The 72089-nt window shown below is 42.4% G+C and overlaps 2 protein-coding genes across 2 annotated transcripts in view; both read right to left on the bottom strand.

Moving 5' to 3' along the window:
* The window catches only part of LOC129862100 (suppressor of tumorigenicity 7 protein homolog), a 57667-nt gene extending 56840 nt beyond the window's left edge, over positions 1-827 (bottom strand). Inside the window, exon 1 of the mRNA XM_055933450.1 lies at positions 733-827. The gene's annotated coding sequence lies outside the window, so the exon portion shown is untranslated. The remainder of the gene's footprint in view (positions 1-732) is intronic.
* A 32387-nt stretch (positions 828-33214) lies between these two features.
* Positions 33215-55729, bottom strand: LOC129862096 (F-actin-capping protein subunit alpha-2). The gene is made up of 10 exons (XM_055933444.1): positions 55594-55729; positions 44537-44600; positions 41229-41280; positions 41004-41067; positions 35582-35788; positions 35389-35468; positions 34830-34908; positions 34669-34740; positions 34470-34532; positions 33215-34242 (listed from the first exon to the last, which is right to left on the bottom strand). The coding sequence occupies exons 1-10, from the start codon at positions 55702-55704 to the stop codon at positions 34102-34104; spliced, it is 933 nt and encodes a 310-aa protein (XP_055789419.1). The 5' UTR covers positions 55705-55729; the 3' UTR covers positions 33215-34101.
* Positions 55730-72089: the final 16360 nt, after the last annotated feature.

The raw sequence follows: 72089 nt of genomic DNA, 5'->3' as shown, positions 1-72089 counted from the left end.
CTACATTCACCCCTCTCAAAACGCACCCAAACATTGGTGCCATCACAGAGCCTCACTAGCAGTAGCATCTTTATGCCTTAGCTCAGCATGTGTAAATGCTACATGCTACACCCACCCCCCTCAATGTCTCCTGACTGAGCAGGAGAGAGATTGAGACAGAACTGCCTGCAATGGCAGGAGGTTGCTGAAAGCAAACTGTAGAAAATCATGGTATATCCATCTATAACAAAAAACAATGTCACGTGGAATGCACGCACACACAACATGCACAGAGAGAGAGCGAGAAGGAGACAGTAATGGTGTATATTTCAGTCTAGCTAGCAAAGCCATTCCATTTAGAAAGGTGAAAAGAGAATATACACGGCATAACAGGATAAGTCTGGGATAAACATGGTGACGTGCGGGAATACCGAGGAATGGTGAGGAAAAGGAGGAATAAAGGGGAGGGAAGGCAAAGGAAGGGATTGACAGAGGAGAGATGGATATTTGTATAACGACCAGCTATCATTGGCCCTTTATGCAAAATGGTAGATCCCAGCTTTCTTGCCGAGCAATCTGCCACCAGGAAACATGGAGAACAACAGAAAGGTCAGAGAGAGGGGAAAAAGAGAGGGATGGAGAGAGGAGAGCGAGAGCCCAGAAGGACGGGAGCAGACACTGTTACACCAGACAACAACACATCACATAGAGAGAAAGACAAATGAGGCTGGAGGATGGCGGTACGGTACTTACATGAGGACTCTGTGCCAAACATGGCTGGGTCGGGAACTGCGATGGAGATAGAGGAGAGAGGGGAAAAGGGGGCCAGAGAGAGGGGGGGGGGGGGGGAGGGGTTGAGCAGGCAGCTACACAGAGGGGGTCATCAAAGCACACAGTGCAGCCAGCCAGCTGGCTCTCGCTCTCAGACGCCCAGATGCTCCGCTCACTCAGTTGGCGCTCCCTTTGCCGCTAAACGGGCTTCCTCCACATACACACACTGCTCACAACACACACACGGTTCAGCTGCCGAACGGGGGCCTCACGAGAGGGAAGAGAAACTCTCCTTCTCCACTGAAAAGGTGTATTTTAAAATCCAGACTCAGAAGTAGCAGCCTGTCTGCTGTAGCTACGTTAGCTCTTGCTTTCCTCTCCTCCTCTGTTTATTTATCTCTCTGGACTGCCCCTGGGGAAAAAGCTGAAAGCAGATACTGCAATCCTGGAGCCATGGTAGGCAGCCCGATGGGTAAGACAATAGCTATGCAAACAGAGAGTGACGTCAGGAGCCCTGCGAAACACTAACAGACTGGAGAGAGGGAGAAGGGGAGAAGGGGAGGGAGATATGGACGGAGGGAGAGAGGAGGAAAGGGGGGCGCTGGAGTTTGCAAGCGGGACTGGGAACAGGCCAATCATTTACACTTTTAGCAGACGCTCTTATCCAGAGTGACTTACAATTAGCTCATTCATCTTAACTAGGTAAGACAACCACATCACAGTAGTAGCAAGCAATGTTCTTTCAATAAAGTAGTTAGCAGCAAAGTCAGTGCTAGACAACTATTCTTTATTTTGGGGGTGGATATGTTTCTGATTGGACACATTCAAAATGGCGGTTGTCTATTATGGCCCCCCAAACCCCCCCGGAGAGCTGTAGGAAGTAAAAAAAAGGCAGTGGCTCAGGTGGTTGATGTCCTGGTTGAACTTTTTGGCCTTCCTGTGACATCGGGCGCTGTTAGGTGTCCTGGAGGGCAGGCAGTGTGCCCCCGGTCCCGGTGATGCATTGGGCAGACCGACAGGATGCTCTCAATTGTGCATCTGTAAAAGTTTGTGAGGGTTTTAGTGGCCAAGCAGAATTTCATCAGCCTCCTGAGGTTGAGGAGGCGCTGTTGCGTCGCCTTCACCACACTGTCTGTGTGGGTGGACCATTTCATATTGTCAGTGATATGTACGCAGAGGAACGCAGAGGCTTTCCACCTTCTTCACTGCTGTCCCGTCAATGTGGATAGGGGCATGCTCCCTCTGCTGTTTCCTGAAGTCCACAATCAGCTCCTTCGTTTTGTTGACGTTGAGGGAGAGGTCGTTTTCCTCGAATCACTCCACCACCACTCATGAATTATGTTAAGTTTTTGTTTTGACGGGTTGTAAGGAAATAAAAAGCTGTAAAAATGACCCAACATGTTTCTGATAAGATTTCAGTTCGCCTTGGATGGATATTTTGTGTGGTTGAAATACTATCATCTTTTATGATGCTGATAAAGATAGATACAGTCTGTAGAAGTGCTAACTGAGCGTTCAGATTCTCTCAAGATGCTGAAAGAAAAAAATCATATTTCTCCACTCCTACTTCCATGTCAAAATATTGCCCACATTTGGTGTATCATTTTAAGCTACTGCAAGAAATGATTCATTCTGCAGTAGTTCATAAATATTAAGGCTATGTGAACGGTTATAAACCTGCAGCGAGTGTCCAGATTTCAGTTTCCAGTATCTGATCAGTAGGTTACACTTCCCTTGAACTTCCCTATTTGAAGTCCCCTTCTTGTGACTAGAATTTGTATAGCGCCTCACAATCATCACACAACATAGCCAGCATAGCTATCATCCTCTTTTACCACTTCACAAAATCATTTCCAAGCATTACTTTTCTGTCCCTCCCTTCTCTTTCAACTTTCCATTTCACCGTTTTTCTCTTATTGAATTAAACTCTGACATTGTCTTTTTTGCCTCCATGGATTGACCTGAACTTTATCTGCCCATTCCCAAAAGCATTTCAAATCAAATAAAATGTTATTGGTCACATACACATGGTTAGCAGATGTTAATGTGAGTGTAGCGAAATGCTTGTGCTTCTAGTTCCGACCGTGCAGTAATATCTAACAAGTAATCTAACAATTTCACAATAACTACCTTATACACACACAAGTGTAAAGGAATGATTGAGAATATGTACATATAAATATATGGATGAGCGATGGCCGAACGGCATAGGCAAGATGCAGTAGATGGTATAGAGTACAGTATTTACATATGAGATGAGTAATGTAGGGTATGTAAACATTATATAAAGTGGCATTGTTTAACTTCTCTAGGGTAGGGGGCAGCATTCGGAATTTTGGATGAAAAGCATGCCCAAATTAAACTGCCTGCTTCTCGGGCCCAGAAGATATGATATGCATATAACTGGCAGATTTGGATAGAAAACACTCAAAAGTTTCCAAAACTGTTAAAATAGTGTCTGTGAGTATAACAGAACTGATTTGGCAGGCGAAAACCTGAGAAAAATCAATTCGGGAAGTATTTATTTAGTTGGTTTTGTAGTTTTCTATTCAATGCCATTACAGTTTCCATTGACTTAGGACTCAAATTGCAGTTCCTACGCCTTCCACTATATGTCAACAGTCTTTATAAATTGTTTCAGGCTTGTATTCTGAAAAATGAGGAAGTAAGAGCAGTCTGAATGAGTGGACCCTAAAGTGTCACAGAGCTTTTTCATGCGCACGACAGAGAGATTGCCTATCTTGTTAACCTTTTATATTGACAACGTTATTGTCCGGTTGAAATATTATCGATTATTTAGGCTAAAAACAACCTGAGGATTGAATATAAACATCGTTTGACATGTTTCTATGAACTTTACGGATACAATTTGGATTTTTTTGTCTGCCTGTTTTGACTGCGTTTGAGCCCGTGGATTACTGAAGAAAACGCGCAAACAAAACTGGGGTTTTTGGATATAAAGAGACTTTATCGAACAAAAGGAACATTTATTGAGAAAATGAATGTCTGCTGAGTGCAACCATATGAAGATCATCAAAGGGATTAATTTCATCTCTATTTCTGACTTGTGTAACTCTTCTACTTGGCTGGTTAGTGTTTGTAATGATTTGTCTGCTGGGCTATGTTCTCAAATAATCGTAAGGTATGCTTTCGCCGTAAAGCATTTTTTTAAATCTGACACCGTGGTTGGATTCACAAGAAGTTAATCTTTAAACCTATGTAAAATATGTTTTGTTTTCTGAATTTTTATAATGAGTATTTCTGTATTTGAATTTTCGCCCAGCAGTTTCACTGGCTGTTGAAGAGGTGGGACGCTAACGTCTCACGTAGCCAAGAGAGGTTAAGTGACTTGTACTACATCCAATTATTAATTATTAAAGTGGCTAGAGATTGAGTCTGTATGTTGGCAGCAGCCACTCAATGTTAGTGATGGCTGTTTAACAGTCTGATGGCCTTGAGATAGAAGCTGTTTTTCAGTCTCTCGGTCCCTGCTTTGATGCACCTGTACTGACCTCGCCTTCTGGATGATAGCTGGGTGAACAGGCAGTGGCTCGGGTGGTTGTTGTCCTTGATGATCTTTTTGGCCTTCCTGTGACATCGGGTGCTGTAGGTGTCCTGGAGGGCAGGTAGTTTGCCCTCTGTGATGCGTTGTGCAGACCTCACTACCCTCTGGAGAGCCTTAGGGTTGTGGGCGGAGCAGTTGCCGTACCAGGTGGTGATACAGCCCGACAGGATGCTCTCGATTGTGCATTTGTAAAAGTTTGTGAGTGTTTTTGGTGACAAGCCAAATTTCTTCAGCCTCCTGAGGTTGAAGAGGCGCTGTTACGCCTTCTTCACCACGCTTTCTGTGTGGGTGGACCATTTCAGTTTGTCCGTGATGTGTACGCTGAGGAACTTAAAAACTTTCCACCCTCTCCACTACTGTCCCGTCGATGTGGATAGGGGGGTGCTCCCTCTACTGTTTCCTGAAGTCCACGATCATCTCCTTTGTTTTGTTGACGTTGAGTGTGAGGTTATTTTCCTGACACCACACTCCGAGGGCCCTCACCTCCTCCCTGTAGGCCGTCTCGTCGTTGTTGGTAATCAAGCCTACCACTGTAGTGTTGTCTGCAAACTTGATGATTGAGTTGGAGGCGTGCATGGCCACGCAGTCGTGGGTGAACAGGGAGTACAGGAGAGGGCTGAGAACACACCCTTGTGGTGCCCCAGTGTTGAGGATCAACGGGGTGGAGATGTTTCCTACCCTCACCACCTGGGGGGCGGCCCGTCAGAAAGTCCAGGACCCAGTTGCACAGTGCGGGGTCGAGACCCAGGAGGGTAGAGGGTGCGAGTTTGGAGGGTACTATGGTGTTGAATGCTGAGCTGTAATCGATGAACAGCATTCTCACATAGGTATTCCTCTTGTCCAGATGGGTTAGGGCAGTGTGCAGTGTGATTGCAATTGCGTCGTTTGTGGACCTATTGGGGCGGTAAGCAAATTGGAGTGGGTCTAGGGTGGAAGTGATATGATCCTTGACTATTCTTTCAAAGCACTTCATGATGACGGAAGTGAGTGCTACTCACTTCCGTCATCATGATAGTCATTTAGCTCAGTTACCTTAGCTTTCTTGGGAACAGGAACAATGGTGGCCCTCTTGAAGAATGTGGGAACAGCAGACTGGGATAAGGATTGATTGAATATGTGGGTAAACACACCAGCCAGCTGGTCTGCGCATGCTCTGAGGACGTGGCTAGGGATGCCGTCTGGGCCGGCAGCCTTGCGAGGGTTAACACGGTTAAATGTTTTACTTACATTGGCTGCGATGAAGGAGAGCCTGCAGGTTTTGGTAGCGGGCCGTGTCAGTGGCACTGTATTGTCCTCAAAGCGAGCAAAGAAGTTGTTTAGTTGGTCTGGGAGCAAGACATCGTTGTCCGTGACGAGGCTGGTTTTCTTTTTGTAGTCTGTGATTGACTGTAGACCCTGCCACATACCTCTTGTGTCTGAGCCGTTGAATTGCTACTCTACTTTGTCTTTATACTGACGCTTAGCTTGTTTGATTGCATTGCGGAGGGAACAGCTATACTGTTTGTATTCAGTCATGTTTCTGGTCACCTTGCCCTGATTTAAAGCAGTGGTTCGCGCTTTCAGTTATGAGCGAATGCTGACATCAATCCACGGTTTCTGGTTGGGGAAGGTTTAAATATTCACCGTGGGTACCACATCACCGATGCACTTGCTAATAAACTCGCTCACCGAATCAGCGTATCAATGGAATTGTCCGATGCTTTCCGGGAACATATCCCAGTCCACGTGATTGAAGAAACCTTGAAGCGTGGAATCAGATTGGCCAGACCAGCGTTGAACAGACCTGAGCACGGGTGTTTCCTGTTTTAGTTTCTGTCTATAGGCTGGGAGCAACAAAATGAAGTCATGGTCAGATTTGCCAAAGGGAGGGCGAGCTTTGTATGCGTTGCGGAAATTAGAGTAGCAATGATCTAGAGTTTTACCAGCCCTGTCCGCGCATTCAATATGTTGATAAAATTTAGGGAGACTTGTTTTCAGATTAGTCTTGTTAAAATCCCCAGCTACAATAAATGCAGCCTCAGGATATGTGGTTTCCAGTTTCTTTCAGGGCCGTCGAGGTGTCTGCTTGGGGGGGCTATACACGGCTGTGATTATAATCGAAGAGAATTCTCTTGTTAGATAATGGGGTCGGCATTTGATCGTAAGGAATTCTAGGTCAGGTGAACAAAAGGACTTGAGTTCCTTTATGTTGTTATGTTCACACCACAAATCGTTAATCATAAGGCATACACCCCCGCCCTTCTTACCAGAGAGACGTTTGTTTCTGTCGGCGCAATGTGTGAAGAAACCGGGTGGCTGTACCGACTGACAACGTATCCCGAGTGAGCCATGTTTGCGTGAAACAAAGAATGTTAGAATTTCTGATGTCTCTCTGGAAGGGAACCCTTGCTCAAATTTCATCCTCCTTGTTGTCAAGAGACTGGACATTGGTGAGTAGTATTGTAAGGGGTGCGTACTGGCAGCAGAGAAGCCAGGGACAGGAGAGCAAAAACTCTGTTACAACGAAGCAGTTTAATAAATAAAACCCACCGGAATCAGAACAAACAATCAATGGGTACAAAACCCGTCGCACACCAGATAAGTCCAACACATCCTCGACCAGAACCCAGCACCTCTCCTCCGGACCGTACCCCTCCCACTCCATGAGATACTGAAGGCCCCTTGCCCGACGCCTCGAATCCAGTATGGAGCGAACGGAGTATGCCGGGGCCCCCTCGATGTCCAGAGGGGGCGGAGGAACCTCCCGCACCTCAGACTCCTGAAGCGGGCCAGCCACCACTGGCCTGAGGAGAGACACATGGAACGAGGGGTTAATACGGTAATCGGGGGGAAGCTGTAACCTATAACAAACCTTGTTCACTCTCCTCAGGACTTTAAACGGCCCCACAAACCGCTGACCCAGCTTCCGGCAGGGCAGGCGGAGGGGCAGGTTTCGGGTCGAGAGCCAGACCCGGTCCCCCGGTGCGAGCACCAGGGCCTCACTGCGGTGATGGTCTGCGTTCTTTTTTTGGCACAGCACGGCCCGCTGAAGGTGAACACGGGCAGCTTTCCATGTCGCCCACTCCCCCGGCCAGTCCTGGCAATAAGACCGCAGACCACATGCCCACATCCTGGTTTACTCTCTCCACCTGCCCATTATTCTCGGGGTGAAACCCCAAAGTAAGGCTGATCGAGACCCCCAGACGTTCCATGAACGCCTTCCAGACCCTAGACGTGAACTGGGGACCTCGATCAGACACTATATCCTCAGGCACCCCGTAGTGCCGGAAGATGTGAGTAAACAAGGCCTCCGCAGCCTGTAGGGCAGTAGGGAGACCGGGCAGAGGGAGTAGACGACAGGACTTAGAGAACCGATCCACAACGACCAGGATCGCGGTGTTACCCTGTGAGGGGGGAGATCGGTAAGAAAATCCACCGACAGGTGCGACCAAGGCTGTTGTGGAACGAGTAAGGGGTGTAGCTTCCCTCTAGGCAGGTGCCTAGGAGCCTTACACTGGGCGCACACCAAGCAGGAGGAAACATAAACCCTCACGTCCTTAGCCAAGGTAGGCCATCAGTACCTCCCGTTCAAACAGCGCACTGTCCGACCGATCCCAGAGGAGGGTGACGTGTGTGCCCAATAGATTAACCGGTCACGGACAGCAGACGGGACGTACAGACGCCCAGCGGGACACTGGACGGGAGTGGGCTCTGCGTCCAGCTCCCACACTACCGGCGCCACCAGGCAGGAGGCTGGGAGTATGGGAGTGGGATCCATGGGCCGCTCCTTTGTCATACAGCCGGGACAATGCGTCTGCCTTCACATTCTGGGAGCCTGGTCTGTAGGAAAGGGTGAACACAAAACGGGTGAAAAACATGGCCCACCTTGCCTGGCGAGGGTTCAGTCTCCTTGCTGCCCGGATGTACTCCAGATTGCAGTGGTCAGTCCAGATGAGAAACGGGTGTTTAACCCCCTCAAGCCAATGTCTCCACGCCTTCACAGCCAACAGCTCCCGGTCCCCCACATCATAGTGTCGCTCCGCCGGGCTGAGCTTCTTCGAGAAGGAGGCACAGGGGCGGAGCTTCGGTGGCGTACCCGATCACTGAGAGAGAGCACGGCTCCTATCCCAGCCTCGGACGCATCCACCTCCACTATGAACGCCAAAGAGGGATCCGGATGGGCCAGCATGGCAGCCGAGGTAAACAGAGCCCTCAGGTGACCAAAAGTCCTGTCCGCCTCAGCCGACCACTGCAAACTCATCGGGCCCCCCTTCAGCAGTGACGTAATGGGAGCCGCTACCTGACCAAAACCCCGGATAAACCTCCGGTAGGATTTGGCAAACCCAAGAAACCGCTGTACCTTCTTAACCGTGGTGGGAGTCGGCCAATTACGCAGGGCTACAATGCGGTCACTCTCCATCGATGATGGCTAGAAGACCGGTGACGCAGACCGCCGAACGCCGCCCGAACAAGGAGAGGAACCAACTTCGGCGGAAGTCGTGACAAGTATACTCGGGAGCGGTGGGCGATGTGCCCGTCTACGGAGCCTGACCAGAAGTCCGCTCCATCTGCTCCTTCTGCAGCACCGTTGTTTTAGGTCGCCTACAGGGATCTGATCCATTGTCCTGGGTGGTGATCCGAACAGAGGATCTGCTTCGGGAAAGTCATATTCCTGGTCGTAATGTTGGTTAGTTGACGTTGCTCTTATATCCAATAGTTCCTCCCGGCTGTATGTAATAAGACTTAAGATTTCCTGGGGTAATAATGTAAGAAATAATACGTAAAAAAAACTAAATACTGCATAGTTTCCTAAGAACGCGAAGCGAGGTGTCCATCTCTGTCGGCGCCAAACTGAGAATGGTGATTGGCGGGTAGGCTATTTGGCACGTGTACCGTTAGGCCCTAAAGCTTAGGCTTACTCACTACTGCCAGATAGCCTAAAATAATGAAAGAAAAAAACTCAATGTAGCCTATAGATATAAATTGGACAAGAATTATACATTTATTGATACATTTTTCTGTAGCTTGTGAGGTGTGGAAACATTTTGTTGCTTTTATGGATTTTGTCTTGTTGCTTTTTGTGCCATGTTGCTCTGTCTGCATGCTACGTCTTGCTTGTGCTCACTGCTCAATGATTTTCTGTATTGTTATTGTAATTGTTTTTAATAACCTGCCCAGGGACTGAGGTTGAAAATTAGCCGGCTGGCTAAAACCGTCACTTTTACTGAAACGTTGATTAATGCACTGTCCTGTAAAAATAAACTCAAACTCAAAATTATGTATTTAAGGAATTGTTCTCTTTATTCAACCCGCCCGCCACCCACCCGACCTTCAAACACACAATATTTAATGACCCTAAACCTGCGCGCACTGCGGATATAACCGTGGGACTGCGGGTTATGAGTCAACCCACGCATCACTAGTGCACGGGTGCTTCACGCTGCCACAACGTGGTAGCTACTGGACCAAAACAGCGTTGAAGTTTAGCGTTGCACTTCAACACTCCCGGTTGTTGCGGAAATTGACACACTACAACGGTTTACTTTGTACATCAATGTCATCCTGCTTAGTCTACGTTTAAACCTAACATACTGTATGACCTGTCCCATCACCTTATGCATTACAGCCCCACAGTGGCAAGAAGTGACATCCCCAAAAACACAAACTATTCAACACATACATGGCTCCTAGCCTCCCATGCATAGGCTACTTTCTGGCCATAACACTAAATAATATAAAAACAAAATAGGAATGGTTTTATAAAACTTTAACTAAAAATGGAGCTGAAAACTAACTGAAACTAAAAAAAAATCTTGAAACATATAAATAAAAACAAATATAAAAACAAAAGCATAATAACATTGGTGTGAATATGAGACAATGAGTATGTGTGTATTTAGGGGGCTATACTGGGTGTTTATGTAATAGTCAAGGGTGTTCATGATGCGTGTGTGTATTAGTAGTGGGTCTACATGTAACATGCCTACTTGCTGTCATGTCAGACAGACAGCCCTATCTGGCATTTGAATTTTTTTTTATTCCACCTTTATTTAACCAGGTAGGCTAGTTGAGAACAAGTTCTCATTTGCAACTGCGACCTGGCCAAGATAAAGCATAGCAGTGTGAACAGACAACAACACAGAGTTACACATGGAGTAAACAATAAACAAGTCAATAACATGGTAGAAAAAAGAGAATCTATATACAATATAGGACTGAGTGAGCTAGCAGCATTAGGATTAGGCCTAGCTCTGTGAGAGAGAGAGAGAGATAAAGGGAGAACGAGAGAGGGGGGAGAAAGAATAGTTTTGGCCTTGTCTCCTTTGTCCCTCACACATGGTGGCTCCCTCTCTTCCCTCGCCAAAACCCAACGTCTTTGTCCTTCAGGCGGAGGCAGCACCGCCCCCCCTCTACCCAGCCACCCCCCCTCTCCTTCCTCTTCCATCCCTCCCCATCTACTAAAGACATCTTCTGGGGTCTGAAACACTGCGCCGGGGGAGAGGAGGCGAGAGGAGGAATAGGGCAGAACAGGACTGACTGCACAGGATCAACTCTGATAGAAACAATAGCTGTAATCCCGGGCATCTACATCTGCTATAATGTCAGCTTTTCCCTCATAGCTCATCTGACTAGAACAACCAACAATCTTATCTAGGATCAGTTAATCTAGGAGTGGGTTCCTAAATCAGTGCTAGGGTAAACAATATTGAACCATAACTTTCATCATCTAAAATACTCGACTGATCCAAAGCCTGTGCTAGGAGACAATAAATGCAGTCAATTTTCAGCAAGGTGAATCTAGAGGAAGAACAGGCCTTGGATTTGAAAAAAAGCCTTCTGTTTGGACCAGTCCAGTAAGACCTGACTCAAGACGAAACCATTAGCTTAGACACAAAAGCATTCAGCGGAAGTGAAAGTGCTGAGGGGCCTTGTCCTTTTCTATGGCTCAACTGAAGAGTTATGAGAGAAGTTGTTGTTTTCAGAAGAGTAGACCCCTTACAAGTCTTCAACCTCATCGGTTTAGAACAGGCCAAACACCACAACCTTCAGGACGCCGGCCCGTTGTCATGCTGACCACAACGGTCAGGTGAGGTGGATAAGGGACTAGTTATAATGGCAGCAAGGCATCAACTGTACTTCGCAGTACTCAGATGGGCTATTTCCGAATTTTGCTCTCCCTCTTTCGCAGAATCGTTCTAGCAGAGGAACCAATCATATATCATAATCACATTCATGGAGGGACTTAACTCAAAACAATGCCCCCCATCTCATCTACACCCCCCCTACCCTACCCCCGCCCAAATGGGAACAAGTACCACCCAAGTAAGCAAGGCCTCTCCTCTGGGTTGCTAGGCAACTGAAAATAAGTGAGAGAGGAGTGTGGCCATCCTTGAGCGAGAGAGAAAGAACAAGAGAGAAAGAAGGAGCGAGATAAAGAAATAAAGAGCGCGAGCGAGAAAGAAAGAGAAACATCCATAATTCTATGGGCTGAACCTTCCAGAAGCAGCTACATAGGAGAAGCAAGAGAGGATGAAAAATGTGCAAAGAAAGTGGTCAATTGAACTGCCATATTGCAAGAACAAAAGTTCCCACCACGTGCCGTGGATGTTCAATTGTGCAAAAATTTATGCAAAAATTTATTTTTTTAAATGTAAGCTTCATTAGTCAGTGTCTTACTTTACTTGAGCATTCACTTTCATTTTACACGACGCGAACAAAGCATTTAGAACAGTTGGACAATAACTAATAGGCCTAGGTAGCCTATAGAAAGGAACAATGTGTTGTGTAGGTTAGATACCTGTAGACGAGTGTCTATTCATAAGCACTTTTAATGAGTGCACATGTTAGCGTGCCTGTGTGTGTGTGTGTGTGAGTGTGTGTGTGTATGTGTGTGTGTGAGAGACATAATTGGATGTTTCCCATCCAGTATGCAGACTAGACAACAATGTATGACAGCATTTATTTTTTCTTGCTTTCGTTTTCCTTTCAGGCTCGAGCAGAAGAACAAGGCACCCACAAAGGAAGGTCAGCAATGCTTTGATTACCTACATGGGGTCACCATTCAAATGCAGCGGCAGCGTACAGCTAACTGGGTCAGTGCTACTGAGGATCTGATGCTGCTGACACCTAGTGGCCACAGGGAAAATGGCAGCTTCTTTTCTTCAGAAGGGAAGGCTTCTCGGTGTTAGTGGTTTAAAGTCTTATCGGACTCGTCGCAGGTATTTAGTAGACCTTTTCCACTCTGAGGCCCTGGGGTTCTCTCGTTTGGGAAAATGTTGGTCCTCCCTCCTGGGTGACCCTGAAACCAATAAAGTGGTCGAGAAGTGTGAAGGCAAACGGAAGACAGTCATCCCATCCTAGATAGTCTCCTTTTGGCAAGGAAGCACAAGTGTATCCTACCACAGAGTTTTGATATGTGCCACATCCCCTTTGAATCAGCTGTTTTATTGTCGGAGGAGAAAATGCACACATTTAAAAACAATATGCTACTTATCTTTTTATCTATAAAATGTGTTGCACAACTTCATTTTGAGCACTTTATACGTTTATTTTGGGATCCACCACTGTACACGTCATTTGCTAATGAAGCCCGAGTGAGAAGGACCAGGACAGATCATGTCGACTGACAGAAGGGGTAAATGGAGTCCCTAGAGAACGCAAGTACAAGATGTGTGTCAGGAAGAAGCGGCAGTATTATCATAAGGAGACGTGTACTTGGAAAACGGAGAAGGAATGGAGGGGAAAATGGAGGGAGAAGAGAGTGAGCTTGAGTTGGATAAAAATGGTGGAAAAAATGGAGATGGTTTGTCAAATAAGAATGGCAGAAAGTGTAAGCAGTGTGAGCTGAAGACAGGAAGAGAAATGGAAGTGAAAGATGCTGAAGGATCGGAGGTGGTAGGTGCAGTAAAGTTATCGGAGACTGAGGTATGCAACGAGGATCAGGATAAAGAAGAGGCTGTGACAGTAGGAGTGAAGATTATGGGAAAAGTGGACTCTTGCCTTTTGGCTGGTCCATTTGTGGTTTCACGGTGGGTGGAAAAAAAAGAGTTGTGTCATGTGGAATCGGTGAGGGTAACTAGAAGTGCTGCAAAATCTGGACCCCCTACAAATCAGCAGTGCTAGACAATCTGGACCCTCTCTTCCTAAAATTATCCGCCGAAATTGTTGCAACCCCTGTTACTAGCTTGTTCAACCTCTCTTCCATATCGTCTGAGATCCCCAAAGATTGGAAAGCTGCCGCGGTCATCCCCCTCTTCAAAGGGGGAGAAACTCTAGACCCAAACTGCTACAGACCTATATCTATCCTACCCTGCCTTTCTAAGGTCTTCGAAAGCCAAGTTAACAAACAGATCACCGACCATTTCGAATCGCACCGTACCTTCTCCGCTATGCAATCTGGTTTCCGAGCTGGTCACAGGTGCACTTCAGTCACGCTCAAGGTCCTAAACAATATCATAACCGCCATTGATAAAAGACAATACTGTGCAGCTGTATTCATCGACCTGGCCAAGACTTCGACTCTGTCAATCACCACATTCTTATCGGCAGACTCAACAGCCTTGGTTTCTCAAATGACTGCCTCGCCTGGTTCACCAACTAGTTATCTGACAGAGTTCAGTGTGTCAAATCGGAGGGCCTGTTGTCCGGACCTCTGGAAGTCTCTATGGGGGACTTCCACAGGGTTCAATCCTCGGGCCGACTCTTTTCTCTGTTTACATCAATGATGTCGTGCTTGCTGCTGGTGATTCTCTGATCCATCTCTACGCAGACGACACTATTCTGTATACTTCTGGCCATTCTTTGGACACTGTGTTAACTAACCTCCAGACGAGCTTCAATGCCATTACAACTCTCCTTCCGTGGCCTCCAACTGATCTTAAATGCAAGCCAAACTAAATGCATGCTCTTCAACCGATCGCTGCCCACACCTACCCACCCGTCCAGCATCACTACTCTGGCCGGTTCTGACTTAGAATATGTGGACAACTACAAATACCTAGGTGTCTGGTTAGACTGTAAACTCTCCTTCCAGACTCACATTAAGCATCTCCAATCCAAAATTAAATCTAGAATTGGCTTCCTATTTCGCAACAAAGCATCCTTCACTCATGCTGCCAAACATACCCATGTAAAACGGACTATCCTACCGATCCTTGACTTCGGCGATGTCATTTACAAAATAGCCTCCAACACTCAACTCAGCAGATTGGATGTAGTTTATCACAGTGCCATCTGTTTTGTCACCAAAGCCCTATATACTACCCACCACTGCAACCTGTATGCTCTTGTTGGCTGGCCCTCGCTTCATATCCGTCGCCAAACCCACTGGCTCCAGGTCATCTATAAGTCTTTGCTAGGTAAAGCCCCGCCTTATCTCAGCTCACTGGTCACCACAGCAGCACCCACCCGCAGCACGCGCTCCAGCAGGTATATTTCACTGGTCACCCCCAAAGCCAATTCCTCCTTCGGCCGCCTTTCCTTCCAGTTCTCTGCTGCCAATGACTGGAACGAACTGCAAAAATCACTGAAGCTGGAGACCCATATCTCCCTCATTAGCTTCAAGCACCAGCGGTCAGAGCAACTCACAGATCACTGTACACAGCCCATCTGTAAATAGCCTATCCAACTACCTCACCACCATATTGTTATTAATTTGATTTATTTTGCTCCTTTGCACCCCAGTACTTGCACAGTCATCTTCTGCACATCTATTACCCCAGTGTTTAATTTGCCATTCTGTAATAATTTAGCCACTATGGCCTATTTATTGCCACACCCCCCTTATCCTACCTCATTTGCACACACTGTATATAGACTTTCTCTATTGTATTATTGACTATGTTTGTTTATTCCATGCGTAACTCTGTGTTGTTGTTAGTGTCGCACTGCTTTGCTTTATCTTGGCCAGGTCGCAGTTGTAAATGAGAAGTTGTTCTCAACTAGCCTACCTGGTTAAATAAAGGTTAAATAAAATGCAGTGGTGTATTGATAATTGTTTGTGTTTCTGTTGGGCAGAGGAAGAATGCGCTCGAAGTAAACGAATGGGGGCAAGAAAAGTGAATTGTTTCATTCTCAAGAAAAGGGCACCAATGAAATGAGTGATAACTGGGGTAGCAGTAGATATAAAATGTTGAACAGCTGAGGGCAAAGATTCCCGGTGTATGTGATGCTCGTCGTTTCATGCGACGCAGACAGGATGGTGAGTGAGGAAACAGAAGAGTCATTGTCTGTTCTTTTGAGTTTTGAAGTTGAGTCTTTGCCTGACAAAGTGAAGTTAGGATATATAAGTTATCCTGTACAAGCGTATGTGCCGAATACATTAAGATGTTACAGGTGTCAAGCTTATGGGCATGTGGCAGCAGTGTGTAGGCGGTAGGGTCCAAGGTGTGAGAAATGTGCAGAAGGGCATGAGACAAAGGAATGTGTAGTATTGGGGAAAGTAGTGGAATGTGTTCATTTTAGGGGTGCCCTTGGAGCTGGGGATAAGAAATGTCCCATGCGAGAGAGGCAGGTGGGGTTTCCAGGGGTAGAGCAGAAGTTGTCATATGTTGAGGCAGTGAAGAAAGTAGAGGAAGATGGGTAAGGGGGAGGAGTGGGGAGAGTAGTAGAGATTAGAGATTGACCGATTATGATTTTTCAACGTCGATACCGATACCGATTATTGGAGGACCCCCAAAAAAGCCGATAGCGATTAATCGGACGATTTTTTAAATTTATTTGTAATAATGACAATTACAACAATACTGAATGAACACTTATTTTAACTTAATATAATACATCAATACAATCAATTTAGCCTGAAATAAATAATGAAACATGTTCAATTTGGTTTAAATAATGCAAAAACAAAGTGTTGGAGAAGAAAGTAAAAGTGCAATATGTGCCATGTAAGAAAGCTAACGTTTCAGTTCCTTGCTCAGAACATGAGAACATATAAAAGCTGGTGGTTCCTTTAACATGAGTCTTCAATATTCCTAGGTAAGAAGTTTTAGGTTGTAGTTATTTAAAAACCTCAACCTTGTTAAATGCAAGTTTAAAAATATATACACTTCTGTGTATTGATTTTAAGAAAAACATCAATGCCTATGGTTAGGTACAGTCGTGCAACGATTGTGCTTTTTTCGCAAATGCGCCTATGGTTAGGTACAGTCGTGCAACGATTGTGCTTTTTTCGCAAATGCGCTTTTGTTAAATCATCCCTCGTTTGGCGAAGTTGGCTGTCTTTGTTAGGAAGAAATAGTCTTCACACAGTTCGCAACGAGCCAGGCGGCCCAAACTGCTGCATATACCCTGATTCTGTTGCAAGAGAAGTGACACAAAGAAATTCATGTTAGCAGGCAATATTAACTAAATATGCAGGTTTAAAAATATATACTTGTGTATTGATTTTAAGAAAGGCATTGCTGTTTATGGTTAGGTACACGTTGGAGCAACGACAGTCCTTTTCGCAAATGCACACCGCATCGATTATATGCAACGCAGGACACGCTATCCTGCGTTAAACTAGTAATATCATCAACCATGTGTAGTTAACTAGTGATTATGATTGATTGATTGTTTTTTATAAGATAAGCTTAATGCTAGCTAGCAACTTACCTTGGCTTCTTACTGCATTCGCGTAACAGGCAGGCTCCTCGTGTAGTGCAATGAGAGGCAGGTGGTTAGATGGACTAGTTAACCGAAAGGTTGCAAGATTGAATCCCCGAGCTGAAAAAGTAAAAATCTGTCGTTCTGCCCCTGAACAAGGCAGTTAACCCACCGTCATTGAAAATAAGAATGTGTTCTTAACTGACTTGCCTAGTTAAATAAAGGTGTAAAAAAACAGTTAATTTAAATTTTTAAAAAAATTACATTTTTATTTTAAAATCGGCCAAATCGGTGTCCAAAAATCGCGATTTCCAATTGTTATGAAAACTTGAAATCGGCCCTAATTAAAATCGGCCATTCCAGATTAATCGGTCGACCTCTAGTAGAGATATACCAGTACAGAGGGATAGGCCAAAAAGTGAAATAAATGTCAGTAAGATTGGATTTTTAGCATTTATAGCAATGGTTATTAATTGTACTGCAGGGATGGATCGGAAGTCTCAGAAAATTGAGGTTGTGGTGGCAGCTGCAGAGAGGTATTTAGGTGTGCGAGACTTGACAGTAGAAGAGTTACAGGAAGTGTTTAGTGGTGATGCCCCATCCTTTCAGGGTGTCCCCCATGCCCATTTTAAATATTTATTGGAGGATTTTTATTTTTGTATTGCTTGTAACTGTTTCGGGTAATGGAAGTTATTGTGCTGTTAGGGGAATAACCTGTGTAAATGTAATCTGTTGCTGTATTTCTTTGTGTTATTTGTGATCGTTTTGTTTGTCTTGTGTAGTTTCTTAATCATTGTACCTAAACTGTATGTGTAAACATGTATAAGCAGGGCCCAGCTGTAAAAGAGACCTTGGTCTCAGTCTGTGTTCCTTGTTGAAATAAAGGTATAATAATAATAATGGCATGAGGTAGAAATATATACATTTAAATTAGTGGAGTAGGGGGGTGTTCATTTTATTATTTTTATATAATTTTGAAATTAGTGAGTATAGTGTTAGATGGTAGGGTATTTATTTAGTACATTTTTCTTTTTCAAGTATAAGGGAGTTGTACTCCAGTCTAGTAGGTGGCAGTAATGCAACAAATTGGGATGCCAACCGCCGTTAAACCTCAGAAGAAGTAGTGAGAAGGACCATCTGTTTCAAGCAAGCAGATTTCCATCCACATTCATTCTCCTCGCTGATTTTGACCTTTCGCCTAAATTGGAACGAAGTGGCTGTACAGTAACACGCTATAAAATGACGTCAGACCTCAGGCTCTGCGCTTCACAACTTTTGCATAGTTTTTTGTTGTCTGAGTGAAGGAAATTCTGTAAATGAAGAGGCCTTAAAGTATTTTGAAAGATGATACGTTGAGGATTATAATAAATACCACTGATGTCATAAAAGCAAGCCAAAAACACCTGTCGAGTTAAAATGTGTACTTCACATTTCCATATCATAAAACTCATGTCATGTAGCCTACAGTGTCAACGTTTATGATCACTATGTTTGTACAGTTACAACATTGCGTCATACACGGGGTTGTTCTGAACAGAATGAGCCTGTTTGTCTATTGCGAAGAAAATTTGCCACGGAACATGCACCTGAATGCACATGACTCTATGCACACAAAAATGTTGTGTTTCTCTGAATTGCCTTGTGAAAGCCTAACACTGCAAGTTATTATTTTATAACTTAACTAGTCAGGTTGGCAATAGAACAAGCTTTCAAATGACGCCCATCTGACCCAGATTGCGATTTTTAATGGTCAGTTTTTGGATTGTGTAAACCACAACAGTAAAAGTGTCATCAAAAAGAAAGGAGGACCAAGGCACTCTTCATATAATTAATTAAAATGCCTTTATTAGTATGGCATGTTCAAGAGAAACAACGTTTTTTTTTAAACCGACGCGTTTCAGCTGCATGGCGTTCATCAGAGAGAAATTGTGTGAAGGCGAGGATGCAGGGTTGTGTTCAAAACAACTACAATTGTGCTTGCTCTAGTTCCTCATAGTTGAAGATGCTTCTTTTAGTCATAAAAGTGCATTGAAATTACTGAGAAACTGTGTGGCCACTTGGAGACACCAGTTAGTTATCTCCCTCAACCTTGACATTTCTTTGTCTTATGTTGCACCTACCCCACATTTTCCAGGAATATTCTTATCATGTTACTGAATGTATCCAGAGTAATTTCAGATCTTGCTTTCTATAAAATGCATCAAAAAGCACAATACATGTAAAATGCACATAAAATCAACAGTTTCATGTTTGGACTCTTGTGGCACGTGAACTTGTGTCCTCAACTTTGGTTAATAATACCCCCATAATCTCCAAACTGTTCCCTTTCAATTACTACCATGCTTACGCATATGATTTTCTTTTTCATATTTATTCTGTAAGAAACATTTCAAATTAGCCCTATCCATATATGGCAATTCCTACAAGTGTAAAGGGTTGCCCTCATAGGTAAAAGGACTTGCTAGTTTCCACTACGTCGCAGAATTTTGTTCACCAAGTCCTCTGAGGTTCAGTTGTTATTAGGGAGAAGTTGATGTGGAAAGGAAACATAACGATTGAGACAGCACACAAATTAGAGAAGTGTCTGAGGAACCATCCTTTGAATAAGAAGCCTACATGAAAGTCAGATACTTTTTGAGGAGTGAGACATTTTTGAAAGATGTGCCTTCCACATTTCCACATTCATTTTGAGGAAATAAAGTGAGGGACTCTGTAGTTCGATGGCATGCAAACAGTAACTCCATCTCACCTGTCAGAATCCTTACTAAGGCAGACACACACCAAACACTGATCCCATTCCAAGAGGCAGCGAGTGCAGCGGCAACTGCATACAGCCCTGAGGAATACCAAGCCCTAAAACCCAGATGAGGGTTATAATTCTATACACATGGCTGCATGGAATGCCAAATAGACTTAATTCCTTTATACAAGGAGAATGAATGCTCAAAAATCTACTTAACAAAACGATGGGCAATAAATAGCCTATTATTGTAGTTACTAGAAGCTTGGGAACTAAGGCCAATTCACCAGCTGTGCATCTGACCCTACAGGCCTGGCCCGTGAGGCTAAATAGCATTCAGCACTCGCTAGCGTCCTAAAATCACCACATAAAAATCCTCTAATATAAAAAACAAATGGGGTCAACAGAAACTAAATGAACAGATCTCTGAAAACTTCCAAATATAATACATCCAATTATAGCATTGCCATAGCGGGAATTCTAACCTTGACCTATAAATACCAATTGTTGGAAACCCTAGAACCACTACATTTTGCATACCGCCCCAACAGATGACGCAATCTCTATCGCACTCCACACTGCAATTTCCCATCTGGACAAAAGGAACACCTACAGTTGAAGTCGGAAGTTTACATACACCTTAGCCAAATACATTTAAACTCAATTAATCACAATTCCTGACATTCAATCCGAGTAAAAATTCCCTGTCGTAGGTCAGTTAGGATCACCACTTTATTTTAAGAATGTGAAATGTTAGAATAATAGTAAAGAGAATGATATATTTCAGCTTTTATTTCTTTCATCACATTCCCAGTGGGTCAGAAGTTTACATACACTCAATTAGTATTTGGTAGCATTGCCTTTAAATTGTTTAACTTGGGTCAAACATTTCGGGTAGCCTTCCACAAGCTTCCCACAATAAGTTGGGTGAATTTTAGCCCATTCCTCCTGACAGAGATGGTGTAACTGAGTCAGGTTTGTAGGCCTCCTTGCTCGCACACGCTTTTTCAGTTCTGCCCACAAATCTCCTATAGGATTGAGGTCAGAACTTTGTGATGGCTTAAGGACAACAAAGTCAAGGTATTGGAGTGGCCATTTTGCCACAACTTTGGAAGTATGCTTGTGTAACGGATGTGAAATGGCTAGCTAGTTAGCGGGTACGCGCTAGTAGCATTTCAATCAGTTACGTCACTTGCTCTGAGACTTTAAGTAGGGTTGCCCCTTGCTCTGCAAGGGCCGCGGCCTTTGTGGAGCGATGGGTAACGATGCTTCGTGGGCGACCGTTGTTGATGTGTGCAGAGGGTCCCTGGTTCGCGCCCGTGTCGGGGCGAGGGGACGACGTAAAGTTATATCTGTTACACTTGGGGTCATTGTCCATTTGGAAGACCCATTTGCAACCAAGCTTTAACTTCCTGACTGATGTCTTGAGATGTTGCTTCAATATATCCACATCATTTTCCTCCTCGTGATGCCATCTATTTTGTGAAGTGCACCAGTCCCTCCTGCAGCAAATCACCCCCACAATATGATGCTGCCACACCCGTGCTTCATGGTTGGGATGGTGTTCTTCGGCTTGCAAGCCTCCCCCATTTTCCTGCAAACATTAACGATGGTCATTATGGCCAAACAGTTCTATTTTTGTTTCATCAGAACAGAGGACATTTCTCCAAAAAGTATGATCTTTGTCCCTATGTGCAGTTGCAAACTGTAGTCTGGCTTTTTTATGGCGGTTTGCTGAGCGGCCTTTCAGGTTATGTCGATATAGGACCTGTTTTACTGTGGATAGATACTTTGTACCTGTTTCCTTTGCTGTTGTTATGGGATTGATTTTTTCACATCAAAGTACGTTTGTCTCTGGGAGACAGAACGCGTCTCCTTCCTGAGCGATATGACGGCTGTGTGGTCCCATGGTGTTTATACTTGCGTACTATTGTTTGTACAGATGAACGTAGTACCTTCAGGCATTTGGAAGGTACACAGGTACACCTCCAATTGACTCAAATTATGTCAATTAGCCTTAAAAAAAAGCCACAGCACACCAACATCAAAATCTCATCCCAACTGTAAAGTATGGTGGCGGGAGCATCATGGTTTGGGCTGCTTTGCTGTCTCAGGGCCTGGAGATTTTGCAGGAGAATGTTAGGCTATCTGTCCGCCAATTGAAGCTCAACAGAAGTTGGGTGATGCAACAGGACAACGACCCAAAACACAAAAGTAAATCAACAACAGAATGGCTTCAACAGAAGAGCATACGCCTTCTGGAGTGGCCCAGTCAGAGTCCTGACCTCAATCCGATTGAAATGCTTTGGCATGACCTCAAGAGAGCAGTTCACACCAGACATCCAAAGAATATTGCTGAACTGAAACAGTTTTGTAAAGAGGAATGATCCAAAATTCCTCCTGACCGTTGTGCAGGTCTGATCCACAACTACAGAAAATGTTTGGTTGAGGTTATTGCTGCCAAAGAAGGGTCAACCAGTTATTAAATCCAAGGGTTCACATACCTTTTCCACCCTGCACTATGAATGTTTACATGGTGTGTTCAATAAAGAAATGAAAATGTATAATTGTTTGTGTGTAATTAGTTTAAGCAGTCTGTATTTGTCTATTGTTGTGACCTAGATGAAGATCAGATCAAATAATAGAACCAATTTATGCAGAAATCCAGGTATTTCCAAAGGGGTCACATACTTTTTCTTGCCACTGTAAATAAATATTGCGCTGCACATTTCAGATCCAGTTGGGTCTGATACAGACCCGACCAAATTTGGATCTGATTTCCTCTCAGCTCTGACATGTTTTGGGTCAGATCTGGTCCACTTCAGATCCGAACCGAATATTGATTTCCCCCAAAAAATGGCCGGTCCTGTTGGGGTCCGGTAGGAATTTAACGGATACGGTTCAGGTCTCAATTTTGGGATCCGAGAAGACTTATACTGAGTGGTCCTTCCTCCCAAAGATATTTTCTAATCTAACATGCCATGACCTCTGCCCCTGATCATGATATAGGCCTACGCAACCCTAACAGTCTTATTTCACTGGGACTCGATTCCTACCCCTAGTACCCTATCCTGTTATACTGGCTAGCAGTAGCACCTGTACCGAGTGCAGTTGTCCTAATGCTAGCACTCTCTTGACCCTTAGCTTACTTGATCAGATCCCTCCTCTCCAAGCAGCTCTGGCAACTCGAGAACAGCTCAGTTTTGGGAGCACTGAGGGTCAACTGCCTGGAACGGTTCTGTAGTGCCTAGACATCCTCCCTAGGCCTAGACGTTCTCCCAGGGCCTAGACGTTCTCCCTAGGCCTAGACGTTCTCCCAGGGCATGAGTCCCCAAAAAAACATCCAAAATTGCTGACTTGACATTTTCAGATTGGTGCCTATTGAAAGCAGAAAGGCTTTAGAGCGAAGGGTTTGGCAAGGCAGCCTGTAGGGAAAACATTGCTTTCTGTGTTCATGTTACTGAGACTGCACACAAGTTCTAAATGAAGGCCCCCATTCCAGTTGGATCTAGCTATACTGTGTGTGTGTGTGTGTGTGTGTGTGTGTGTGTGTGTGTGTGTGTGTGTGTGTGTGTGTGTGTGTGTGTGTGTGTGTGTGTGTGTGTGTGTGTGTGTGTGTAACCTAGCACTCTGGCACCCTGCAAACCATGACCCATGTTGTATTCTACATGAGTCAAATGTAAACAGAGTCTGTTGCCCATGTTGTAAATGGTTACTGTTCATACAAGGATTGTACACTGCTAGACATGACCGCCTTGTCGACCTGATAGCCAGTGAGGTAGTCAACACCACACATCCATAAACATTCTTGTCTAAGAGGAACCTGGTTTGATGTTGATGATGTGCTTCCTGTGTGCCAAATACACCAGATGTTGTTGTTGTGGGGGAGGCGAGGGAGGTGCTCATTTTGGAAGTGGGCTGCTCATTTGACGGCTACATGGAGCAGGCCTTTGCTTACAAGCTTCTTAAATACCAGCCCCTCGTAGCACGCTTGGACAGCCTTGGGTGTAGGTGCAAGCTGGTGGCGCTGATATTTGGCAGTCTTGGCCACATACACAGGCTTGCAGGGCGTGGCCTCCAGATTGTGAGCCTGCCAAAAACTAGGGCAAAGCAGTAGGCTAGGTATTGCTCAGTTTCAGCTGTCATGGGCAGCCTAGCTGTTTGGAGAACGAGGTGCTTTCTGTACACTTGAGTGCCATGCAGACAGGGACCTTTGAAATGTTTGGATCTTTTTTTCATGTAAATTTGATTGCTGGATTCAAATAAAGTATTTCAAATGTGTGTGCAGCCATTGTAGGGACAGTACGGAGGACCTATAGCACAGTGCTCTCACACACATGGGACATTAGTATTTACACCAGGATGACACTGCTACTGGATTCGCCAGGCTAGGAGCAGATAACATGGAATCTCAGGGTAGGCCTAGATGGAGCCAATACTTTGAGCTATAAAATGCTTGAAAACATGAGAAGGGTTTTCCCCAGAGAATGTAAGAGTGGCCCTGTGCCACATTGTAGACTGGCTGTGCCACTATGTAAAAAACGTATATATAATAAATAAAGAAAACATTTGACTGTATTTGTTATCACTTAAGGCTCTAAATTGCAGGAAATTGTGGTTTCAAGTGTTCAAAAACACAATCTGAGTCCAAAGGGGGATCGTACTTACACCACCTTGTTAAAAAAAAACTGGAGAAAACCCTGATGAGTGTAGGTAGACATATGAGCAGAGTTCTACCAGTTGTTAGGAGCCATGGCAAGCAGAGTTCTACAATCTTGCCACAAAATAATGGCCCAAGTATAAATCCCTTTATGCTTCAACGATAGGAGATCTACAGTTGCTCTTCTGACTCTGCTGTGTGATGTCCTATGGAAGAGTGTGACTCATCTGTTTGAGTGCCATTGCCATGAAGGGCTTACCATTTCCCCACTGCTCCAAATGTTCTTCAAATCCTCCTGCTCACTTGGGATAAGACTTCTTAAACCCTTCTCTATTCTGCTTTCCAACACTTTGAAGGTGTACATTCTACATTTTTGAAGGTTTTGAAGCCAGGTTTACTTGACTTACATCAGCAGAGAGCTGTAGTCTAGGGCTCTGCTCCAAATTGCACCCTATTTTCTATAAAGGCCTATGTGCACAGGTCAAAAGTAGTGCAATCTAGAAGCATGACAAGCTATATGCATGTCAGGGTTCCCTGTTAACAACTATTAGGTCTGTTCTCTCACCTCTGTGCTCTCGACAAAGAGCTTCTTTCTCCTCTGCCATGAGTAAGGGAGGGAGAAGGAGGAACTGGTTAAAAGGGAAACTGTCTTTAAAAAGGGGCAATCTGAAATTGTCTTTTTTAGACTTGTATTATAATTTTGTGTCTCTTCCAAATGCACCCTGTATAATCATTTTTAGGCAAGTCAGAACTAATTCTTATTTACAATGACGGCCTACCAAAAGGCCTCCTGCGGGGGGTGGGGGGGAGGCTGGGATTAAAAATAAAGCATAGGACAAAACACACATCACAACAAGAGAGACAACACAACACTACATAAAGAAAGACCTAAGACAACAACATAGCATGCCAGCAACACATGACAACACAGCACGGTAGCAACACATGGCAGCAGCACCACATGGTAGCAGCACAAAATAGGGTACAAACATTATTGTGCACAGACAACAGCACAAAGGGCAAGAAGGTAGAGACAACAATACATCACACAAAGCAGTCACAACTGTCAGTGAGTGTTCATGATTGAGTCTTTAAATGAAAAGATTGAGATAAAACTGTCCAGTTTGAGTGTTTGTTGCAGCTCGTCCCAGTTGCTTGCTGGAGCGAACTGAAAAGACGAGCGACCCAGGAATGTGTGTGCTTTGGGGACCTTTAACAGAATGTGACTGGCAGAACGGGTGTTGTATGTGGAGGATGAGGGCTGCAGTAGATGTCTCAGGGGGGAGTGAGGCCTAAGAGGGTTTTATAAATAAGCATCAACCAGTGGGTCTTGCAACTGGTATACAGAGATAACCAGTTTACAGAGTATAGAATGCAGTGATGAGTCCTATAAGGAGCATTGGTGGCAATATTACATACATACAGTACCAGTCAAAGGTTTGGACACACCTATTCATTCACTGGTTTTTCTTTTTTCTACATTGTAGAATAACAGTGAAGACATCAAAACTAAAGAAATAACACATATGGAATCATGTAGTAACCAAAAAAAGTGTTAAACAAATCAAAAAATATTTTATATTTGAGATTCTTCAAAGTAGCCACCCTTTGCCTTGAAGACAGCTTTGCACACTATTGGCATTCTCTCAACCAGCTACATGAGGTATTCACCTGGAATGCATTTAAATTAACAGGTGTGCCTTGTTAAAAGTTCATTTGTGGAATTCCTTCCCTTCTTAATGTGTTTGAGCCAATCAGTTGGGTTGTGACAAGGTAGGGGTGGTATACAGAAGATAGGGGTATTTGGTGAAAGAACAAGTCCATATTATGGCAAGAACAGCTCAAATAAGCAAAGAGAAACGACAGTCCATCATTACTTTAAGACATGAAGGTCAGTCAATCCAGAACATTTCAAGAACTTTGAAAGTTTCTTCAAGTGCAGTCGCAAAACCATCAAGCACTATGATGAAACTGGCTCTCATGAGGACCGCCATAGGAAAGAAAGACCCAGATTTACCTCTGCTGCAGAGGATATGTTCATTAGAGTTAACTGCACCTCAGATTGCAGCCCAAAAAAATGCTTCAGAGATCAACTAACAGACACTTCTCAACATCAACTGTTCAGAGGAGACTGCGTGAATCAGAACTTCATGGTCGAAATGCTGCAAAGAAACCAATACTAAAGGACACCAATAAGAAAAAGAAACACAAGCAATGGACAATTGACTGGTAGAAATCTGTCCTCTGATGAGTCCAAATTTGAGATTTTTGGTTCCAACCGCCGTCTTTGTGAGACGCAGAGTAGGTGAATGGATGATCTCTGTATGTGTGGTTCCCACCGTGAAGCATGGAGGAGGAGGTGTGATGTGCTTTGCTGGTGACACTGTCTGTGATTTATTTAGAATTCAAGGCACACTTAACCAGCTTGGCTACCACAGCATTCTGCAGCGATACGCCATCCCATCTGGTTTGCGCTTAGTGGGACTGTCATTTGTTTTTCAACAGGACAATGACCCAAAACACACATCCAGGCTGTGTAAGGGCTATTTGACCAAGGAGAGTGATGAGTGCTGCATCAGATGACCTGGCCTCCGCAATCACCTGACCTCATTCCAATTGAGATGGTTGGGGATGAGTTGGACTGCAGAGTGAAGGAAAAGCAGCCAATTTGTGTGAAATTTTTTAATAGAGCATTATCATGCACCTGTATCGAAACAGGGGCAGCATGAAAAAAATCCATGTCATCTATGCACTTAATTAAATAGCGAATGGGGGACGCTTTTCCCCATGGTTTATTTTCATGCCAGCCAGGTAGGCTATGCTCCGTTTGTAAATATAAGCAATGTGCTTAATATTAGGAAAGTTGAGAAATATAGTACTCCTAGCCTTTCGAAAGATTATTATACTCTTTCTAATAGAGGCCATCAATCTGTTTTCTTGCACAATTGCATAGCCTATTGAAATGTTGAGCAACATGAGCTCTCATGAAGTGTCTGATTAGATTTCCGAATACATTTGCTTTAATGTCAGAGTGATTAGAGCAGGCCTGGGTAAAGGCCGGCCCAGGTGCCGTATTCGGCTGCGACTTGATTCAATACGGCCTGCGGAATTATACTCAAATCACAAAGAATTTGCGATAGTCAAGTTTTGAAAAACGTATTTGATATTCAAATTAAAAGCCCAATGAATACTCATCCTTGTGTAATGACTTAACTCCCATTGCTTGTGGGACATTTATTTTGAAGGCACGTATAGAAAAACTGCACGAGGACAGACAGTGACTGACATACTGACACACGTCACAGTTATAAATAGTAGCTAGCTAGAAATTGCGCAGAAATTTGTTTTTCAAAGTAAAGTATAAAATTATGTTCAGCCTTGTCAAAGTCTTCAAGGGAAAATTACTCCTCCTGACCCGCCAAGTAGAAGCCAACAATCTCACCCATCTTCCGACACTACTAGTCTGTTCCTCATCAGATGACCAGCAGGAGAAGTATACATCGCTGCTGTGTGCTTTGAACGGTGAGCTTTCTCGTCATTTTGAGGATTCAAAGTGTTGGAAAATGACCTGCTGTTGGTTTCCTCTTTTTTCACCTTCAATGTGGATAACACTCCCACTGACCTGCAACTTGAGCTTATCGATCTTCAGTCTGATGCAGTGATTGGAGAACTATTCAAAACAATGTCACTGACGAGGTTCTATGCATCTCTCGATAGACAAAACTTTCCAAAGATTAGGAGTCATGCTCAGAAGATGTTTGTACTGTTTGGGTCAACTTATGTATGCGAACAGACTTTTTCAGTGATGAAATATAACAAGTCAAAACACAGATTATCTCAAAATGACTCTCACCTCTCAGCAATCCTGCGCATAGCGACATCAGAAACTATACCTGACTTTACTGCTCTAGTCAATGTCCATCAGAGACTTCACTCCTCACACTGATTGAGTAATTTAAAATGTAATGTTGAGATCTCTTTCGTGTTTTTGTGCATTCCCCTTAACAAGAGTTCTGTCCGTGGTGCTGAATGCACAGTGTACGTTTCCCCCGTGTAGTTCATTGCATGTTTAATAATGAAAATACCTAGACCTGGATTAGAGGGACAATAGAGTGCTGAGTACCAGGCAGTTAGCAAGTTTGGTAGGCTACTAATGACCATCAGCAGCATCAGAGCTTGGAGAAGCCTAATTAACATGACTAAACGGTCACGTGGAATTTGACTGCCTTCATGACTTGTGACAGCCGGTGTGGCGGTAATACAGTCACCGCAACAGCCCTACCTTTATGGACTTCAAGAAATTCAGACTTAACCCCATCCATCACGATGGCCTGAGTTCTGTCACTAAGATAATCATGAAACCAAGAACAAGCCTCAGAGCTCAGGCCTATTGAGGACAACTTATTCAATAAAACAACATGATCAACAATATCAAAAGCTTTTGACAGGTCCACAAACAAAGCAACACATTCATTTGAATGTCTAAAGAATTGACAAGATCATTAACAACTAAAGTGGTTGCTGTAATAGTGCTCTGTCCAGGACTAAACCCTGATTGCAGTGTTGTAGTACTCGAGTCCAGTCTCAGGTCCGGTCTCGAGACCACATATTGAGTGTCTTGGTCGTCTCGGTGTCAGATACAAGGACTGACCATCCATGATATCCAAATGATAGTTTTAACATGTCTTGTTTGTTTTTTTCAGGCTGATTGATTTACATTCAAAATATATTTTAATATATACACACATACAGTATGGGATATCATGGATGGTCATCTCCAGCCTCATCCCTCAGCTGTTTACCAAATCAGTGGCGGGTTGACCTTTGCCATTGTTGGAACTGCAGATTCCCCCATTGAAGAGGACAGTGATGTTTCTACACTTTTCTTCACAGCAAGTCATTCACACCACATCATGCATTGTTGAGTCAAGCATTATTTTCTCATCCACTCATGGCTTGAACTGAACTCGCTTCATATCCACTCAATTGCGCTAGTCTTCTATGGTCCACTGACATCTTGCTCCCAGGGAAATGCCCAGAGACATGTTTTGCATATAGAGGGGAGGAAAGGAGAACTCAAAATGTTGAGAACTGTTATGTAATAGTAATGAATACCCCTGCCATATATAATATGAGGAACATACCATAGACAAGGTGGATGGGGAAGAGGAACTAAAAAAAAAGGAGCGATATAAGAACAAGAGAGGATGTTGTTGAGCCACTGCTCAAGAAGAAGACAGCTAGTCCTACATATGCCTTCTATCCAACACAGGAGGTTGGTGGTATCTTAATTGGGGAGGACGGGCTTGTGGTAATGGCTGGAGTGGAATGATATCAAACACATGGTTTCTGTGTGTTTGAGGTCATTCCATTTGCTCTGTTCCAGACATTATTATGAGCCATCCTCCCATCAGCAGCCTCCACTGCTATCCAAGATAGAAAGGTCACATTATTAACATAAGCTAATGTTTGGCCCACGTATTGGATTTACAGAGAAGAAAAAGAAAATAGGCTAATGTACTGAAAGTGTTAGTACACTGTACATCTTATTTGTGTTCATGTAATAGGTCACTCGACAACTGGGTCATTAACATTGCTTTGGATAGGTTGCAATGCAACCAAGTTGGCCTACGCATTGAGACACTGCTGCCACCCATACGTTAACACATCCTCAGCTCGGCCATAGTCCCTTTAAAGCAGGGTAGTCAAACTCATTCCACGGAGGGCCTAGTGTCTCCAGGTTTTTACTTTTTCCATTCAATTAAGTCCTAGACAAGTTGAGGGGAGTTATTTACTAATTAGTGACCTTAATTCATCAAGAAAACCCACAGAAACCCAGCCCTCCATGGAATGACTGACACACACTTGCTTTAAAAGGATACTGTGAGATTCTGGCATCTCATTGATCGAGACAGGTGGTTGTCCAGCCCAAAGTGCTGCATGTCATGTGCATGACTTAAATCAAGCGTCACCTGTCTTGATTAATGAGAGAAGACAAAGATACTCTATGATGTTAGATTACTTCATGGAGCAATTTTTTTACATTTTATCTAGAGTATATTCTAAATTCAAACATTCCCCCTGCAACTAGTCAGAGCTTAGACGACACGGGGACGTCCAAATCGAGAACTAAGAAAGTATCTCCGTGTAAAGGTTTGTCGAAAATGTGCTGCTTTACGGCTATATAGCAGCCTGTCACAGCTAATGAGGACCATTTGATGACATTGACTAACAACTGGGCTGCGTTCAGTATGGGAAAAAACTTACTGCAATGTGCAATTAAACGGAAACGGTGCGGTTCTGAACGACCAGTGCCCTTTAAATAAGTCACGCATTGGGTAAGTTCATTTTACATAGCCGGTGCCCCGGGTAGGTGTAGATTTCACTTATTTTTCTCTTTTTTACGTCTTTTTCATTCCCTTCTCCCCCACCATTTATTACAATAATAATAATAATCTCATTCACTTCTTTTATCCATTTTACTTTTTCATTTGACCTCACTGTTGGAGCCCGGAGCATAAGATGTTCACTGTAGCCTGGAATGACAGATTATTAGTCACATGTACAGGGACGAATATATCTAAATGTTACCTGGCTCTCCACTCCTCAGCCAGCCAGCTGGCCTACTGAAAGAGCATTCTTCCATCTATTCCTCACCACACTCCCACAGAAGAGAAAGACAAGCAGCTGAGACAAGGAACCACAAACAAATGCCAAATTTGACATTAACTATTGAAATCATATGACTAAGATGGCTATCACTCAAACCAACAATGACTTATTCTGACCTTCTACCAAGTGGTTGTTGAGTGTTTACTGAAATCATAAATGGCATCCAAAAAAATACATTAGCCATGTCACCAGTTACATATGTGAGTAAACACTAAGCATTTCATAATCATATAACAAGCCAGCTACCCACATTCAGACATCTTTCAATTGTATGCCCTTATTTTATTACTTTAGGACAGCTACCTAGAAACACTTTATAAAAACACAGTTACTGTTCCAAATATGAGATATTACTTCTACTCTGTTTAGTCCTGTACTAGTGGCTTTACTAACTGGGTTTAGGAAAATTACAAAGCAACAATGAATTACCATACAATCTGGCTCCATGCATGTAGAAGCTAGTTAGCTAACTTAGTAAAGAAAGACCATTGCATTTGGAACATAGGTTTGCTAGTTAGCTAAACTATCTGACTAGCTAGCAAAGTTAGCACCATAATATGGGCACTTTGAAAGTGTGGTTAGTGTCCACACACTCAGTCAATACACATAAAACGGACAGGTTGAATTGCCTTACCTTGAAATTAGTTATTTGAAAGCCAGTTAAAAAACTATCAGTTGCATTTTTTAACTAAATTACTAGAACTAACTAGCCTAACAAACTAGAGAAGAAATGTACATATATAGCCAAATATATAACATTTTCTCCTTGTTCTATCTGTGATATAGCCATGTCTGTCTAGCGAGACTGTAGACGTGTCTGCTAGTCTGCTAGCATGCACAAACTAGCTAGTTTAGCTAGCAAGTTAGTAAGCAAGTAACGTTACATACAACTTTAAAGTCATTAAAATAGCACGTTCATGCAAGAATAATCTCACCTTTGGTCAGATTGTCGCTGTATCTCAATGGCACTCTTAAAATGTAAACCAAATAAGCATCACAAAGAGCCAGACTATCCAGAAGTAAGTCCAAGACCAGGCGATGGTGAACTTGAGTTGCTACACTAAACCTGTCCCATCTTCAACCATGATACTCTGGGCTCACTCTTTGTGTACTAGTACATGTAAAATGCTCAGTGTTTCTGGGACTATAATACCATGCCCTGTTTTTACTGTATGATCATGTGTATAGCTATTGTTCAATACTTTGAAAATATAAAAACTTGATTTATTTGATAACACAAAAACATATTTTATTAAATTGTATTAAAATTTGTCAACAAACCATAGTGTTTATGCACACCACTTACTGATTACCTGACAATCTTTCCCCTTTTTAATTAAAATTAAATCAGACTGCATTCAGAGTAAATACCGTTTTATAATGAAGTTAGGGCTCCTCCCCCTCATCAATATGGGGGAATACGTGCCAGTCAGCCAAGTTATCTTTCAGGTGTAGTGTATCTTGAATTCAGCTGCTTTGAGGATTCCCCGTTTTATGTTCAATACTGTACTCAAAACGGTAGTCATATACTACATTGTATGTTTGCCCTAGAGCCTCTATCTATAAATTAATCTGTTGTCATTTTTAGCATCACAAACTGATTTACTAAAGTTTTGTGATCTACTCTGTCATTTTATTTTTATTTTTTTTTATTTTACCGTTATTTTACCAGGTAAGTTGACTGAGAACACGTTCTCATTTACAGCAACGACCTGGGGAATAGTTACAGGGGAGAGGAGGGGGATGAATGAGCCAATTGTAAACTGGGGATGATTAGGTGACCATGATGGTTTGAGGGCCAGATTGGGAATTTAGCCAGGACACCGGGGTTAACACCCCTACTCTTACGATAAGTGCCATGGGATCTTTAATGACCTCAGAGAGTCAGGACACCCGTTTAACGTCCCATCCGAAAGACGGCACCCTACACAGGGCAGTGTCCCCAATCACTGCCCTGGGGCATTGGGATATTTTTTTAGACCAGAGGAAAGAGTGCCTCCTACTGGCCCTCCAACACCACTTCCAGCAGCATCTGGTCTCCCATCCAGGGACTGACCAGGACCAAGCCTGCTTAGCTTCAGAAGCAAGCCAGTAGTGGTATGCAGGGTGGTATGTGGTCAATGTGTGCACATTTATGTAACTTAGATATGAGGGATTTGAATTAAAGTGTAATAAAAAAGCTACACAGAAGCCACATTCCAGGCTACCAACATAGTCATGACTGAATTACAATTAATCAAGGAAATAAATGACCAAACCATCAGACAAGGATGTTTAATACAGGTATATATTACAATGTGCCATGTTATGAGTCAGATCTGTTTTAATACAAAAATAAGCATTGGGGGAGAAAGTGATACTTTTACCTTTTATTGTAAATTTAAATTCAACATTATCCACATTTACTAGCAATTAAAGACTTAATTAATTAAGTGTGTCAAGTTATCAGTTTCTCCTTTTTTGCTAAATGAACATTAAGTTCAGAAGTCAGGGAGTTAAACTGCAATTTAGCCAGGAGGGTCGCAAGCTTGAGATGTTCACGTATGAGGCAAACCGTGGGGAGAGTACCAATATGAAGTGTAACAAGAACCTTGAGTGGTCGACATTGGCAAAGGTGACTAACCGCTTGTGCAAAAAAGATGTCATTATGATGTCATAGAAGTACGAGCAATTGAACACGACTGAGGGACTCTTTACAGTATGAGACAGTAACCGTGTTGTACAGTAGAGGATTCTCTTATCCTGTACTTGCCAATAAAGTCCTACTCTAAATATATTTTACAGTGATACTCCTCAAAAAAATAATAGTTTCGTCATTACAATTGGAATTGTTTTTCTTTGGGTCAAAGAAAAAGGTGTGGGCTCACCACCATATTAATAAATATTGCACATACATTGAGACGTATTATGCTCCACCCTCTCCTTTATGTACTACGTCGTCCTCCACATCCTATTTTGCCAATAATAATATCATGATTATCACCTATGTATTATACAGATTAAGTTAACAGTGTCTGTATAAAAGCATTCATAAAAGTAGACTTTTTTCAGTGAGACCAAACCTTTTTTTGCCCCCCATTTATCTAATTTGTACAAAGACAATACAACAATCCAGTCATGCAATGTTGGGGTTTTCCATTTTGTTTGTTAAGCGTTCTGCATCTCCTTGCCAATCTTGTAGCTCAGGATCTTGTTCCAGTCGATCTTGGTGCGCGTCACGGGAAGCTGGCGGCGCAAGGCTTTGAAAGTGGTGTCCGACATGGTTTGGTAATTCTCGTTGATGGCAGTCTGGCGGGGTAAGAGAGGAGAGGGAAATTCATTTGGGCTGTCACAATAAGAACCACAATTGACAGGAATTGTCACACGGTGGTGGTTTCCAGAAACACTTGCCACTAGTTTGCCATCAACATTACTAGTCACAAAATATGATGCTTCAGTTTCTTGTGTTACAAATATTACAACAACTACTTTATAGGCACACGTGTCCATATCAAAGCTTTCCCAATCTCACACACCTGGTAGTCGTTCTCTGCAGCCTCAATGATCTTAATGAACTCCTTTGCAGTTGCAGCTTCGTTCTAGTGAAGAGGAACCAAGTGGAAAATCAGGAAGTGAAGAGGTTCAAATAATAGATTGTCAAACATACATACTAACGTTCATGTACATGTTTTGACGTGTGTTTTCCACACGTATTCCATTTAGTGATGTACTCACAGAAATGGACATCGACTCCTGGACCTCTTTGTGGCTGACCAGCTGAACGTTGCCGTCTTCATAGTAATGAACCTACAACCAGACCGAGAGTAGTGTGTGATTAGTGTGCGATGGTCTGGAACTCAATTACCTAACACGCAACCATGCGCCCACACACACACCTGGATTTTCATGATGCCGGCCACTTGAGTGGTGGAGGAGCCAATTGTGAATTTCCACTCTGACCTCCAACGTCCGTTCCTTTACAAAGAGAAGAAATTAAGTATTTAGTACGTCTACAAGTTCTCAAAGTGTGTGTTGAGTTCTCTCACTCCCCCTCTATCCACTACACAGCAGTCTTTCCTAAGAGGTATCAGATCTTGTACAGAAGCTGTAAGATCATTATACTCAGGGAGCTTTAGGCTCAGAAAAACCCACCGCAAAGAGGATTGGCACGGCCCTTTTCCAATTATATTAACCTGATCAGGGCTGGCTCAACAAGGTAACGGGAGGCCAACAATCTCTAAACCAACAGGCACTGGTTAGCCAAGTAGCGAAAAAAGCAAGCTAAGATGGTGTTTGAACAGTGTTTAGCGCGTAAACCAGACAATAGAAGGTTTGCAGGCTAAACATTTTTGGATTCTGCCTGAAGGGAGTTTGAAGCCATTTACATGACTAGAAATCTAAAATCAAACATACTTCATTCATCTCGCATCTTTAAATTCTGAAGTCCATAAATACCAGAAGTTTTTTGGTTGAAACTGATGGCACTCGATACACACGATGATGGTTTGATGTCCGTCTATGGTTTTGCCATAAATCTAAAGGGAGATGACACATTTTCAGTGTACTTAGTTAATTCACATTACATGATAAAATGACAAATTTAACAGCGCAGGATCAAGAAGATGGGTGTTATGCAGCCCAGACGTACGGTGCAGACTCCGCTGGGGTAGTGCTCCTTGACGTAGGCCCGGACAGCACCATCCACAGCACTCCTCCAGCCCTCCATGGCGCCATCCACATCGTGGGGCCGTGGGTCACTGGCCTCCTTCCTCAGGTGGTCAAACTTAAAGGAGATCTTGTTTTTAGGGTCAAGGACCCGCCCATTGCCCAGGTCTCCATGCTCTGTGATTAAGACCTGGAGAGAGATTGAGGGGAGATCCGTTGGAAGGCAAGAAGAGGGAGATAAAAGGGGAGGAAGAGTTGTGCTCTCCTTTATCACTCTGCCTCTTTTTTCCTGATCATCAGCGCATTCGGAAAGTATTCAGACCCCTTGACTTTTTCCACCTTTTGTTACGTTACAACCATATTCTAAAATAGATTCAATCATTTTTTTCATCCCTCAATCTACACAATGACAAAGCAGGTCTCAATTTTTTTTAATCCCCCCCAATAAAAATATACATACACACCACTGTTCAAAAGTTTGGGGTCAATTAGAAAATGTCCTTGTTTTTGAAAGAAAAGCACATTTTTTGTCCATTAATATATAAAATTGATCAGAAATACAGTTTAAACATTGTTATAAATGTCTATTGTAGCTGGAAATGCCAGATTTTTAATGGAATATCTACATAGGTCCATTATCAGCAACCATCACTCCTGTGTTCCAATGACACGTTGTGTTATCTAATCCAAGTTTATCATTTAAAGGCTAATTGATCATTAGAAAACCCTTATGCAATTATGTTAGCACAGCTGAAAACAGTTGTCCTGATAAAAGAAGCAATAAAACTGGCCTTCTTTAGACTAGTTGAGTATCAGCATTTGTGGGTTCGATTACAGGCTCAAAATGGCCAGAAACAAAGACCTTTCTTCTGAAACTCATCAGTCTATTCTTGTTCTGAGAAATGAAGGCTATTCCATGCGAGAAATTACCAAGAAACTGAAAATCTCATACAGCGCTGTGTACTACTCCCTTCACAGACCAGCGCAAACTGGCTCGAACCAGAATAGAAAGAGTGGGAGGCCCCGGTGCACAAATGAGCAAAAGGACAAGTACATTAGTGTCTAGTTTGAGAAACAGATGCCTCACAAGTCCTCAACTGGGTCTCCCACTCCTATTCTGGTTAGAGCCAGTTTGTGCTGTTTTGTGAAGGGAGTACAACATTTACAACATTAACAATGTCTACACTATATATATTTCTGATCAATTTCATGTTATTTAATGGAAAAAGTGATTATCTTTCAAAAACAAGGACATTTCTAAGTGACTCCAAACTTTTGAATGGTGGTCGTAAAATAATCACACACACACACACACCTTCTCGGGTGTATCCTGTTTCCATTGATTATCCTTGAGATGTTTCTACCTATGGTAAATTCAATTGATTGGACATGATTTGGAAAGGCACACACACCTGTCTATATAAGGTCCCATAGTTGACAGTGCACGTCAGATCAAAATCCAGGCCATGAGGTCGAAGGAATTGTCCGTAAAGCTCCAAGACAGGATTGTGTCGAGGCACAGATCTGGGGAAGGGTACCAAAACATGTCTGCAGCAGTGAAGGTCCCCAAGAACACAGTGGCATCCATCATTCTTAAACAGAAGTTTGGAACCACCAAGACTCTTCCTAGAGCTGGCTGCCAATCCAAACTGAGCAATCAGGGGAGAAGGGCCTTGGTCAGGGAGGTGACCAAGAACCCGATGGTCACTCTGACAGAGTTCCAGAGTTCCTCTGTGGAGATGGGAGAACCTTCCAGAAGGCCAACCATCTCTGCAGCACACCCAAATCAGGCCTTTACGGTAGAGTGGCCAAACAGAAGTCACTCCTCAGTAAAAGGCATATGACAGCCCACTTGGAGTTTGCCAAAAGGCACCTAAAGGACTCTCAGACCATAAGAAACAAGATTCTCTGGTCTGATGAAACCAAGATTGAACTCTTTGGACTGAATGCCAAGCACCAGGTCAGGAGGAAACCTGGCACCAGCCAGCCAGCCATGGTGGTGGCAGCATTATGCTATGGGGATGTTTTTCAGCGGCAGGGACTGGGAGACTAGTCAGGATCGAGGGAAAGACGAACGGACCAAAGCACAGAGAGATCCTTGATGAAAACCTAGTCCAGAGCGCTCAGGACCTCAGACTGGGGCGACGGTTCACCTTCAAAACAGGACAATGATCCTAAGCACTGTCGTGTCTGACTATCATTAAATGTGAAGACAGAATGAGAAAATAACAATGTGTAATTATTATTACGCGATTAAACTAATCATGTAAACTTTAATTAACTAGGAAGTCGGGGCACCATGGGAAAATGTTGAGTCTATTTCCCGAATCGACTCTCCAGAAATGTTCATATCTTATTGAGTACAGTCTTGTATTAATGTATTATTACCTCATCAGTTGTCATTACTGAACGTCGCAAACCCTTAGATATCTGCACGGACCCTAGTATCCATAATGAATCAGCGATAAACAAATTAGCTTAGTAAATAAATAATTAACTAGCTTAGTAAATAATTAACTAACTAAACAAATCACAGAAATACATAAACAAACAATATAGTTATTGGTTACCAACACAATGCATTGATAAGTCCCTACTGGGCTAAACCGTAATGACGTTTTGGTAGAAAATGGAAAGGGGGTGGGGACAAATAAAAAGCGGGAAAGGCTAAATGGATTCACTACACAGAGTTGATAATTATATTCATTGAAATGCTTATCCTTTGCACATGAACGGCCGCTAATTTGAACATAATTGCAATGTATATATTTACGCCCGTATGTCGTTGTTGTCTTCTCTGTTGGAATCGCCGGTCCGTCTGCTGGAGAGTCCGTTCATCATAGAGTTTCTGGTTAACTTCCCCAGAAATCACAATGTCTTTCGTAGTTGTCGCTTTCTCAGCGTCTCTGGATAGTGTCTGTTGTAATGGATTCGTCAGGCGTACAGATGGTCGTTACATAGAATAGATGCTTCCGCGGTTGTCGGTATTCTCGTACTAGACTTACGTAATTTCCAGCTGCAGACCAGTAATTCTACGTCTAGGATTTGCTCTTATTCTGTAGTGATTGATAGTCTGAGTTTAACCATTTCCAGCCGAGTAGCCAACGCTACACGCTGTATGGTCTCCGTGGCCTATAAAGTTGTAGTTCTTAACCATTTCAACATGTAGCCACAGCTTCATGCTTTCTGGTCTAATGTAAATTTAGTCGGAAGTGGGTTTTATGCACTTCTGGGAAAAGGGGCGTTCCATGACGTCGATGTAATGTCAATGCTTACGTGGGAGTGGCCACTGATTTAGTTAACTATATGAAAACCTTCTAAATGAGAAAATATGGGTTAACATCACATCTTTTCACAAATAGTTTGTTTAATCACATACCCCATAATTAAGTGTACACAACCAAAGACACAGTAATGAGTGTTTCCTGTCCTTCATGAGCTCACCAAATGAAACACACTTGTCATGCCTGTCCCTTAAATCTCCACGGACCACTCGCACATTCTCGAAAATATAAATATTGTTTAGTTATCCAAACTTTTGATGTCCAAGTGTTTTTCCGTGTTCCACAGTTTACATTCCAATCTCGAACACTACAGAGCACAGAGGCAGTATTTTATGACCGCCATAAAACAGTCGACTTCCCGCTCTCCCCCTCTATGAGAGAGAGCACGCTGTAGAGCGGACCTACTGTAACCTGATCCTTCAGATCTTTACAGGAGAGTTAAACCTCTTGACGCTAGGGGTCAGATTATTATAATAATTTTTTAAAATAACATTCAAGGTAAATTGACTATTTCTCAGGTCCAGATCGTAGAATATGCATATAATTTACAGATTAGGATAGAAAACACTCCAAAGTTTCCAAAACTGTCAAAATATTGTCTGTGAGTATAACAAAACTGATTCTGCAGGCGAAAACCTGAGAAAATCTAACCCGGAAGCGATTTTTTTTATCTGTGTTTCCTGGCCCGTCTTTCTTCCATTTAAAGGGGTATCAACCAGATTCCTTTTCCAATGGCTTCCTCAGGCTGTGACCAGGCTTTAGACATAGTTTCAGGCTTTTATTTTGAAAAAAATGATCTTTTATTGAATAGGTTACGGTCAAAATATTATCGATTATGTTTGTTAAAAACAACCTGAGGATTGATTATAAAAAACATTTGACATGTTTCTACGAACATTACAGATACTTTTTGGAATTTTCATCGAACGGAACGAGGCTTTGGTTTCCTGAACATAACGCTCAACCCAAATGGCATTTTTTTGTTATAAAACTATTATTATCGAACAAAAAGAACATTTGTTGTGTAACTGGGAGTCTCGTGAGTGCAAACATCCGAAGATTATCAAAGGTAAGCGATTCATTTGATTGCTTTTCTGACCATGCTAATTTGGGGCTAGCTGTTGTAGCATTGATTGATACACTCACAAAAGCTTGGATTGCTTTCGCTGCAAAGCATATTTTCAAAATCTGACACGATAGGTGGATTAACAACAAGCGAAGCTGTGTTTTGGTATATTTCACTTGTGATTGCATGATTATAAATATTGTTAGTAATATTTTGCTCCCTGCAATTCAGCGGTTGTTTAGGAAAATGATCCCACTAAAGGGATCCGTAGCGCAGAGAAGTTAAGACATCACAAAGCCAAGACAACAATGTAGTGGCTTTGGGACAAGTTTGAGACGAGTGGCCCAGCCAGAGCCCGATCGAACATCTCTGGAGAGACCTGAAAATAGCTATGCAGCAACGCTCCCCATCCAACCTGACAGAGCTTGAGAGGATCTGCAAAGAATGGGAGAAACTGCCCAAATACAGGTGTGCCAAGCTTGTAGCGTCATACCCAAAACTCGAAGCTGTAATCGCTGTGGCAAAGTACTGAGTAAAGGGTCTGAATACTTATGTAAGTGTGATTTGTTGTATTTGTAATAAGTGAAAAAAAACTATTTAATTAATTTTAGAATAAGGCTAACGTATCAAAATGTTGAAAAAGTCAAGGAGTCTGAATACTATTTGAATGCACTGTATTCCTAATACTCATTCTAGTGTGTGCTAACCAGAACATTTATTGGTGTATCATTGTGTTACCTAGGCAACACCACAACCACACTGATCTGGAATAGTACTAGAAGAGGAATTATTGTTTGTGTATAAAACATAATACAATCAATATGCAACCAGGCTAATATTCAGTCCATTGAATAAAACATGATCCCTAAGGTGAGTCTGAAGGCACTAGGCTTCATCCCTTTATGTAGTTATTCTCAGAATCCATGACTAGAGCTGTTAATCCCTATTGTGGTTTGTTCCTAATGATACCAGGTCTGGAGTCACTAGCATCTATAGGCTTTGACTGGATAAAGGCTGTGCATTGTGAAATCTGTCTTGTTTCACTGTAGTCCTACCTGTTCGTCATATCTCTCTATTTTCACCGGGGTAAACTGGTCCACGTTGTACTGTGCAAAAGCACTAAAGAAACAGACAGAAACAGGTACAAGGTTAATCAGTGCCAATAATGAATTACTTCCTGGAGGAACAAAGACCTCATCTTTCTAGTTGGTTAATAATGTACTCATTCTGTTGATAGTTTATGACGTGAGCAGACCACGGGTCTATATTTCATCACTTACTGTGCTGCACCTTCCCTGAGCAGATTGTCATTGTTGAGCAGCAATCGTACATCTGTGGGAAGTACAGAACCACACGTCAGAGTTCAGAAACCTACAGCACACAGGAGGATTCACATCCCTCTTTATCATACATAAACATTCCAGTCACAGGACTAGCATGGGGACAAAACTCACATAGACAGAGAAGGGCAACCAGTGGAGCAAACACCATTGTAAATACAATTATTTATTTATTTTCCCTTTCATACATCAACTATTTGCACATTACTACAACACTGTACATAGCCAATAATACCATTTGAAATGTATTTTTTTAATTTTTATGTTGAGTGAAATGTTTACTGTTCACTTTGACTATTTCACTTGCGTCGGCAATATAAACATGTTTCCCATGACAATAAAGCCCATGAGAGAGAGAGAGAGAGAGAGAGAGAGAGAGAGAGAACGAGAAATGTTTATTAATGTTTCCCTTTTGTTAATTGTATATTCCATTTGCTTTGGCAATGTAAACATATGTTTCCCATGCCAATAAGGCCCTTTAAATTGAATAGAGAGACCAAAATAGCGAGAGACCGACAGTGAGACCTGGCTCTCAAGAGAAGACAGGCTATGTGCACACTGCCCACAAAATGAGCTGTACTTCCTAACCTTCTGCCAAATGTATAATCATAGGAGACAAAATTTCCCTCAGATTACACAGACCCACAAAGAATTTGAAAACAAATCCAATTTTGATAAACTCCCATATCTACTGGGTGAAATACCACAGTGTGCCATCACATCAGCTAGATGTGACCTGTTGCCACAAGAAAAGGGCAACCAGTGAAGAACAAACACCATTGTAAATACAATCCATATTTATGTTATTTATTTTCCCTTTTGTACATCGTTACAACACTGTATATATACACACACATACAATATGACATTTGAAATGTCTTCATTATTTTGATACTTCGTGAGTAATGTTTTCTGTTAATTTATATTTCAGAAGATTTTTTTTTTTTACTTTTGTTTATTATCCATTTCACTTGCTTTGGCAATGTAAACATGTTTCCCCATGACCGGACCCTTTTTTTTCAATTGTCGCCTGAAATGACATACCCAAATCTAACTGCCTGTAGCTCAGGACCTGTAACAAGGATATGCATATTCTTGATACCATTTGAAAGGAAACACTTTGAAGTTTGTGGAAATGTGAATGTAGGAGACACACACATATTAGATCTGGTAAAAGAAACGTATGTTTTTTTTCTTAGCATTTTCTTTTTTATATATTTTTTTTCCACCATCATCTTTGAAATGCAAGAGAAATGCCATACACATTAAGATAGGAGCCTAGGTGTAACTTCGATTTTGTCCACAAGATGGCAGCGTGTGTGCAAAGTTGACTGATCCAGTGAAGAATTACCTCACTACACAATATTTTGCATCAAGTCTGCCAGGAGTTTGCCCAAATGTGCCAAATTGTTCAATTTATACATTTAAGTACATAACTATAGAGTATAAACAAAAATGCTACGGTAATAGCATTGCCGTGATGCGTTTTGTTGTTGTGCACGATCCTCAAACAATAGCATGGTATTTTTTTTCCTGTAATAGCTACTGTAATTTGGACACTACAGTTAAATTCTTGTTAATCTAAGCTTTCTGCCCATATAAAGACATGTCTATGTCCCAAAAAATTGGCTGTTGTATGCAATGTTTTCTAGTCACATTATCGCATATTGAGCAACAACCGTCCCGGTAAAGGTTCAATTCAAATTGAGAGCCCTAGGATGAAGCTAAACCAGCCATGGCAAGTTCACACACTGTAAAGGGCTGTGAAGTCAAAGAGATGAAAGGGGAAGTGTTGACACTGTGTGTGTGTGTGTGTGTGTGTGTGTGTGTGTGTGTGTGTGTGTGTGTGTGTGTGTTGAGCTGTGGAAAGGAGGCACTCCGAGGTGACAAAGCTAATCATGGACGGGGGCAGGAGTATACACTCACACAGACCTTGGAATTGCCCCTCTAAATAGTCTCTTCAAGCCCCCACTTGTAAGTCACCACTTTAACCGGGAGGCAGTGTTTTACTGTGTGCCAATGTGCTAAATAGTCCATGGTTTTGTCCCTCTCCGGTCGGCCCGTTTGTGTTCATACGCACTGGGCTGAGGCCTCAAGGCAGGGCTGCCCTACTGACCCAGAGAGTCAGGATGTTTCTCAAAATGCATATTACCATGCTCCAAGCACGCAAATTGTCCATATCAAAGTATGCGAAGCACGGAGGGCACTTTGAATGCGTACTCCCGTTTGTACATATTGAAGCATACATCTGACAGTATGCTAAGAAATATTATGCTAAATGTATTGAAATTTGAACTGAAGCGAAAAAACCCTCCGACTTCAGAATGAAATTTTGCCTAGTCACATCTCATATGTTGCAAGACTACAATATTTTATCTTGGTACATTAATAAATATACAGTGTTAATTTTGGCATGTTTACCTGATCGCAAACCCATAAGTCAATAGGGCTTACTGGCTAGATACTACTGTTAGGTAGCCAGATCGCCACAAAGAATTGGTAACTACAAACGACATCTACCTTGCATAACATTAGTTTTAGGTCATTTTTGCCTGTATAAATCACTGGCTAGCTAGATTATTACGATACACATATATCTAACTAATAATTATGAAGTAAAACATTTGCATTGAGTACATCTGGTTTTGTCGATTGTTGCCATTGTCCTGGCTGGAAGGTTTGGTGAATGGGGAGGTGCAGCATGAGGTACTACAGTAGGGGGAGTGCTTTCTCAAATGTAATGTTTTATGCGTTCTCCACACTCTCGTCCTCACAAGAACGTCCTGGGAAAATGCACTCGGAGCATGAGTGTGGAGTACGGTAGTATGCATATTGAGAAACATCCTCAGTCTGGCTTTTGTGATGACTCTCTGTCATTCATGCTTTATGTTAGGAGCATAGTGCATGGTCTGATGGGGATTAGGGGCCAGCGACTCAGTCTCTCCCTCTCAGAAATGCTCCGCAACAGGCTAGTAGACAACTAGACAGTGCATGTGGGTGTGAGACAGAAATATTGAGATACTGAGAGAGAAGTCTGTTCTGCAGTGTGTGGTTTCGAGATGCGAAGGGTTATCTGTGTCATATCATCTCAAGTGACACGCTCATCAGGATGCTGTGACTGGATGCTCTTCCAGTTATAACTATGGCGTTACAGCAGGTAAATTGTGAGTTGTGGCGCTCAGACCAGTATCCTGACTTTGGGCGATAGACACACACATAAACCCCCCCACACACAGACAAACTCTCACCATTGAAAACTTCGTTGAACTCTCCCGGTGGGGCGTGGATGACAAAGTTTGCTGCTATGCGTACCTACAAAACAGCAAGACAGACACTTTAAAGCTGACATCCGCATCACCGGCTTATTTGTTATTGCTTTGTTTATGAAACAGAGGAGCATCATGGTAAAAAAAAAAAAAAAAAAAAAAAAAAAAAGAGAAAAAGTGCCTGGTTAGAATCCGGCCCAGTGCTATTTCAGTACACTCATCTATCAAATAAACATACAAAAATGTTATGCATACTCTGCTGTTCTATAGCATATGCAATAATTTCCAAGGTAAAATAACTCAAATCTGTTTGTTATTTAAAGTAATTTCTTTGTAATGTCACAACGATAGATATCAGGTAGATGTATTTATCCATTTATTGTCATTTGGCTTTGGTTTCACTTGGTTTCAGTAGACAGAGGATCCCCTCTTATCATGATTACGTTAATCAGTTATTAAAAACATTGTCAATACGGGGAAGTGCGAAACACACAAGCAACCCCTCTAACCCCACCTAATGAGAACTGTATTTTCTGTTTCTAAGCCCAAAGCATGGACAAATACAGTGGGTTTACAACCACAATTCTCACTTCTCAGCCACCAGGCACCCAGGGAGTTGTTCTCTCTTCTTAACATAACTGTCTGTCCCCTGCTGCACCACATTTCCTGTTTGGAGGTCACATGTGAAACTGACAGCGCAGGGCAGGCAGCCCCTCCCTCCCCTGGTGGCTCATGACCATATAAGGGCATGAAAATGTGCTGAGGAGCCTAGTAGTGAAGTGCACCCCTCCCTCGCTCTGCTAGTGGTAGGCTAGTCTATGTCCCTGTTCCCCACCTCCCCTGGACTGACAGGCTGGGAAAGTGTGCCTCTCCCTGGGGCCCTTATTAGTGGTCTGCATGAGAGCTTTGGTTCCCAGCGCGGCTGCAGATTGATTCTCACTAATGAGTGATGATAGGGTGAAAGCAAGAGAGGTGCTCTGGGATTCTTGTGTCTTCATTGCTGCTGGCCTTGCTCTGGGAAAAAATAACATAAAGTGTTCATTGCTAAAATGGAGCCATTTGGATCAGGGCTCCCTTATTATGCTTCAGAGCAAAGTAAACACACGTTCCCGTAGTGGCGCTGCAGTGTTATCTGCTATGCTCAGTTTAAACTAACCGCTCAACAGAGTTGATAGAGTCGATTTGCTAGCAACAACATGGAGTAACCATCAGTCAATACTGGTAAAAATGTTACATTCTGGAAATGCTTACCTTTACAACTGCGGTCATTCTGCAGGGTGCTGAAATTCATACTTTTAATAAAACTTAGAGAATACAACTGACTTTTTCCTAATTGGTGTTGCTCAACTGGAGACGTAACTTAGCTGCCTTGATGTACTACGTAAACAGATTCAATTGGCACAAATTGGGAAATATCGGTGATTGTATTCAAAAGTTTAATAGTATGAATTTCAGCACCCTGCGGAAGAAATGTAGTTGTACAGATTAAACATAGGTAAATGTAAGCATTTTAACATTTAAAATCTGTCGTTCTGCCCCTGAACAAGGGAGTTAACCCACTGTTCCTTGGCCATTATTGTAAATAATAATGCTCTGAACTGACTTGGCTAGTCAAAAGGTTAAAAAAATAAAAATAAAAATTGTCGCTAGCAAATAACGCGATCAGTTATCAATACTCAACTCCGCCTCGATATAACAGAGTTGAGTTTTCCTCAGCTACATATACACTCAACTCTGCTCTTATAGCCTAGCATCGTGAGACGCTGTGCCCTTTTATTTCACTGCTACTCTTAGTCAGGTCTATGTTGTAAGAGAATTTCGTCTTTAAAAAAAACGTTAGGCCTACCCGTATTCGACCCCATTATAGCGTTACCCTACCAATGCATTGATGTAGTGACACTAACACAAGACGTCTATTGGACGCAGTGTTGCCAACTAATTTTCAGGGTAAGTTGCTAGAGGCAGGTTGATTTGCTGCTAAAAGTTGCTAAAATTACGTTGTGATGTCATTGCGTGATAACGTAAAACTGCGTCATTACGTAGAATACACAATAACGTTACTTAAATTGACTGGCCATCTCGGCAAAAAATATGATTTGACATTTGTTGAGGTACAGACTCCCACTCTTTTCTGTACTTCTGGCTGTACAATTTGGATTGAGACATGTTGATTGATGTTGTAAGTTCTATTCGTGACCAACTATATTCATTTGGCTCGTAGAACCCATACTACTGCAGTCAGCCATCAAGATTTGCAATTTACTGAAATTGCTGCTGGCCTTCTGCTGACGTCACTCACAATGCACTTTTGCAGCCACAACGTGTGTTGTGACTGAGTGTGACAGAGAAAATCGTTTGTGTCATTTAAAAGGAAAATACGTGCATTTTAGCGTTTGAGTCACTTTTCAAAAGTTGCTAAAAGTTCCAAATACATTTTTAAAAGTAGCTAAATTTGTTGCTAGGTGCTGTTTGAAAAAAGTTGCCAGGGTAGTCTGAAAAGTTGCTAAATCTAGCAACAAAATTGCTAAGTTGGCATCACTGGTTGTGCATGAATAAAATACATGATGCACTTAAATTAGGACTCTATTTGGGTGATTCTCATGAAACCAATTTAAACCATGTCAGTAGTTAGTTACTAAACCATGGTCCATGATGCAGCTGTTTCACCAGCTGACTTCTTGGTTAAAAATGGGCCCAATAAATGACTATCAATTCAGTGTAATTCACTGGACCATAATAATAATAATCACTTGGCCATCTTTATTCTTTAACAGAGTGTGTGTGTGTATGTGTGTGTGTCTGTCATAACAGGAGACAATGCAGGTATTGTTCAGACAGAGCAAACACACTAACTGTTCTTCCACATTATCCTCCACATTCAATCACAACTTTATTGAATTGAAACTGATTTACTGAAGTGAGAAGTGGTAAGAGGCATGCTGGGATTGCTTTGAGGGTCTTTTTGCACCCCACCATAGTGAAGATCAAGGAGTCGGACTAGTTGAGACTGAAGAGAGGAAGGCTAGAAGTTAGCCAGCTGACCTGACAGTGACAGAGGTAGCCTGGGACAAGGGGGGCACTGGTGTCACCTCAGTAGGGCTAGCCTGAAAAAGCCTCTGAAGGAAATTGATAGACTTGTGACACTCACTTTAAATCTGACAGCTAATGATAATACCATTCAAAGCTAAAAGGGTAAGTGGAGTGGTCGTGTTTCATTGAGTGCTACCGTCTACCCTGCAGTAACATCAGTAGAAACGAGAAGTGAGGAAAGGACCAACCATTACTTGGATACTTAGTATGTTTAGTAAAGGCCTACTGCCTCATATGGCTGCAGCATGACAATCTAGTAGACGACATTTAAACTGAAATCACTTGGCGTCAGAGACAAAAATAATTCATCAAGATTATCTGAATAACTACACTATTAGGCAAACACTGATGGTGGCAACCTTTATAGATATTTGCCATGTCCTTGATTAGAGATGCTGCTGTGTGTCTGACTAACTGGCTGTTTGGTGTGAGAGCTGGAGCTGTCCTGTCCACAGAATTAAATACTTGATCTTGTGACACTAGGTTTGGATCACACCCACTCCCAGGCAGGCGGGCACACACACAATGAGGTCATTTCACAGGAACACTGAGAACAGACCGGCTCCAAGAAGGATTTTGTTTTTGACACTTCCATCAACTCCCAACAAAGGACTTAAATCAACTTGTTTCAAATTTGGCCATGGAATTAGACACCCACCCTACTCGCTATAATCTTATAAAAACACACTTTGGCCTAGACGATAGCCTAACACATTCACAAAACCATGCATAAGTACACACACACACACAGAGAGAGACCCCCTGCAGGAGCCTAGTGTTTGTAAGCTCCTGGGCAGACAGTCACCAGCTGTTCTCTCTGTGTTCTCTATCCTCCAGTGATGTGTTTCCCCACATTCACACTCCCAGGAGCATCTGTTATTCCAAAACACACAACTCTAGAGCACCGTCCCTAATCCCAGAATCACACTTCTTATCAGGACACTCCAGAACCCTAAACCACGAGGGAGGAGGAAGGGGTGTATCTGGCCTGCAGGCATCCTATAGATGTATACTCCAGGGGACTAAATCCTCCATCCTGGCACCTCTCCATATTTGTGATATATGAATAGGCACCTTGAGCACAGTACAACTAGAAAAACAGTACATGGGTAGCCAGCATAGGGTCTTCTGTCCTGTCACAACCATTGAGGCGATGAGAAGAATAGCCACAAATAAAGAAGATACTTCCAGGGACATTATGGGGATGATTAACTTGACCAGAACCTCTAAAATAAAAAAATGGGGCAAAGGACACAAACACACATCTACCATTGAGCTGTTTATAGTCACTCTTCCACAAATCTTCATCTTTGAACAACTTGAGACCAGTGACATTCTAGCCCTTGGTCTTGTTACGGTTAGTTTGACAAATGCAGATAGTGTTTCCCTTACCAATACTACTGCCCAAACAAATTCACAATTAGGCTAGTTCATTCTTGTTTCAACTGAATGTTATTGCGGTTTTAGGGCCCTATAAAATGTTTTATTTTTTGCCTGATTCCATTGTGTTTTTCCAGGTTTCTGTTTAAAGATAAAAGCTAAAAATATCACATATTTAATAGAAAACAAATAAATGTAATGTTCTAAGTCCACAATAATGCTTACATCACATCAGGACACCACTTGAGGTCTGGGAAAAATCTAAGACATTTTGTTTCCAAAATAAATGACCACTGGATTGTAGAAAATTAAATTCTGCCAGGTAGGTCTAGGCTACATTGTAGTTAACATTTAAATTGAGAAGGTTTTTGGGAAGCCTTTCCATCTACCAGCAGACAGTTATCATTAGCATTGTCGTTATTAACGGCTACACAAGGTGTAGACTAGACATACGCACGACACACAGACAGGGGCATCCCTGTGCTCTTTCAGAAAGTTGCAGCAAAATACAAATCACTGGTTAATTTTGTTCATGTCTTATGATTAACTTGGGCAAATTAATGGATTTTCGAAAAAGTTCAATACATTTAGTTCTCCGCAATGCAGATTGTATAGGGCCCTACTGTTTGCACTGCAGGCCTGAATGTTGCTTTGGGCTGGGGGAGCTAAAGCACCCTGCTGCCAAGATAAGAGATCCAGAAGCAACACAGCAAATAGATTGTGAACACTTTGGAATAAACAGATCTTCTGTATTCCACCCCAGAGTCATACTGTAGCAGGCCCAGGCTATATGTGGAGCTGTTTGCACACTGAATAGCACCACCAGGGTTGTTTCTCCTGCACATCCAAATCTATCACAGCAGGGAAGACACGTACAGACAAGAGAAGTGTTCCTTAGGCCCTGCATTCTTCACAAACACACACACAGGAGAAGTAGGCCAATACTACAGAAATCATGATGTTTACTGTGTGGCTGTAAGTCCAGCCATGATAACCATGGTTTGTTTATTAGAGTAGGCTACTTGACAACAATCTCCTGTAAAAAGTCTCAGATTACTTTGTAATTTAGCCTAACACCCAAACATTGTTCTCAGTTTCAAAGTAAGCCATGTTAAAATGGCTGAGGTTTAAAATAGTCACTAAAAGTCAGGGTGGAGCAGACACTTGCAGACAGTGATACAGTGGTCAAGTAGATATATGAGGGCGACACCAGAGAGACAGCCCTGGGGCTGGGCAGTTATATCTGTAGTTTGCAATCTCGATTGCTACTGGCTCTGAGGCTGCACTTAACCTTCCCATATGAACCCATCTATAGGCAATCTTCGAGCCCACTCACTGAGCTAGGCGTACATAGTAGAGGTCGACCGATTAAATCGGAATGGCCGATTAATTAGGGCCGATTTCAAGTTTTCATAACAATCGGGAATCTGTATTTTTGGACACTGATTTGGCCGTTTTTTTTTTTTTTTTTTTTACACCTTTATTTAACTAGGCAAGTCAGTTAAGAACACATTCTTATTTTCAATGATGGCCTAGGAACGGTGGGTTAACTGCCTCGTTCAGGGGCAGAACGACAGATTTTTACCTTGTCAGCTCGGGGGATTCAATCTTGCAACCTTACAGTTAACTAGTCCAACGCTCTAACCACCTGATTACATTGCACTCCACGAGGAGCCTGCCTGTTACACGAATGCAGTAAGTCAAGGTAAGTTGCTAGCTAGCATTAAACAATCAATCATAATCATTAGTTAACTACACATGGTTGATGATATTACTAGTTTATCTAGCGTGTCCTGCGTTGCATATAATCGATGCGGTGCGCATTGTTGCTCCAATGTGTACCTAACCATAAACATCAATGCCTTTCTTAAAATCAATACACAGAAGTATATATTTTTAAACCTGCATATTTAGCTAAAAGAAATGCAGGTTAGAAGGCAATATTAACCAGGTGAAATTGTGTCACTTGTCTTGCGTTCATTGCACGCAGAGTCAGTGTATATGCAACAGTTTGGGCCGCCTAATTTGACATAACATTGAAGGTTGTGCAATGTAACAGGAATATTTAGACTTATGGATGCCACCCGTTAGATAAAATACGGACTGGTTCCGTATTACACTGAAAGAATAAACGTCTTGTTTTCGAGATGATAGTTTCCGGATTCGACCATATTAATGACCTAAGGCTCATATTTCTGTGTGTTATGTTATAACTCAGTCAATGATTTTATAGAGCAGTCTGACTGAGCGATGGTAGGCAGCAGCAGGCTCGTAAGCATTCATTCAAACAGCACTTTTGTGCGTTTTGCCAGCAGCTCTTCGTTGTGCTTCAAGCATTGCGCTGTTATTGACTTCAAGCCTATCAACTCCCGAGATTAGGTTGGTGTAACCGATGTGAAATGGCTAGCTAGTTAGCGGGGTGAGCGCTAATAGCGTTTCAAACGTCACTCGCTCTGAGACTTGGAGTGGTTGTACCTCTTGCTCTGCATGGGTAACGCTGCTTTGAGGGTGATTGTTGTCGATGTATTCCTGGTTCGAGCCCAGGTAGGAGCAAGGAGAGGGACGGAAGCTATACTGTTACACTGGCAATACTAAAGAGCCTATAAGAACATCCAATAGTCAAAGGTTAATGAAATACAAATGGCATAGAGAGAAATAGTCCTATAATTCCTATAATAACTACAACCTAAAACTTCTTACCTGGGAATATTGAAGACTCATGTTAAAAGGAACCACCAGCTTTCATATGTTCTCATGTTCTGAGCAAGGAACTTAAACATTAGCTTTCTTACATGTCACATATTGCACTTTTACTTTCTTCTCCAACACTTTGTTTTGCATTATTTAAAACCAAATTGAACATGTTTCATTATTTACTTGAGGCTAATAGGCTTGATGTATTATATTAAGTTAAAATAAGTGTTCATTCAGTATTGTCGTAATTGTCATTATTACAAATAAATAAATAAAAAATATATTTTTTTTTAATTAAAATAAAAACGGCCAATTAAATCGGTATCGGCATTGAAAAATCATAATCGGTCGACCTCTAGTACTCCGGAAAGCCTTCTATGCCATTAGGCTAGGCCACATTGTTGCAATTGCTGGGCTCTGAAAGACAAATCACTGCATTGTCTCGAGCTAAGGCTTTTCCATGGTACGCTCTGGCACTTTGAGCAAGTTCAACCCTCACTTGGGTATATCAACACAGACTGGCATTTTAAAAGATGACATGTACGCAACTTCACATCTGGCAGTGCTAAGAAACAGCGATAGGATACGATACGTTCAGCAGCATCTCTTTAGTGGAGCGCAAACAGACTAATGCTAATCTCCTCCGATGCGGCCGTAACCGCATCAGAGGCCGTAACCTCCTCTGCCGTAACAAGGAAGCTGGCAGGCCTGCCACGTAAGGGCACTTAAGGGAAAAATGGCTTGACGACTATGGCGTTGACTCTTCCTTCCTAAATCATTTAAAAATGTAGACTTTGTTTGTTCAAATGTTCACTAAAACCCAGAGGGGCAACTGTCTTCCCTAAATATCACAGTGATGTTAATGGTTAGGAAAGCCGAATCTGGAAAAGTAATCCACCCCAAGAAATAAAGATCAGTCCCTAGCAGCAAATATAATATAAGGTCTCTCAAAATTTGTCCATTTGGTTATTTAAAAAAAAAGGACTTGTTTATGACTTTCGCATCTACACCCATGGCAGCTGTTTCCTGACAGCTAGCTGGCTGTCAAGGGATGTGAGATAATGAAACAAGGCAAGTGTCAAAACACACATTAATGCATCATTAGCTCCTCAGACACAGTACCTTTAGAAAGTATTCACGTACCTTGACTATTTCCACATTTTGTTGCATTACAGCCTGAATTTAATTGGATTAATTTACATTTGTCACTGGACTATTCACAATACCACATAATGTCAAAGTAGAACTAGATTTTTTGAAGTTGTTTGAAAAAATTAAAGACTGAATTGGCTTGAGACAATAAGTATTCATTCCCTTTTATGGCAAGCCTAAATCAAAAATGAACTTAACAATTCACATAAGTTGCATGGACCCTGTGTGCAATAGTGTTTAAACATGAATGACAACCTCAAATCTCTGTACTCCAAACACCCAATTATCTGTAAGGTCCCTCAGTAGAGCAGCGAATTTAAAACACAGATTCAACCACAAATACCAGGGAGGTTTTACAATGCCTCGCAAAGAAGGACACCTATTGGTAGATAAGTACAAATAAAGCAGATATTGAATATCCCTTAGACCATGGTGAAGCTATTAATTACACTTTGGATGGTGGATCAATACACCCAGTCATTACAAAGATACACTAACTCACTAACTCAGTTGCTGGAGAGTATGAAAACCACTCAGGGATTTCACTAGGAGGCCAAGGGTGACTTTAAAACAGTTACAGAGTTCAATGGCTGTGATAGGAGAAAACTGAGGATGGATCAACAACATTGTAGTTACTCCACAATACTAACATAATTGACAGAATGCCTGTACAGAATACAAATATTCCAAAACATGCATCATGTTAGCAAAAAGGCTCTAAATACTGCAAAAAATGTGGTATTCTTGTTCTAAATACAAAGTGTTATGTTTGGGGGAAATCCAATACACCGCTGAGTATCACTCTCCATATTTTCAAGCATAGTGGTGGCATCATGCTATAGGTATGCTTATAAATCATTAAGGACTGGGGAGTTTTCAGAATTAAAAAAAGAAACAGAATTGAGCTAAGCCCAGGCAAAATCCTAGAGGAAAACCTGGTTCAGTCTTTCCACCAGACACTGAGATTAATTCACCTTTCAGCAGGAAAATAACCTAAGGCCACATTTTTTTATGTAACCTTTATTTTAATAGGCAAGTCAGTAAAGAACAAATTCTTATTTACAATGAAGGCCTTACCGGGGAACACTGCCTTGTTCAGGGGCAGAGTAACAGATTTTTACCTTGTCAGCTCAGGGATTCGATCCAGCAACCTTTCGGTTAATGGCCCAACGCTCTAACCACTAGGCTACCTGCCGCCCTACACTGGAAGTCTACACTACACTACGCTTATCAAGAAACAGTGAATGTTCCTGAGTGGCCGAGTTACAGCTTTGACTTAAACCTACTTGAAAATATATGGCAAGACCTGAAAAGCAATCAAGCAATGATCAACAACCAATTTAACAGCGTTTAAAGAGACTCACAGCTGTAATCACTGCAAAAGGTCCTTCTACAAAAATGTACTCAGGGGTGTGAATACATAAGTAAATGAGATATTTATGTTTTTTTGAAATGTATGGAAAATGAACTACATGTTTCAACTTTGTCATTATGGGGTATTGTGTATAGAAGGGTGAAAGAAGATCTATTTAACCCATTTTGAATTCAGGCTGTAACAACAAAATGTGGAATATGTCGAGTGGTATGAATACTTTCTGAAGGCACGTCTTTAGATAAATTCAATTGAGACACTAGAACAGCTGGTTAGCTGCTGAAAGAGTTTCCCTAGCATGAGAATACTTGAATGCAAAATACATGGCCTAAATAGCATTACTTGTGTTGTATTCGTACTACCTGACAACAGTGATGCACTGTAGCTAACGTTAGCTAGCTAAAATGTGTAGGGATATCATGAGTGAAGCCAGCTAGACTTTAAGTTGTGGTTTACTGGGTCGGGTGTGGGGGGAACCTGACAGTACTGGAAATGTTATGTTACATCTCGGCGACATATGGTGGCTCAGTCCTTACACTCAACCCACAATAATTAACGTGCTAGCATGATTAGCTAATGTCTGTGACTGATGGGGAAGAGGGAGCCACACCCATTGGACGATGCCCTGTCAAAATCCTAATAACTTCTGACCTTAAGATGTTGTGGAAAAACTAGTTGAAGATTAATAATGTTGAACATTGATCTGAAGTAATTTATTGTGCAGTGTGGTGGTTAATTTACTGCTATTCCTTTTAAGGAAATGAGAATGCCGCGATACTGTTGTCATCTCAGTTTAGCTAGCTTTCTAGTGACAATGATATCATGCTAGCCAGTTTGGCTTTGCAATATTTAAATCCGAGATTCAACACTAGTCATATCCGTCACACACAAACAGCAGTAAATTGCACATGACCAGTATATCGTGCAACAAATACAGAACACTAACAGGGCGTGTAGAGATCGAGGTGGTGACTTGCTTAAACGTTATCTGCTCATTCGTGAGAAGTTGAAGACATGATCACACAAAGCGACAAAGGAACAAATTACAGCACAGCGTTGGTTACAAGATTCACGATTGGGGGGGGAGATGTTAGCGTTGGTTTATTTGTTATACGCTGCATGGGTCCTATTTCAGAGATAGGACCGTACAAGGAGTCTCCATTTGAGATTCGTAAAGGAGCGGAAGTTAGGCAGAGGCTGCCGAGCTAAAAATATAGACTAGCAGAGCGAGAAATCGCGGTTTGTTTATACAGCGTTTATGCACAGTAGATTCATATTTTTAATAAACGCACACATACCTACATTATATCATATGTCATCCAATCAAGAGATGCTAAAAATGACATCTTACCTTCTCCTCATCAGATAACTGCTCTTCATGATCCGCCATCTTTTCTTCCGGCACCACCAGCTTGTAGAAGCCACATATGACGTCATAAAATTTCGGCAACAAATGCCACATTCATATCCTAGTCAGAACTAGGAAACTCGGACATTTCCGACTGATGGAATTTTGAACGCGGCACGTGTATATCTACAACCAGTTAGCAAGTTGGAAATATCAGAGTTTTCTAATTCTGACTAGAAATGAATGCGACAATATTAGTTGCTTTTGATTGGTGTGCAGGCCTATTAAAAACTGTATGTCGCTTCACCAATCAGGGATTAATTGTTATTGATAAGCAGTGTAGTCCTCCTTTGTTAAGTGTTTTGAACATACAGCTCATGGCTTTGAAAGGTTTGGAAAAACTAAATGGCATTCAAATAACAGCTGTAAATTGTATTGCACTTTTATAAGTGTCTTAAAAGTGCTAAATTAGAATGGATTATCTGTCAAATTTCCACGATTTTACTGAGATACAGTACTTATAAGGAAATCAGTCAATTTAAATAAATGCATTAGGCCATAAATTATGGATTTCACATGATTGGTAATACAGATATGTATCTGGATACACCTTTAAAAACATTTTTTTTAAGTAGGGGAGTGGATCAGAAAACCTCATGCATCACAACACATCTCCTTCGCATTGAGTTGATCAGGCTGTTGATTGTGGCCTGTGGAATGTTGTCCCACTCCTCTTCAATGGCTGTGCAATGTTGCTGGATATTGGCGGGAACTGGAAGAGCTGTTTTACACGTTGATCCAGCACATCCCAAGAGCACACTTCTCCAGCGTGCCAGTGGCCATCGAACATGAGCATTTGCCCACTGAAGTCGGTTATTTTAGTGGCCTTTTATTGTCCCCAACACAAGGTGCATTTGTGTAATGATCATGCTGTTTAATCTGCTTCTTGATATGCCACACCTGTCAGGTGGGTGGATTATCTTGGCAAAGTAGAAATGCTCACTAACAGGGATGTAAACAAATTTGTGCACAAAATATGAGACAAATATGCTTTTTGTGCATATGGAACATTTTTGGCATCTTTAATTTCAGCTCATGAAACATGGGACCAACACTTTACATTTTGCGTTTATATTTTTGTTCAGTATATTCAGTGGCAACCCTTTATTTTGATCCCCACCTGTTTAGCAAATTAATAAATAATAAAAAAATCTAGATATTTTGGCATTAATACATGTCACAAATCAGTTTGCAAACAATGTCATTTAAAAAAATTATTTTAGTTAATAAAGCCACATACAAACATTGTTTCTTTTTTGCTTTCTTGAGGAAGAAGCCTCCAAAAGGCAGGTGTATCAGCCTAGATCAGCGCTTTCTGTGGTGCTGGGGCAGCAAGCGGAAAATACAGAGCGTAGGGGTTGGTAATGTTCTCTAGTTGCGCCGTGATTGGCTCAGTGTTCTGTCACTCATGGGGACACTACATCACCGCAAAATCTACAGGGAGAGCTTGAAAATTCAAGCCCCTTGGGTGCTGCGATAGATTTACATTAGAAGTGACAATCCAAGAAGGCTCAAGGTCATTGGCCACAGATCCATTTACCTCAAATCACATTATATCTACAGTAGCTCTGACTGGATACTTTCAAAATCGTAGCTAGCAGTCATCATAAATCAAGTCGACAATCTACTGGCAAATTTTTTCAACCTTGTCATATGAAGAGAAAATATAGATCAAACGTATCGGTGCTCTTTGGACATAAACAATACACAACCATTTGGAAATCGCAAATTCAACCATGAGTGATTTGGAAGGAATCAGTGGCTAACTGCAAGAGTTACAAAGCAATCAATAGCCTGATTTTCAGTGGAGAGGGTGTGTGGTCCAAGTCTGGGTTTAAGGGTCTCTTTTCCAAGCTTAAAAAATAAACATTCACATGCAACACCATGGGCCAGAAAAGGTTGAATACATTGGCTATGCTGTCAATCCAGCATGACTTCTGCCACGTTCAAAACACCTGGAAACTCAGAACTGGGAAATCTCAGACTTCAGTGAGTTCAAGACAACTGGGAACTCGGAAAAAAACTAGCTCCGACTGGGAAAATACGTTTTGAACGGTCATCCAACTCGGAATTCCATGTCGGGAACTCAGGTGTCTTTCTAGAGCTTCGACCTGAAGATCACTGACATCATGATTCAATCTTGTTTTTTTCTGATTTTCCAGTTGTCTTGAAAGCACCATAAATCCAGAGAATGTAAAACTTTTATGCCCACAAGAAGGACTGCTGCGTCACCTTCCTTTTCAAGTGAGTCCATAAATGATGTAATATGTAATATGCCATGGAGACATGTATACTGTAGCTAAGAAAGTAATACTAAGTGTATGTTGTGTAGCAAGTCGTTAGAAGCCCATGTGCCTCACCCTAATAATTGGTCCCTTTCCCCTCATAACTTAGCCAACTGTTCTGACTTGGTGGTGTACATAGCCTGTTTTAGAGAAATGTCATCATCGAATATTGTAAGAGCTTTCATTGTCTGTTTACATGCTCCCTTTATTTATCCTAAGTTAAAAAAAATACAATTTCAATTTCACCATTATTTAACCAGGTAGGCAAGTTGAGAACAAGTTCTCATTTACAATTGCGACATCTTACTTGGTGTACAAGGAGAATAGTGTAAGAACGGCCAATGTCCTGAATTCTGTCGCTGTACATTTAAAAAGTTCTGAACAAATAGTTATATTGACTACATCCGTCTTTGCTCACTCATTAATGTCTTTATCGAAATTACAGATTAATTATCCACTCATCGTTCCCTTATGCCATAGTTTGTACATTTCAATTGTCAGTACAAACCACATTTGTTTATGCAAGTCAGCCATATCAGCTATGTTTTTTTTAAAGGCAGTAAATGAGGCTGAATTAACTGTTTCGCTGCCAGACCGGGCTCTGCTGATAGGCAGGTGTAGCAGTGGTAAGGATTCACTCCATGGTGCTGAAAAGAAAACTCTGCTATTATGACAGCTTTATGTAGGCCCAAACAGTTTGTTGGCAGTGTTTGTTTCTGTTATAGTGGTATTCATGTAATGTTTAGTGTTTTGTATAGTGGCTTTGCTGGCATGCATAAAAAAATTTTTTTTGAGTTTGCCCCACCAACATTAACATGCTAAAATCGCCACTGAGTATATTAATCGTATATTTGACCACACATGCAGCATGTGGATTATTTCCTACAGCACCATGCATGCTTTAATTCTTCCCACTAGATGGTACTGTAATCCTGCATTGTGTATTAGCTGTAAAAAGCATAAATCTCCATCACCCATGCTCATTTTACCTGTGAATCTTACATGAGAAAGGCCCACAGTGGCAAGAACTGAAATCCCTGATAGACAAACTATTACCCTACTCTGTGACAATACACACTCAAATTGCTGATTAAGCATTTTGTACAAATAGTCGATCAAAATGAATGCATTTTTTTGGCTCCAGACTCCAGCCTCCATCCGCTGATGCCAATGATGTACACTAGTGGTGTGTTCAGTTGGCCTCAACGTTTGCCATGTTGCATGGCAGTTTTCAAGTTTATGTGAAGTTCTTACAGAGCCTTACTGATGGTGTTAGGATGCAGAGACTACTCCTGCTGCAACTCAGCTGATTTACAGACATTCTACCTGTATATTTATATTAATGTATACTCAGGGTCTGCACCTGACATGTCGCTGGCTCCTACCAGGTGACATGGAACGGGTCAGTATCTGCACCTTACCTCCTCACTACTGGTGTCCAAGTTAACAGACCTAAGTGCCAGGTCCCCTTTGGTTCTCTCTGTACACAAAATCACATGATTCTGTCACATCCTCACCTGGTCTGTCATCACTGTTATGCTTATTGTTATTTCTGTGTCTGGCAGACATCTCTGCTTGGATTTTGGCCACTCCCACAAGCTTTACCTGATGTGCCTGGCTTGAGGACACCCTGGCCTGATGACACCCTGATGTGAGCCCACTCCATTGGAAAGAGTTGAAGTCAACAAAACAAAGGAGATGATCGTGGACTTCAGGAAACAGCAGAGGGAGCACCCCTCTATCCTCATCGAAGGGACAGTAGTGGAGAAGGTGGAAAGTTAAGTTCCTCGGCATACACATCACAGACAAACTGAAATGGTCCACCCACACAGACAATGGGATGAAGAAGGTACAACACCGCCTCTTCAACCTCAGGAGGCTGAAGAAATTTGGCTTGTCACCTAAAACCCTGACAAACTTTTACAGATGTACCATTAAGAGCATCCTTTAGATTTTTGTGTATTAGGTAGATGTTGGGGAATTGTTTGATTACTTGTTAGATTTTACTGCGCTGTCGGAACTAGAAGCACAAGCATTTTGCTACACTTGCATTAACATCTGCTAACTATGTGTATGTGACCAATAACATTTTATTTTATTTTGATTTGATTTGATTTGATTCAGTCCCTGCTGTGGCCAGAGATGTAAGGGTCTTCCAAACCCTTGAGAAGAAACTCCATAAATCTTCTTATTTTTCTTCTTCTTCTTCTTTTCTTCTTCTGCTTGGCCTCTTCTGCTTGGCCTCTCCTGTCAGGAGAAAAAACAATACACAGCACACAATCCTATAGTTAGAGAATCTTAATCTCTCGAAACACCCTGTGTATCTGCCACACAACTGGGGTGTGGGACGCCATGAGTCTGGCAAGCAAGACTAGAGAATATAGTCAACTTCTGACAGGTGTAAAACACATTGGATAAATACAATGCAGTTCACCATTCCCACTTCAAATACTGTACATCCGTTCACTACAGCCTCAAGCTTTCTCCTCTATAGCTTTCTAAATAGTAGTGAAAAAAAACATTGAAACTCACCATCTGAGATTTGCTTCTCCTCCTTTGGATCAATTGCCACCCCTGAGATAGGAGGGGATGGTGAGGCCATGGTCATGGGCTCTGGCCCCACAGTTTGAAGGGGGTGTGATGGTGTCCAGGAGAGCAGTGGGGCTAGTGGACCGACTCCCCTTAAGCCTCCACAGCTCAGAGGGCTGGCTGGGCTTCAGCAGGAGCTGGCTTGGTGATGGTGATGGGCGACGTAGTGCAATTTCGCTTTGGGGTGGTGGTGGTGAGGAGATGGCAAGGCTTGGGAGTTTGCGAATCAGGTATGAGATGTTATTTGCCGTTTGTGGAGGTCCTCCTGCTGAAATTCCTCTGGCCTCTCGTCTCCTTCGGGGGTGCAGCTGGTCCTTGCATAGGTCTACCCAGTAAGCGGAAGCTTACGATCAGGTGCTGGTTGTTATAGGAGCAGCACAGACCCATGCTGCCAAAGTCAGGGATGGGCCGTGCTGCTCTCAGAGCTCTGATTGTGGCCACGGTGCTGGTGATAGGGACGTCCCCGGCTCCCTGGGCCGACCTTAGAGCCACCCTGGTGGGCAGGATGACAGAGAACCACCTGAAGTTGTGTAATGACAACCTCATTGCTCTCTATCACCTTGAGACCACTAAAGACAGCCTGGCCCTTCAGACGATATCTGGTGAGTTGGTCAACAACTGCTCCCAGAGGCAACCTGGAGACACACAGACAGGGGTCATGGGTTAACGGTCAGGCCTAATAGCATCAACCCAACACATATGAACATAACAGTGGGACCTCTGACCTAACGTTACCATACAACACATACCAAATAACACTTTCAGATCAGGTGCAGACCAGGGGATATGGCACATGGTCTTCTAGGGGAGGACAGATGTGACTCCCAGTGTGTTATGTGGGGTCTGTGTGAATAAGAGAAAATACAGTACAGAGAGTCAGTATGTCACACATCAGCACTGTCACATTATAGTGGTACAGAATCAGCATTATATCTACTAACAATGTACAGTATTTACTCTGTCTCAGTTGGTAAAAGTCTCCTGCCTTACTACACAAAGCACTGTTCTGAATACACACAGCACTGTTCTGTCCTGTGTCTCTCTTACCATGACTATGGAAGGCTCTCTGAGTGTTCTGACTTCCCAGAAACCTCCGCACAAAACAAATGATCCCTCTGTGTCTTTCTCTCTGCTGCTGTCTATCTATGGTTACTGACTACACTACATAACACTGGTATTGTTAGATTACTTGTTAGATATTACTGCATGGTCGGAACTAGAAGCACAAGCATTTTGCTACACTCGCATTAACATCTGCTAACCATGTGTATGTGACCAATCAAATGTGATTTGATTTGATTTGAATGGGTAGTAGATGTATAGCTGTGACTTGTCACTCCCCTTACCTTTCAGTCGGGACACTTTTCCAGTAGATGACAGGGCTGGTCTCATGGGGCAAGAAACCGGAAGGCCTGGTGGTAGAAAGCCTTCTTTGGCAGCGCCTACGTGGGACCGATGCTCTCCTCTTCCACAGGACAGCTGGACCATACACTGGTTTACCCAGGGAGTGGAAGCTCACGATCAGGTGCTGGGTGTTATAGGAGCAGCACAGACTCAGACCTCTTAGAGCCCTGATAGTGGCCATGGCGCTGATGATGGAACCATCCCCGGCTCCCTGGGCTGACCTGAGGGCCACGCTGGACAAGCTGTAGATCTTCATCAGGGGCTCGAGGAATAAGGGGGCTTTTCTCTAGTGGGCAGGATGACAGAGAACCACCTGAAGTTATGTCATGAGAACCTCAAAGCTCTCTATCACCCTGAGGCCACCAAAGATGCCCTTCAGTCCTGATCTGGCAAGTTGGTCAACCACTGTTCCCAGAGGCAACCTGAAGAGAAGACAGAGGGATTAAGGATTAAGATCAGGCCTAATATCACCAACTGAACTAATGAGACGTCGTCAGGCTTCCTACCAGACAAGAACGTTACATTACAACACATACTAGACACATCGAGACACAGGTTCTATCTGACATTTTGGTCAAAAATGAGTTATTCACATAGGTCTTTCACATAAGAGATATGTCAGATTAGGGAAAAACTAAATTCACGATTTATCTGTGCAAACACCTTTAAACTTGATGCTATAAGGTTGTGTCTGCAATCCAATCACACAATGCTGGGTTGTCAATAAAACATTATTGCATGTACGGTGATGTACTTGTTGAGTCATGAGAGGAAGACATCACAAAACAGTTCTGAGTTCCAAACCATACATTTTGTGTATAGAACCTTATACTCCCAAAGTACTTGATTATTCATAACGTAGGTTCTGGTCCTCTTTTGCAATTACCTAGATTATTTTCACCAGTTTATCAGAATGGCCATCACTTAAGCTCTTTATAGTAAAAACACATAAATGCCTTAGAGCATGTTTAAGGGGGCGCTGAGGATTATTTATGTTTGTAATAAAGCCCTTTTGTGGGGAAAAACCCATTCTGATTGGCTGGGCCTGGCTCCCCAGTGGGTGGACCTGGCTGCCAAGCGGGTGGGTCTATGTTCTCCAAGGCCCACCCATGGCTGCACCCCTACCCAGTCATGTGAAATCCATAGATGAGGGGCTAATGAATTTATTCCAATTGACTGATTTCCTTATATGAACTGTAACTCAGTAAAATCTTTGAAATTGTTGCATGTTGCGTTTATATTTTTGTTCAGTATATATCAGTTTACTCATCCAGAGCTAAGCTTTAGCAATGTTGCTAGTTCTCCATAGGATATAGTGTATTTGTTATTTTAGTGAGCTATTGCTTTAACAAATGTGTGATGAACATTAGTTAATATATTTGATGATGTGATTAGAAAGAAGGAAGGGTGTTTCCTTCATTAAATGTCTCTACTTTCTATTGAAATATATGTAACATTTAACTAGGCAAGCTAGTTAAGAACAATTTTTGATTTACAATTGTGCATCCGACCTATGGGACTCCCAATCATGGCTGGATGTGATTCAGCCTGGATTTGAACCAGGGACTGTAGTGTCGAATCTTGTACTGAGATGCAGTGCCTGTACTGAGATGCACCACTTGGGAGCCCTCATGGCTGAACCCAGATTGGCATTTCATAACCATAAGGTTCAATCTGCGTTTGCACCCCCCCTAAAAAAATGGATTTACAAATGTCTCAGGATGTTGAGACTCTGAACTTTAGGACCTTAATGGGTTATGAACTACAAAACAGTTATGAGATCTGGGATGTGAACACTTTAATGCTCAATATCTCAGAACTATGATTCGAGCAGAAAGAACCGTATAGTTCTAACCTTATAGTCCCAAAGCCACAACATACTAAAGAACACTTACAGCTCAGGCGGAGAGCAGGGGACAGGGCACACAGTCATCCAGGGAGGATGGAGTGCACAACTAGGGCCCCTTCCTGATGGTAGATGGATGTAACTCCCATTGTGTTTTGTGGGGGCAGACATACAGTACAGAGAGTCAGTGTCACACATCAGCACTGTGCTACAGAATTTACATTCATTCCACATCTAATAACAATGTTTTGAGTACTCCTACTCTCCAATAAGCGATACAGATATCACTTATTATTGATATCTACATAGCCTATTGATGTGAATCACACTGCTGCTCTCTCATTCAGCTGTTTAAGCCTACGGATTGTGGTTGTTGTGGATGACTGTTCACAAATGTACACTCAGCGGTCAGTTTATTACATCACCCTGTTCACAAAAATGGTTCGCTCCTACAGACAGTGAGTCACGAGGCCTGCTATATAAAGCAGGCAGACAGGCATCAAGGCATTCAGTTACTGTTCGATTGAACGTTAGAATGGGCAAAACGAGTGTAAACATTGTAAATGTAAACAAACACTGTATAGCCTCCAAACATGGTTAAAACCATACCTTAGCTATGGATGGTAATTCCTTACATCCATAGCTATGTCTATTAATCTGAGAGTGGTTGCATTTCTCCAGGCCCGTCCCTCAGCTTTTTGCCAAAACAGAGGCCTGGTGTCTGCTTTATTATTGTTTCAACTGTGGATTCGCCCTTTAAACAGCTGCAAATTATCAAGATATCAAAGTGTCACCAACAAAAACTTAAACAATAGGCGTATAGCAAATGCAGCATATTGCATACATTTTTCACAAGCAAATAGCACTTTTAGGTAGTGCTCAAAGCATGAAATTCCATGAGAGCAGCATGTATTTTTCAATTCTAAGCAATGAGCCCAATCAGTACTCAGAGTGGTGACAGGGTAGGCTAATAAGTCCTTAGTTTTGGGTTATGCTCCTCAGGTGAAATCATTTGGCTAATCTACACTTCCACATATATATATTTGTTATATTTTCCTTTATTATTTCCTCCTAATCCTACCACCCCTCCCCTAATTGAAGTAAACTACTGGACAACAACATGTAGGCTGCTACTTTCAGTTTATACATACTGTAAATATTCCACGGACACAGTATATTTTACAATAGTTATCTTTCGTTTGTTTTTAGTCCCATCCTTTAGCTACCCTCAAACACTTCCATCTATCTCTGAACTAGTTTTCATTTCTATTTGACATATATTTTTCAATTGTGCTGTGATGTTTCAGAAAAGTTCTGAACCTTTCTATTCTCATAGCTTCTACAGATTGTAAATTAAAAATAAATATTTTTGCTAAGAGTATTATTATATTATTGATCGATTGACTATGACTTTTTAAATCACCCAACAGTGTTATTTGCAGAGTTAGCTCCAGGTAAATGTTACAATTTGTCAGCCATTACTGAGCCTGCTACCAAAAGCATGGACAGTACCAAAACAAATTATCAAATGATACTGTCTCTTCGCAGGAAAATCTGCTCAGCTGGGATGGTTGTATCCCCATATATATACCATTCTATTGGTTGCAAGAATTTTGTATAATCATTTCAATTGAAAAACTCTAAGTTTTGAATCCAGCGTAATTTTGTATATCAGTTCATCAACCATGTGCCACGGTATAAATATAGAGTATGTCCACAGCACCGTCAGACACCCTCATTGGTTAACTACACGGTAGTGTAAAAGTTGTTCCTTTTTAGTGATCCAATACGTAATATAGTAGTTGTAATCCAGAGAGTTTAGAAAAATTATCAAGATCCTCTATGAGGCTGTGGAGAGATCCAAATTGTGGATTTAAAAGAAAACATGAATCATCAGTGTACAATGACACCTTTGAATTTAAGCCCTGGATTTCTAGCACCTTGATATTATTGTTGTATTTGATTTTAATAGCTAACATATCGATGGCCATAATAAATACATACAGTTGACATACACTTATGTTGGAGCCATTAAAACTCGTTTTTCAACCACTCCACAATTTTCTTGTTAGCAGACTATAGTTTTGGCATCTACTTTGTGCATGACACAAGTAATTTTTCCAACAATTGTTTACAGACAGATTATTTCACTTATAATTCACTGTATCACAATTCCAGTGGGTCATAAGTTTACATACTCTAAGTTGACTGTGCCTTTAAACAGCTCGGACAATTTCCGAAAATGATGTCATGGCTTTTTAGAAGCTTCTGATAGGCTAATTGACATCATTGATATCAATTGGAGGTGTACCTATGGATGTATTTCAAGGCCTACCTTCTGCCTACCTGGCTCTTTGCTTCGAACTCAGTGGCTCTTTGCTTGACATCATGGAAAAATCTAAGAAATCAGAAAAAACATTGTAGACCTCCACGAGTCTGGTTCATCCTTGGGAGCAATTTCCAAACGCCTAAAGGTACCACGTTCATCTGTACAAACAATAGTATGCAAGTATAAACACCATGGGACCACGTAGCCGTCATACTTGTAATGTCCTGACCAGAGTTCTTATGTGTTTTGCTTGTTTAGTGTTGGTCAGGACGTGAGCTGGGTGGGAATTCTATGTTGTGTGTCTAGTTTGTCTGTTTCTGTGTCCAGCCTAATATGGTTCTCAATCAGAGGCAGCTGTCAATCGTTGTCCCTGATTGAGAATCATATATAGGAGGCTTGTTTTGTGTTGGGATTTTGTGGGTGATTGATGAAAGGAATAAAAGCTGAAATAAATCATTCTCTCTACTATTATTCTGACATTTCACATTCTTAAAATAAAGTGGTGATCCTAACTGACCTAAGACAGGGAATTTTTACTCGGATTGAATGTCAGGAATTGTGAAAAACTGAGTTTAAATGTATTTGGCTAAGGTGTATGTAAACTTCCGACTTCAACTGTATGCCGATAGTGGACAACCTTGTTTTCCTCCTCTTGACAGTTTAATACTTTCTGAGAAGTAGCCATTATTTACTAGTTTACACATAGGGTTACTATACATAGCTTTAACCCATTGTATAAGATATTCTCCAAAATATAAATATTCTATGCATTTCAAAATAAATTCCAGTCGTACTTTATCAAAAGTATTTTCAAAGTCAGCTATGAATACCAGGCCTGGTTTCCCAGATTTGTCATAGTGTTCTTTTGTTTCCAGTACTTGTCTAATATTATCTCCAATGCATCGTCGATGTAATAAACCTGTCTGATTAGTCCCTTTTTAATTCTATGCGCTATGCATTTTTCTAGAACTTTTGCATCACAACACTGAAGTGTAAGGGGCCTCCAATTCTTTAAATGGACTGGATCTTTATATATACCACTTGGATCCTGTTTCAGTAATACAGGAAGCAGACCTTCTTGTTGAGTATCTGATAATCTTTTAGGCTGGGTTTCTGTACAGCACTTCGAGATATTATCTGATGTACGAAGGGCTATATAAAATAAAATTGATTGATTGATTGATAATCTACCATTTTTATAGGTGTGGTTAAAAGATGCTAATAACGGTCCTCTGACTATATCATAAAAGGTTTGGTATACTGGTAAGCCATCCAGCCCTGTGGTTTTCCCAGACTTAAAGGCTTTAATTACATCAAAAACTTCCTCCTCTTTAATTCGGCCTTCACATGAGTCTTGCTGTACAGCTATTAATTTTACATTATTAATAGAAAGAAATCTTTACAATTTTCTTTATAGATTTTTTTATTTCACCTTTATTTAACCAGGTAAGCTAGTTGAGAACAAGTTCTCATTTACAACTGCGACCTGGCCAAGATAAAGCAAAGCAGTGCGACAAACAACAACACATGGAAATAACAAGCGTACAGTTAATAACACAATAGAAAAAAAAGAAAGTCTATATACAGTGTGTACTAATGGCGTGAGGAGTAAGGCAATAAATAGGCTATAGTAGCGAAGTAATTACAATTCAGCAGATTAACACTGGAGTGATAGTGCCGCAGATGATGATGTGCAAGTAGTGATACTGGTGTAAAAAAGAGCAGAAAAGTAAATAAAAACAATATGGGGATGAGGTAGGTAGATTGGGTGGCTATTTACAGATGGACTATGTACAGCTGCAGCGATCGGTTAGCTGCTCAGATAGCTGATGTTTAAAGTTAGTGAGGGAAATGTAAGTCTACAGCTTCAGCGATTTTTGCAATTCGTTCCAGTCACTGGCAGCAGAGAACTGGAAGGAAAGGCGGCCAAAGGAGATGCTGGCTTTGGGGATGACCAGTGAGATACACCTGCTGGAGCGCGTGCTACGGGTGGGTGTTGTTATCGTGACCAGTGAGCTGAGGTAAGGCTTTACCTAGCATAGACTTATAGATGACCTGGAGCCAGTGGGTCTCGCGACGAATATGTAGCTAGGGCCAGCCGACTAGAGCATATAGGTTGTAGTGGTGGGTGGTATAAGGGGCTTTGGTAACAAAACGGATGGCACTGTGATAGACTGCATCCAGTTTGCTGAGTAGAGTATTGGAAGCTATTTTGTAGAGGACATTGCCAAAATCGAGGATCGGTAGGATGGTCCGTTTTACTAGGGTAAGTTTGGCGGCGTGAGTGAAGGAGGCTTTGTTGCGAAATAGAAAGCTGATTCTAGATTTGATTTTGGATTGGAGATGTTTAATATGAGTCTGGAAGGAGAGTTTACAGTCTAGCCAGACACCTAGGTATTTGTAGTTGTCCACATATTCTAGGTCGGAACCGTCCAGGGTGGTGGTGCTAGTCGGGCGGGTGGGTGCGGGCAGCGAACGGTTGAAAAGCATTAATTTGGTTTAACTAGCGTTTAAGAGCAGTTGGAGGCCATGAAAGGAGTGTTGAATGGCATTGAAGCTCGTTTGGAGGTTAGTTATCACAGAGTCCACAGAAGGGCCAGATGTATACAGAAGGGTGTCGTCTGCGTAGAGGTGGATCAGGAAATCACCTGCAGCAAGAGCGACATCGTTGATACATACAGAAAAAAGAGTCGGCCCGAGAATTGAACTCTGTGGTACCAACATAGAGACTGCCAGAGGTCCGGACAACAGGCCCTCGGATTTGACACACTGAACTCTGTCAGCGATGTAGTCGGTGAACCAGGCAAGGCAGTCATTTGAGAAACCAAGGCTATTGAGTCTGCCGATAAGAATACGGTGATTGACAGAGTCGAAAGCCTTGGCCAGGTCGATGAAGATGGCTGCCCAGTACTGTCTTTTATCGATAGCGGTTATGATATCGTTTAGTGCCTTGAGCGTGGCTGAGGTGCACCCATGACCAGCTCGGAAACCGGATTGCACAGCGGAGAAGGTACGGTGGGATTCGAATTAACTTTGGTTAATGGAGATGGAGGAAACATATGCTTAAAGTGCGTTGCTTCCTCTTTCAAAATATTGTTTGGTGAATCATGGGTGATTCCATTTGTAACAAGTTTCAGTAAATTCCTTTTGTTAGCATTTGTATGTTGAAGATTTAAAAATTATTTGGTGCATTTTCCCCCATATTCCATCCAGTTTGCTTTGTTTTTATAATATTTTACACTTGATCTTTCTTGAATAAGTTACTCCATTACTTTTTGTTTTTCCTCTAACGTATTATGCGCCTCTATAGTACAGTTTTTGTTGCTATCTATCTGTACAGTTAGTCCCTCTTTCCTTTGTTAATATTAATTATTTTGTCCTACATTTCTTTTGTTTTAAGGAAGAGTTTTGAATTGCATAGCCTCTAGAGGCACATTTAAACGTGTCCCATACAATAAGAGGATCTGTTGTGCCTATATCACGTTGGAAAAAGTCAGTTATTGATTCTGTCCTGTTTAAAAACAAGTTGTCATCCAATACGTCACTACGTTTGGTTAATCCAAAAGTTACTTTACTGATTACAATTTTGGACGGGTAACTAATAACTGTAACGGATTACATTTAGAAAGTAACCTACCCAACCCTGTAAAGTACGTAGGACATAATGTGCCTCCACTCAAATCTCCACACAAGACCCATATTAATGCTTCACACAGTGCTAGACCAAAGGGCCAAATGGGTGAAATTATAGATTTGACATTTCTTGAGTAAGGTATATAGTATGCACCAATAGTGAATATGCAGTTCCCAAAGTTGGGGTCGGGACCCCATATGGGGTCAGCTGAAATGGGGTCTGTTGACAAAATCTGTAATCTTATCAAACAAAGTAAGATTTTTTTCTATTGAAATGGTTATAGAAGACAACCTTTCAGTGTCAACTAAAAACCTTAGACTATTAGAATGCATTTGCATGTCATTATGTGTTGCGACACAGCCTGCGGAACGGAAAAATTAATATGAACACTCAGCGCTAACTATTTTCTAGTGTCAATTTGCGGTCATGTGCTGTTAAAGTTTGGGAACATGGACTTATCAGATTGTCTAGAACATGCACACGCTCACACTCGCACACACGCTCACACTCGCGCACACACACACACACACTGTCACGCCCTGGCCTTATTATTCTTTGTTTTCTTGATTATTTTAGTTAGGTCAGGGTGTGACATGGGTAATGTTTATGTTTTGTTGGTTTTGGATGTTTATTTGGTAAAGGGGTTATGGGGTGTAAAATATGGTTTTGTGTTTAGTGTAGAGGTCTAGCGTTGTCTATGTTGGTGAGTGATCTAGAAGAGTCTATGGTTACCTGAATGAGTTCCCAATTAGAGACAGCTGATGTCGGTTGTCTCTGATTGGGAGCCTTATTTAGGGTAGCCATAGGCTCTCATTAATTGTGGGTAATTGTCTATGTAAGAACGTTTGTAGCCTGTTATGTATGTGCACAACGTTTGTAGCTTCACGGTCGTTTTGTTGTTTTGTATAGTTTTGTTAAAGTGTTTCGTGTCGTGTTCATCTTCGTCTTTTAAATAAAAAAAGAGAAGATGTATTCATATCCAGCTGCGCCTTGGTCCTCATTCTCTCCAGTACACGATCGTGACAGAATTACCCACCATAGGACCAAGCGGCATGGAAGGCGGCAACAGGACCTACCTACACAGGATCTCTGGAGTTGGGAGGACGAATTGGAAAGAGATGGACATTGGGATCAACCTGGAGAATATCGCCTCCCTCGTGAAGAGCTGGAGGCAGCGAAAGCCGAGAGGAGGCGATATGAGGAGGCAGCACGGAGACAAGGCTGGAGACCCGTGAGTACAACCCAAAAATTTCTTGGGGGGGGCCTTAAAGGGAGTGTGGCGAAGTCAGGTAGGAAACCTGCGCCTACTCCCTGTACTTACTGTGGAGAGCGGGAGTACGGGCAGACACCGTGTTACGCAGTAGAGCGCACGGTGTCTCCTGTACGCGTGCATAGCCCGGTTCGGTACATTTCAGCTCCACGTATCGGCCGGGCTAGACTGAGCGTTGAGCCGTATGTCATGAAGCCGGCCCAACGCATCTGGTCACCAGTGCGTCTCCTCGGGCCGGCGTACATGGCACCAGCCTTACGCATGGTGTCCCCGGTTCGCCTACATAGGCCGGTGCGGGTTATTCCACCTCCCCGCACTGGTCAGGCGACGGGGAGCATAGAACCAGGTAAGGTTGGGCAGGCTCGGCGTTCAAGGGAGCCAGTACGCCTGCACGGTCCGGTATTTCCGGCGCCACCTCCCCGCCCCAACCCAGTACCTCCAGTGCCTCCTCCACGCACTAGTTATATGGTGCGTGTCTCCAGCCCTTTACCACCAGTGTCTAAACCACGCACCAAGCCTCCTGTGTGTCCCCAGAGTCCTGTGCGTCCTGTTGCTGCTCCCCGCACTAGCCCTGAGATGCGTGTCTCCAGCCCGGTGCCACCAGTCCCGGCACCACGCACCAGGCCTACAGTGCGCCTCAGCCGGCAGGAGTCTGCCGTCTGCACAGCGTTGACTGAACTGCTCGTCTCCCCAGCGCCATCTGAGCCATCCGTCTCCCCAGCGCCATCTGAGCCATCCGTCTCCCCAGCGCCATCTGAGCCATCCGTCTCCCCAGCGCCATCTGAGCCATCCGTCTGCAATGAGCCTGCAAAGCCGCCCGTCTGCCATGAGCCTGCAAAGCCGCCCGTCTGCCATGAGCCCACTGAGCCGTCCGCCAGACAGGAGCCGCTAGAGCCGTCCGTCAGACAGGATCTGCCAGAGCCGCCAACCAGACAGGATCTGCCAGAGCCGCCAACCAGACAGGATCTGCCAGAGCCGCCAACCAGACAGGATCTGCCAGAGCCGCCAACCAGACAGGATCTGCCAGAGCCGCCAACCAGACAGGAGCAGCCAGATCAGTCAGCCAGCCATGAGCAGCCAGA

Source organism: Salvelinus fontinalis, chromosome 9 (genome assembly GCF_029448725.1).
Source record: "Salvelinus fontinalis isolate EN_2023a chromosome 9, ASM2944872v1, whole genome shotgun sequence".
NCBI classification, from domain to species: domain Eukaryota; kingdom Metazoa; phylum Chordata; class Actinopteri; order Salmoniformes; family Salmonidae; genus Salvelinus; species Salvelinus fontinalis.
This window is presented reverse-complemented; position numbering and strand designations above follow the sequence as displayed.

Excerpts from the sequence above, each read along its gene's own strand:
- LOC129862096 (XM_055933444.1), bottom strand. The coding sequence starts at position 55,704 with ATGTGGCATTTGTTGCCGAAATTTTATGACGTCATATGTGGCTTCTAC. Across the intron at positions 35,789-41,003 it reads TAGAGAGATATGACGAACAG|GTCTTAATCACAGAGCATGG; the intron begins GTAGGACTACAG and ends ATCTCTCTCCAG. Across the intron at positions 34,533-34,668 it reads AGGAGTCGATGTCCATTTCT|AACGAAGCTGCAACTGCAAA; the intron begins GTGAGTACATCA and ends CCTCTTCACTAG.